Source organism: Eumetopias jubatus, unplaced genomic scaffold (genome assembly GCF_037043125.1).
Source record: "Eumetopias jubatus isolate StellerSeaLion01/CBP00866 unplaced genomic scaffold, mEumJub1_p1.0 scaffold_9, whole genome shotgun sequence".
Classification (NCBI taxonomy): Eukaryota; Metazoa; Chordata; class Mammalia; order Carnivora; family Otariidae; genus Eumetopias; species Eumetopias jubatus.
This window is the reverse complement of record NW_028274815.1, coordinates 104,491,986-104,552,933: the sequence shown is the minus strand read 5'-3', so window position 1 is coordinate 104,552,933 and position 60,948 is coordinate 104,491,986. Positions and strand designations below refer to the sequence as shown.

At 48.5% G+C, this 60,948-nt stretch overlaps 1 protein-coding gene and 1 pseudogene across 1 annotated transcript; both read right to left on the bottom strand.

Moving 5' to 3' along the window:
* Positions 1-659: 659 nt before the first annotated feature.
* On the bottom strand, positions 660-34,814 carry JAG1 (jagged canonical Notch ligand 1). The gene is made up of 26 exons (XM_028113014.2): positions 34,734-34,814; positions 33,998-34,303; positions 25,354-25,405; positions 19,784-20,038; positions 17,973-18,033; positions 14,016-14,146; positions 13,624-13,743; positions 13,065-13,178; positions 11,718-11,831; positions 10,997-11,110; positions 10,532-10,578; positions 10,014-10,187; positions 9,426-9,576; positions 8,429-8,593; positions 7,848-7,961; positions 7,195-7,308; positions 6,971-7,084; positions 6,691-6,807; positions 6,166-6,193; positions 5,608-5,693; positions 4,379-4,492; positions 3,655-3,764; positions 3,313-3,546; positions 2,987-3,118; positions 2,648-2,798; positions 660-1,843 (listed from the first exon to the last, which is right to left on the bottom strand). The coding sequence occupies exons 1-26, from the start codon at positions 34,812-34,814 to the stop codon at positions 1,386-1,388; spliced, it is 3,657 nt and encodes a 1,218-aa protein (XP_027968815.1). The 3' UTR covers positions 660-1,385.
* Positions 34,815-35,355: 541 nt separating this feature from the next.
* Positions 35,356-36,528, bottom strand: LOC148163576 (uncharacterized; annotated as a pseudogene).
* Between the last annotated feature and the right edge of the window lie 24,420 nt (positions 36,529-60,948).

The window sequence follows — 60,948 nt, the reverse complement described above, 5'->3', positions numbered from 1 at the left end:
AACCAACAAAATTAACTGTTTTATAAGCCTTTTTGATCTTCAACTTTGTAATAGCATTTTGATTTCCTCATTTAAGGCAGGCAGTGTACTCTATGGCAAATCTAAACAGTGATCTTACTGGACATTTTAAGGTTCAAGTATTCAACTAGCTTATAAGAATACCCCCTAAATGCAGTAGACAACAAAAAAAATCAAATCTACAAGTGGTTCAGTATTACATACGAATGGTGAAAAGAAATCAGAATTTACAAAATAAGATTGTGTGAAGTTGGAAGCACACCAATTCGGTATTTTTAATGATATTCAACCACTCACATTTTGGCTACGTAAAGTCGAAGCTCAAACTTGTTACCTTAAACTGCTGTGTAGCCGATCACCTGCCTCTTTTCAAGTCTAAAGCAGACAAAAAAAAAAAAAAAAGGAACCTGCTGTTCTAGACTAATTTTCAAACTGCCTTAGTCAGTCCTTAAAACGTGTTTTAAAGTGATGCTATAGAAGGTGTTTTAAACATCTGACGTCGTACAAAAAAAAGTTCCACCAGTATTCCAGGCACTGAAGCCCATCCTATTGTTTTAAACTATTTTCAAACACCTTAATTTTGGCTTATAGGCAACACGTAGTAAGAAAATAAGTTCAAAAAAAAAAGCCATACACTTACAATGCTATCAAAAACCTTCAACTCTAAACACGTACATATAAATAAAAAGGAATGATGTTTTAAGGCTCTTGATTATTAAGTTAATAAATCAAATATACACAGTGATTAATAAAAAAGAATTATTTACATAACTATACAAAATTCTACTTTTGACACATTTTTCCTCTTTAAATTCTTCATTTTACCAGCAACTGCTGACATCAAAGTCCCCCCTCCCCCAACAACAAAATACAATAAAAAAAATAAATAATAAACTCATTTGTGATAGTTGCTGTGGTTCTGAGCTGCAAAGGCACTTTCAAATACAGAACTACTTGTACGTCATCATAAAACCAATATACACAAACAACTCAAGAGTCAATAAATATAAATAAAAACTATGATCCTAAGACTGCATCACCATCGGGACATCTGGCAGAAGTTGGGAGCTCAAGGCCCAGGGGTCGGGCGACCTCCGGGGAGCCTGGTCCGAGAGCTGGCGGCTGTGGGGGGACGTGTGCCGGGGCACTTTGGACTGGTTTTTTGCATAGCTGTGAGATGCAGCATTTGATTTCCCAGCCAACCACAGAAACTACCATTGCCAGTGTAAGCCAGCTTGTCAGAACTTAAATGAACACAGGGTTCTAAGTCAGCGACAGCCTCCGCCTGGACTAGGATACAACAGCTGGAGAACTACAAGCCCCAGCACCCTCAGACTCTACCTAGCGGCGGCAGCGCCCGCTGTCTGCTATACGATGTACTCCATCCGGTTTAAGCTCTGGGCACTTTCCAGGTCTCTGTTGTCCTGTTTGTTTGTCCAGTTTGGGTGTTTGGCTGGCGTGCCGTTGGGGGGCTTCTCCTCTCGGTCTACCAGCGTGTACGCCGGCTGTTTGGCAAACCGGGCTTTCTGCTGGTGCTTGTCCATGTCATCCTCCTCTACCTCAGAGTTGTGTGTCCTGATTTTTGACATTTTGGAGTTTTTGTTCTCATAATCCTTGATGGGGACCGTGTTGGCCCCGTGCTTCTCGATGGGGTTTTTGATCTGGTTCAGCTGCTCCCGCACGTTGTTGGTGGTGTTGTCCTCGGAGGCCGAGTGAGCGTGGCTGCCGGGCTTCCGCCGCTTCCGCACACACCAGTAGAAGGCCGTCACCAGGCAACAGATCCAAGCCACAGTTAAGACGGAGCTCAGCAGAGGAACCAGGAAATCTGTAAGGCGGGCACGAAACCAATTAACTCTCCAAAAAAAAAAAAAAAAAAAAAGCCATCACACGAACAAAAGAATACCAGCAGTGGTGTGCTCCTGCCCGTAATTCCTAAAAGGGGTGCCATGGGGACCAGTCCCTTTTCACAACCCCATATTGTCACTTCACAGCTTGATAAGTACAGAACCAGGGCCCTTGGGGACCCTGACACCTCTGTCCCCAGAGACCAGGCGCAGCAGCCGCTCCTCAAGGCTCCTGGCTCCTCGGGCAGCAGCTCATTCGAGGATCTGGTTTTCAGCATTACAGGCGACCCGATCTGAGCATGCATAGCTCAAATGTCCCATATTCTTGCCTAGCTAGAACAACGGTGGTCAAAAGGGGAGTGTGGATGTCCTGCAGGGCCATCGGGCTGCCTATCCAACCTGTGTCTCCCGGTGCTTAGGCCGGGCTGTCCCACAACACCGGAATGCCACAGCAGGATTTGCCTGGCCATGAGCTCAAGGTGCAGCAATGCTCTGCCCTAGGGCTTTGCAGTGGACCTAGAGACAGTGCATGTTCTACAGGGATGCCAGCTTCTGAGAGCACAGCTTGGCACCAGGGAAAAAAGGTACCTCTACCCATCATCATAGGACCTTGCACATGGCAGCTGGCCCTTTTTTTTCACCAGTTAAATGGTGGGGCAGCTGGAGAGGGGGGAGGGCGGGGGTGGTCCTCAAGAGGGGAAACTGTCAGCTAATGCCCCACCTGTTAGATGGAGCCGAGATCGGATAGTTCTCCCTCAAGGGGACTGTCCCCACCTGCCACCTACCCGTTCTGTTCTTCAGAGGCCGCCTTTGCACTCGCACTTCGGCCACGGCAGCGATAAGCGAGCTATTCCCATCACGTTTACTAACGAGATCTATGATTTTGTCGGTGATCTCCTTGATAGGGTTTCCATCATCCCGTATGTCTTCGGCAGACTGGAAAAAGGAGAACGGTCAGATGCAGGGGCCGGGCGACACTCTCCACAGTAGCTGTTACTGAAAGTTACTGAACGCATGTGCCAAGCTTGGTTTCAGCGTCCTCACTCTATTTGGATAGTGGCTAACTGAAGTTTGTGAACCACCCAGCAATCATGTAATGGAGTGTGACTGGGCCTCATACTTACAATGGCCACGTGTATTTCATTGTTCGCAGAAGGGGAAGGCTCACAAGCTATGTAGATTGAATATTCGGCAGAAACATTCTTTAAAATGTTCAAATTCCTCAATTCACTGCAAATATGCTCCGTGGTGAGACCCTAGAATCACATTTAAAAACCATACATGTAAGATACTGGAAGAAGTAAGGGGGAGGGGGGGAAGGCTGATGTTTCCTTGGAAGTTAGGAACTTAAGCTAAGGAGAACAAGATCCTAGCTGGGGATGCTCCTGCTTTGGAACAAGCAGACACACATCGCCATTCATTCCAAACTAAAAAAGATGTTGTTCCATACCGGTGACATCATCTCCTTGTTGAAGGTGAACGTGATGTTGGCACAATTCTCCTGGTAGTAGGGGTCAGAGGTACACTTGGTCTTCATGGGCTGGAGACTGGAAGACCGACACTCGCCCACACCCGTGCAGGGGCGGACGAAGCACTGGGTATCCAGGATCGGGATGCAGCTCTGCCCGCTGGGGCACTCGCTGTGCCCTTTGTGGAGCAGGCAAGGTCGAGGGCCACACCATACCTGGAGAGGGAGAGGGGGAGGGAGAGGGGGATGGAGCACACAGCTCAGGAGAAGCACCTGGCAGCAACTCCAGAAAGCAGGTGAGCCGCGGAGGCCCTCCCGCTGTACCTTGGAGCAGGCGATCCTTCCATTCAAGCACCGGCAGGTGTTGCAGTCATCGTCCCACTTGGCCCCGTCCGGTATCACACTCCCCATAGTGATACAAGGTCTCCCTGAAACTGAAAGGTAGGATGCCTGAGTGGAAGGGGTTTCCTTTTCTATAGACCACTCTCTCTTCACCCCCTCTGGGAGTTAGGGAAGGATTATACCTCTGCCCTGTGCCATGGGACAACAGGTCTCCTTCCCTCACCTGCTGCCTTTGCACATGGCCACATGACCACCTGGCTGGGCCAGTGCAGCCTTTGGGGAGGTGATGTGAGCAGAGTCTCTCACAGTTGGGCTTGGCCTCTTGCAAGCCTGCCATTTGCCAGATACGGCTGCTGGTCCAGGGAGAGTGAGGAAGCACACAGAACAGACCAGAGCCCAGCCTGCAGCACATTCTCACTCTGCCTGCCCTGCATGCCCACAAGCAAGACAAATCAATGCCTGCTCTAAGCCATGTTTTGGGATGGTCTGTCACACAGCAACACTGCCCAAGAGTTGGACTGAAAACCGCTTCCCTCTTTGTAGGGGACCCCTTCAATTTCCCCAGTCCCCGTGGCCCCCTCTGCATATCCCCTCCATGTTCTCTCCCTTAGCACAGTGCCCACTCAGGATCAAAGGGTAACTGTAGTGACTGTAGTGCCTGCTCACCCCACAAGACCCATTAGCAGCTGCAGCCTAACCCACATACCTTCCTGGCACTTGGCACCGCTGTGCCCTGGGGGACAGATGCACCGGTAGCCATTAATCTCATCCACACAGGTTGCCCCAAAGGCACATGGGGAAGACTGGCATTCATTGATGTCTAGGGAAAATGGAGATCAAGTTTAGGCTCCGGTGGGAAGCAATGATGTTTTTTCTAAGTTTTTACTTACCTCATATAAGCCAGAAAAGCATACAAACGGTAAGCATAAGCTTGATGAATTATGTAACCAGCACCCAAATAAAGGTACCGATCAGTACCCCAAAAACCCCTAGTCACTGCCCCCACCAATCATCATTAGCCTGACTTTTGAGCAGCTGAGAGTCAGTTCAGGAGGCAGCAATATTTGATTAAATAGGCTCCTTTTTATCAGATAGTACAACTTAGAACAAGGGCTGGCAAAGTTCTTGGGTCAAATATTTTAACCTTTGCGGGCCATGTGGGCTTTGTCATGACTACGGAACTCTTTGTAGCATGAAAGCAGCTTTAGACAGTACATAAAGGAGTAGCTGAGTGCCAATAAAACTTTATTTACAAAAAGAGGCAGTGGGCCAAGGCAACAGCTTGCCAACACAATTTAGAAACATGGAATAGACCAAATCTACCCCAACTTAGTGCTGAAGACCAGTCAGTCCCAGACCTAGGGATCTCAAGCACTAGTAAAATTTCAAATAACTTGGGGATGAGAACAACAACAAATACAGCTATCACTTACCCCCCCAAACTAAAGGGCATATAAAAAAAAAAAAGTAGGAAAAGGCTCACAATAAAGACTTTAAGCACCCTGAAAAACGATATTGCATGTCTCCTGTTTTAATCATTTCACCAAGGCCTGATCAAACCTTTGGAAACCACAACCCATCCTATCCACTGCCGTTAGCTGTTTTCTGTGGCTAATGTCCACTTGCCCATAATTCCAGGGCAGTCATGGGGAAAAGCATGGTTTCCTTGGGGCCTCAGAATTAGATTAATCATCCAATTCTGTGGCTGGTACTCCCTCCCCTAGAAGAGGGCTGGCTGTGCCACCGGGGGAAGGACCAGCAGGTACCTGGGAGGTTCCAGCCAGGGCTGTTTTCAGCCCAGCTGAAAACGGGGTGGGAGGTTATGTGCCTCTCAGGCCTAAAGGGATCAGTGACCTTAACCATTTTCAAGATGAAAAAGTGTCAGAGTTGGGGGAGAGAACACCACTGGCGAAACCAAATCGGGCTGATCCTTACTTATTCTGCAATCAGGTCCAGCAAAGCCGGGGGCACACTCACACCGGTACCAGTTGTCCCCATCCACGCACGTGCCACTGTTGTAACTAAGAAGAAAGCAAAGACTGTTATTGACCTCCCAATCCACGGATCCATGACTCCACAACTCCACCAGCCAGTTCACCACAGGGAGCCATGCCAGTTACGTTCGATGGCTCTCACCCCGGCTGCAATCCCCATTGCCTGGGGAGCTTTAAAAATAATGGTGCCCGGGTCCCACCCCCAGAGTGTCTCAATCACAGGTCTCCATTGCAGTCCAGGCACTGGGACTTCTAAAAGCTCCTCCAGTGATCCTCGTGCACAGCCCAGGTGGAGAATCACAGCTTGCAATGGAGACACAGCCGGCTAATTAAAGTGTGGTCCACAGACCAGCATCACCTGGGCGCTTGTTCGGCAGGCAGGATCTGCAGCCCCACCCAGACCTCCTGTAGCAGAACCTGTGTTCTAGAAAAGATCCCTGGGAGATGCCCACGCAAGCTGCGGCCAACAAGGGCTGGCTTCAAAGGTAGTCATGCTTACCAGGGATGAGGACTGCAGTCATTGGTATCTGCAAAGTAAAAAGACAACTTAATACAATGAGGCCTTCACCAGGCAAAGCAGTTTTAACCCGAAGTAGAAACCCCCCTTATTCCCCTAATACCCATACGATAGAGCTGTAGTTTATACGAGCAAAAGGCGCTGAAGGCTCTGTTCAATTGGAACCAGGCCCGCACCACCCGTTTGTTCCCTGTGCCGTGGGACACTACACAGGAAGAGGCCCCGCTCAGGGCGGGCAGGGGCTGTGAGAATGGAAGGAGACAGGCTGCTGGTCAGACCCACGCTGGGAACCGAGACACCATCTGTCTCCACTTATCTCCTCGGCGACTTTCTCATGCCCAGGTCAGGGCTGCAGTCCATCAAGTGCGTTAGAACAGACCCAGGTGATGCAGAAGCAGACATCAAACAGCTCTGCTTCTGGTTTCCATCGCCAGTCCCTGAGGCTGTCAGGCTGTGCTCCTGCAGCCCCCACAGAGTTCAAGGCGCGTGGGGCAGGGGGACACTCACTCTGAGTACAGATGGGCCCTTCCCAGCCTTCTTTGCAGACACACGTGAAGGAGTCCCCATTGATCACACAGGTGGCCCCGTTATGGCAAGGGTTGGGCAGGCAGCTACTGTTTCGGGCTACAAGACAAGAACAGACAGGACCACCCTCCCTGAGGATCCAAGGACAGTTCGGGGAGCCGAGGACAGTTCGGGGAGCCAAGAACCAGACCCACCACGACAACAGTCCTAGGTGTTGAGATGGCCATGCCCACACCCAACCCCGCATGGGGCAGAAAGCTACCTATGTTGCAGGTCGTCCCTTCCCAGCCTCCAGGACACATGCACTTGAAAGCGTCCCCTTCATCAGAGCAGGTGCCACCGTTGTTGCACGTGGCTTCGTCACACTGGCTGTCACCTGGAGGAGGGGGACCTCTGTGTGAGCCCCTGGCCAGCCCCCCTCACAGGAGACAGAGGGTGGGGGGGGCCCGTGGAGGGGGGGGGTCCTCCCAGCCAGCTACCACTTACGCGAGTGGCAGGTCTTTCCTTTCCACCCGTTTTTACAGTCACAGTAAAAGTCATTGACAAGGTCACGACACGAGCCCCCGTTGTGGCAAGGATTCTGGCTGCAGTCATTAATATCTAGGATCAAAGAGGAGATGCCCAGCTCAAGAAGCTTCCGGAACTGTTCACGGCATGTAAGAGCCACACCCTTCCTAAGGCCACCTCCACCCCACGGTCCAAGACCAGCTGAGCAATCCCAGGACTTCAACCCCTTCAGTCTTCAGGAGTAAAGGAACCCTCAACCGGGTTATTTGTGACACCCCAAGGTGGCAGGACAGGGACAGGCCTCTGGCTCTCCCATGGAAGTTAACGTCAGGACAGGCACAAATTGCGATCACAACAAAAAGAGGACTACTTTCTCTGCACGCAGGGCTCTTTATCCTAATTACAGCCTGCTGCCACAGCTCCTGGGCAGAAGCTCCTCCCCCTGGCTGTCCTCGGCATTCGCACGTACTAACAGGACGCAGGCACTGCCGTCCCGTGCCAAGAACGGTTGGGGTCTCACGGTCTCATTCCCATAAAAAAAAAGACAAGCCTCCCATGAGGATTCTCTCCCCGCACCCCCCCCCCCCGCCAGCATCCCAGAGCTGTCTGGCCCAGAAAGAGCACACACTCACTGGTTTCACAGTAGGCCCCCTCCCAGCCGTCACTACAGATGCACTTGTAGGAGTTGACCCCATCGATGCAGGTGCCGCCATTTTTACAGGGGTTGCTCTCACAGTCGTTAATATCTGCGAAATGAAGACACAAAAGCTGGTGAATAAAGGACACCCAATGCCATAGCCAGGCACTGGTCCCAAGGCCACCTCCTGAGAAAATGAGGGGCCAGGGGGCACCTCAACACTCTCCGTTAGGACCCTTTCTCAAATTCAACAGGCAGCTTATCAGGCAGAAGCCTCCAGAGGATGCCTTGTCTGTTTTATTTAATGCCTTGTAGGCTAAGCTACTTGGTGGGAGTGGGGAAAAAAAACTCCTACAGAAAAGCAGGACCACCCAAACTAGTAAGATTCCAGAACATAAGCGTGCCGAAGGGTCAAAGTGTCAGTGATCTCGTAACTTAACACAATTCGGTCTCAGGTCCGAGCTGCAATGGTAAGCCTTCACTGGTCTCTGACTGAAATGACTCAAGCTCAGACGAGCTGGGCAGAGGCGGGGGGGAGGGGTGCACCCAGCCCCATTCCCCGAAGAGGGGTCTTACTTTCATGGCAGTACGTTCCAGTGAAGCCTTTGTTACAGTCACAGGTGAATTTGCCTCCCGACTGACTCTTGCACTTCCCGTGGGGACCACAGACGTTCGAGGAAATATACCGCACCCCCTCGGGCGTGTCGTTGGAAGCCATGGCCACTGTGCAGCTGTCAATCACTAGAAGACAGACGCGGGATCAGATCACGGCCACGGACCCCTAAGACACGGCATTCCTAAGCCAAGGACCTATGCCAAGCTTGCTTTCCTGGAGACAGGCACCCTTTGGCTAAGGAAGGTAAGAAATCAAGAGGCACCTCGGGGGCCAAGACTCAGACAGTGGGCCACATCACACTGTGACAGGCCAAGCTGAGACTCCAGGCAGACAGAAGTTTTCTTTTTTTCCAGGCATTTTCCCCCTGGGTGGCTAAGAAGCCTGCGTGTCTGTGGGCCCCTCTCCTCCTCCCTGTGACATCTCAGTCGGCAGAAGCTTGCTAAAGGAAGCAGGACCAGCTATACTCTCTACGTAATCAGACTTAAGCAGGCGGGAAGGCGGGAAGGACACAGAACCTGTAAAGCCACGTCACCTAACAACATCCATGAGACACGTGTGGCTCTTTGATTTAAATGAATTGAAATTAAGTCAAGTCACCCTTTCTCGTCGTACCAGTCACACTGAATGCTTCTGTGGCTACCATACCCGACAGCGCAGAGAGCAGACATTTCCACGGCTGCAGAAGGTTCTGGCAGCACTGCTCTGAGGAATGTCTCAGTGGTGCACATCAGCCCACCCCAGATGAGGCATGCTCTCCCCCAGGCTATGTGTGGACATGGTTCTCCCACCAGCGGGCCTGAAGAGATGGCTTCCACATGCTCTGGCTTCCCTCAGCGGTCAGGTTAGGGGCCTTCAGTCTCACCCACACGGCTTCTGAGAATATCGAGGGGGCAGTGGCACCTGGGGCAAGAGGAAGGCGCCTTGGAGGCCAGCCTGAACGGCAGGTCGGGGAGATACCTTCACAGGGGGTCGTGCGGCAGTGGTCTTTAAGGTGGGAGCAGTTCTTGCCCTCGTAGTCCTCGGGACACTTGCAGAAATAGTCACTGGCACGGTTGTAGCACTGGGCGCCATTCTGGCAGGGGTTGGGCTCGCAGTAATCTATGTCCAGCTGCAAGGAGCAGGGAAGGGGGAAAGGAAACAGAGGTGTGACTCGAACTGCTCTGGGGGCAGGAGACACTGGAATTGGACCCCTTCACCTCCTGCCATCAGGAGAACACCCTACATAATACACAGTTACGTCCTAGAGACCGTCCAGGGACACATGGGCAAAACAGGGCAGAGCGGGAGACGCTCGGAGTCGGGGGCACAGAGTCAAATCTACAGGCTGCTGACACTATGAGGAAAACCACTCCTTGCTGTCCTTCCACCTGCATTCACCTAGCAGCAGTCCCTGGTCCCTGGATGTTAACAGACTTTCATGGTGACTCCACAGAGTCAGGAGGGGACGGGGGTGGGGGGAGGGAGGGGGAGGTGGGGGGCCAGAGAAGGGGGAAGAGGGGGCTCTGCTGTAGAAACCTGGCCTTTGGACGTTCTAGCACCGCTCACCTGACAGAGGTTTCCAGAGAAACCAGTGGGACACAGACACTGGAATCTGTTGATTTCATTCTGACAGTGACCCCCATTCAAACAGGGGTTGCTGGCGCATTCATCGATGTCCCTCTCACAGTGATCGCCTGCATAGCCAGGTGGACAGATACAGCGATAACCGTTAACCAAATCCTGCAAGAGGGGAAGGAAGGGGGGAGAAACACATGCTTTTGTCTCTGCGCTCCACGAACACAGGGCTGCGACAGTCCAGCAGGACTGCCGGGGTTCCGCTGATCCACTGAAATCGCTCAGTGCCCAGCCTCTCGAGAAATGTGTGAGAGGAATTCCCAAGTGCATGCCTCTGGGATGGCTCCCAGGAGGCTGGGGGGCGGTTCACAGGAGCCCAAGTGAAACTTCCAGAGAATCACTTTCCACCTGCATTTTTTTAATCTCAGAGGGACAGAGCCCTCCCAGGGTCGCATACACAGATTCATGTCAATCAGTAAGGTTTTCATTTTAAGCCAAGATTTACATACCCGACAGGAGGCGTCATTCTGACACTGGCCAAGGCAGTCATTAATATCTGAAAAATAAACAAGTCATCATATTAAAGAGGCAATTTACCTTGAAATTGGGCTTAATTGAAAAGCGTTCTCCACTCAGGACAGATAAAAGCCTCAAATCAGATTTCCTGTGTGCTTCCCCTGACATAAGGTTATTACACTGGGTGGGACCCCTCCCTCATCCCACCAGACTGAGCGAGTGAAATTTCACAACATTGTTTTAGCCACCTTATCAGTATATGGCTGTTTTACCAGCTAATGAGCCTGATAAAGTGCCATGTTTTCATTTCTGCACCGATCACTCCCTCTCCAAAAACACTGCCTCTCTAAGGTTTTCCTTTTACCACTCAAGTCTTCGAGCTGGAGCTGAAGTACGGGCTGAGAAAACCTTCAATACCCAAGTTCCACAAAAATCAAAATCGAAACAAAGGTACTCACTTATGTCACAATTCTGACCCGTCCAGCCCGGGAGGCAATCACAGTAGTAGCTCGCAATCAGATTCTTACAGGATTTGGCATTTACGCAAGGTTTGGCCTCGCATTCATTTGCATCTGAAAGAAAATGTGGAGGGGCAGTGAGAAATGGAAATTTACCCCCACTTCCCACACACCCCTCCCCCCCCCCAAAATACCCTATCGATAGTTTCTCTGAACCAGGAGACATTTTAATAACCTAGCTAAATCACAGATACTAGGTTCCCACTACTTTGAACAGCTGATCCCTCTCCCTAGCCACTAGCCAATAAGGAATGCTAATTGATAACTTTCCGGCTGCTGGTTAACAACTGGCCCCCAACAGGAGAGCAGAAAGCCACCAGGCATTGCTGTGCGAAACTCGGTGCAGCCTAGTTGCTGGGATTTAAATGTGGCAGGAAGAATGCAGACAGCTCATTCCTCATGAGACCATCCCCGTTTGGAACCCAGCTGAACACTCCTCGGACAGACGATTGACATGGTTCAAGGAATCCCACGACTTTCCCACAGGGCCTAAAAGAGCTAGGCCATTTGTATTCGAGTTCTCTCTCCCAGGCCCGCTGGACTCTTGACAATAAATTACTTTTTAGTAGGATGGTGTGCAAACTCACACCACTAGCCACATGCTCATCTTCCCTAACAGCTCGGATCATCAAAGCCAACCTCGGTGCAGGAATTTCCTTACCTAACTGGCACGTTTTGCCAGTCCACTGGGGTGGGCACACGCACTTGAATCCATTAACCAAGTCCTGGCAGGTGCCCCCGTGGGAACAGTTATTTGGAGAACAGTCATCAATGTCTGTTGGACAAAAGGGAAAAGGGCTGGCAATTTAATCTCTGTCCGTTTGACAATTAGATAATTTAATGCCAACCCTCACATGAGGGGCCTTCACTTAAGGGCCAGACACCTGCTGTAAGTGACTGCTCTGACGATAAGGCCTGATTTTAGCTTTAAATCCTCCACTGCCCCAGTTCATTTAATCCCCGACCTAAGCAGCAGGGAAAGCCAGCTGGATCCCCAGAGCATCGACCCACTGGTAACATGGGACATCTTGCTCTGCCTACTCTATTTTTTAAAAGAAAAGTTTCCGCATGGCTCAGGAGTAGCTAAAGAGGTAAGGAAAAATAAGTCTTCTTTACTGGTAGAAAACTTCATCTCATTTGCTCACGGTTTTCCCCAAATTACATAGCTGAGGTCCCCACCCCCGCACGGGACTAGAGTGGCCTCTTCATTCATCTGCTGCCCACTTACAAAGGATCAGGCTCTCTCTGTGAATCTGCTCGTGGGTTCTTCACAACCGTAGGGGATGGCAATTGCTCCTGCCCCATCTAAACAGGGCCCGGGGAGGTAAAGACCAGTCCCCCAAGAGGCAGGCAGGGCGACAGTACCAGCCCTGGTGCCCCGACCCCGGAACCCACATTCTTCACCAGGCATGCTGCTCTCAGGGTGCTGCCGACAGTGGTCCCCAGGCCCGGCTGCACCTCAGAAGCCCAGGTGCTTGTTACAGAATGTGTACTCCCCAATCCCGAAGGGAGCCTGTGGGGACCCCACATCTGCACTGTCCAGCACCCCGGTGGTTCTGACGTGCAGCCAGGCCTCGCAGCCATGACAACTCCCTAGCCTAGGTCCCTCTTTCGGGGCCACCTACACCCCTGACCAAATTCAGGAGTGACCACCTCCCCTGCGGGCAGCCAAGTCTCCATGGCGGCCAGGAGAAGAACTAGGACTCGATTCCACGGAGGCAGAGCTCCAGGGAGCACACAAGAAGCACGCAAGAGGGACGGGGGTGTCCCACGGAGAAGCTTCTCCCAGTAGCCGCCACACGTACTAACTTAGCACGGTAGGGGGAGCGCGCCCGGAGACTTCCAGTGTAAAGGCTGGAAGCCCAAGCCAGACCCACCCGACACCCTTCCCATCAAGACAGACCCATCACGGAGACCTGACACCGAACCCGGCCCAGGTCCCCGCCCCCACCCCAACACTCGACACAGTGATCCTCTGGAAAGGACCCAGGCCAAAGCCCAGACTTACTTGTGGAACACGTGGGGCCCGTCCAGCCGGGAGAACACTCACACTCAAATCCCAGTGAGGTCTCCCTGCAGCTGCCTCTGTTGTGGCAGGGGTCAGACAGGCAGGCGTGCTCCGCTGCGAAAAACCAGGAGGGTAGTCAGCAAGGGACTCCCGCTTGTGGCTACCTATGTCCTCTCCCCGCAGCCAAGTCCCAACGCCTGGGCCACCACCAGCTCAAGCTCGCTTCGATAAAATGAAAGCAAGCATGTGCTATAACCCTGCCGCGTCTAGGGAAGACAGGAAGGCCTCTTTCGCACCGAGCGTCTCCCGCCACATTCCAGGGCATCGCCGAGCCCGGGTCACCGCGCGGCAAACACCCCACCCCCCACGCTAGGCAGCATCGCCGGAGAGCCTCGCGCTGCTTGAAGGAAGCCTCGAAGACCCACAGAACTGCTGGGATGGCAAGTCTTCACTCTGGAGGCTATTTTCATCATTTTACGAATTCTTAAGGGTGTTATTTTTTAAGCTGAGCATACCCAAAAATTAAACGAAGGGCTCTCGGTCTGCCTGGACCACTTACCGATTTCACAGTTGGATCCTGAGTAGCCCTCAGGGCAGGAACACTGATACTTGTCGGGACCCGTGTTGCTGCAGGTTCCCCCGTTGAGACAGGGCTGGCGGGTCCCACAGTAGTTGAGATCTGCCAGAGACCCCGGGACAGCGGTGGCTCAGAGCAGATGGTATAGGCTGCCGAGCTGCCATGTTCCCAGCGCTGCCCCCACCCCGCCCCCACCAACCAGAAAAAAAGATCCCAAACCACAGCGTGAAAGGCAAACTCTTAACAGATTCAGAATGAATCTACAAATAAAAATAAAAAGAAAAAAGCCAATTACGGCCGCCCCACCCCTTAAGGTCTCAGGCGTCTCCCGCAGGCCCTGTCCTGCCCCAAGGTCCAGTCCCCGAGGTGCGTACCTTTGTCGCAGAGCTGGCCGCCCCAGTTGGTCTCACAGAGGCACTGCCAGGGCTCGTTACAGGTGCCATGGACGCACCCAGGGTGCGGGATGCACTTGTCACAGTACAGGCCTTGCCAGCCATACTGGCACCTGGGGGGGACAGACAGCACACCCCCCCCCTTTAGTCCTTACAACATTCGGGGAGATCTGTGCCCTTTAAATGCAAGGCTAAGGAGCTCAGGCCTTTCTGGTCTTGTTTCGTTTTCGGTGACAGGACAGTCAGACTTGCAAGGTTTGTGCGGGGGCTCCGTCTAAACAAACATTTTCGGTGGTTGGGCCGAGGTCCCCTCCCAGGCGACTCGCGACAAAAGCAGGGCTGTCTGGGGAGAGGCCAGCGGGGGCTGCCCTCACAAAGCCACTCTCTTCTCAGGCTCACAGGGCTGGGCGAGGGTGGGGGCGTGGAATAAATCAGTTCAGGGCCCAGCCGGCTACGGAGGCCACGGAAGGACTCTCGGGTGACAATAGCCATGTGACAGTCTTTGCAAAGGCGGCCTGGCTCTTTGTCTAAACAGCAAGTCACGACCCCAGTGCTCAAAAAAATGCAACAAGACACCCAGGGCGGCAGGAAGCTGCCTCCCGATGAATCAAACGAGGGAGGGGAAGGGGGCACCCTCCTCTGGCAAAGAGGCGGCGAAGATCTCGGAACCCACTTCTGCAGGAGAGTGAGGGAAGCCACAGCACTTGGAACCGATCCCATAGATAATTTATGACCCACTACCGGGGCTGCTTATGCTAATTCATTTTATAGTTATTTCTCACTTTGGCAGGGGAAGGTCAACTCGGTTTATCTAGTATTGGGGAACAGAGTCGAGTTTCCTTTATAAGCGCCTCATTAATCGGATTCTTTTGAGGCCAAATGGTGCCTCTGATCCCCAAACAAAAACACAAACATAAACCTTCACCTGGGGTGGGTGAGAGGGCAGAGCCTCCGCCACCCTCCCCTCAAGTTTCAAGCCCTGGGAAACTCTTAACTGCCCTCTCAAAACTCGAGCTTTGACAAACAGGAGAAAGCCCGAGGATGGTGGGGGTGAGCCTGGAACAGGGATGGGCAGAGCATTTCTAGAACAGGACCTGGGAAAAGCCACAGTGAGAACCACCAGCACCCTCCCCCAGCCCGAGCCACTCAGCTGTAATGCTGGAAAACAAGCACCCTCAAGAAGGGAAGGCTTTCCGTTTCCAGGGAGCCAGAGGCAGGCTAGCAAATCCTTATCCTGGGAAAATTATAGGGATCCAGCTAATAGCTAATCACCCACGGCCAAGAGTCAACTTAACCCCTGAGAACACTGACTAACCACTTCCTAACTTCCACAAACAAGCCATCCACACCCCAATTCAAAGAACCCCCAGAATGCGTGGTTTAAACTGAATCAGACAGAGGGTTCGGCTTTATGTAAAACAGAACAGCAGCCTAAATGACCATGACCATTCAGAGCAGTAAAGAAAAAAAATTTTCTACCAGATTTTTTTTTTTTTTTAAATAGTGGGGCTACCCAAGTTAGTGGGACTTGGGGGAGGGGGTTTCATTCAGTAAAAGATTATCTTAGCTTGAAAGCTATTAAGAGGCAACTGATTTGGAAATAGCAGTATTCTTACTGTGTTCTCTAATTCCCTTCCAAATTATGGATGGCTACACCTCTTCAACTTGCCTAATAAAAGCAAGAAAAGGCAGCTGAGGACCCAACCTCACCTCTTAATTAATGAGAGCTGGATCCCCAAGCATAAAGAAGAAACCACAAGAGGCCATGGATGACTTCAAAAGAAAACAAATAAAAATACTGACCCTAAAAGAGGCATCCACAAAGTTATCCCAGTTTAATAATGTATGATTAAGGTTCTCATGAGAATTTGAAGTGACTTTCCTCATACGATGATTCATCATTAAGTTTGATATTATTGGCAGGCTTGCAATAAAGCAAGCATGTGCACCCAGGAGAAGGAATCTAAGTCTACTTGGGAACAACAAAACCAGTGAAGTTTTCTCATGTGGGATCTTAAAAAAAAATAAAAAAAAATAAAAAAAAAAAAAACCACTGCCTCTGTAATACATAATCCATAAGACAACTTACAGGTAACTCGCCATTCAACTATTTCTGGAGCAGGACACAACCTGAACTTCCTCGGCTAGGAGGTTCTGTTTTGATTTTCTTTCAAGGTAGGCAGAACAAGATGGGCTGGGAGACTATGCAAATGACGTGTGGGAAAATCGCACCTTAAGTAAATAAGGGCACCGGTGCGTGTCTGGGCAGGGAGTGGGAGGGGAGACTTCGAAAGAGAAAGGGCTAAATTCTGGAAACAAAGCCTGCTGTTCTGGCTGGGAGGGCCCTCCCCTGCGCAGTGGCCTGCCCATTCTGATGACAGTAGCAGAAATCGCGGTCGGCCAACACTGATATTCATCTGAGCGGGGAGCAGGCCCAGAGTCGCTAATAATACTGCCGATCTGACATTCTCTAGAACACCCTTAATTAAGAAGGGTGAAGGTAGGTGGATTCCTGCTCGAACTTTGACAGCAATGCTGTCAAATACGACGCTCAGTGGCCACCAATGGGGCTTAGTAGGCAAACCCCCCCAGTCTTCCAGAAAATAAACTTCTCTCTCAAGTGGAGGAAGAGACCATTCCAGGTCACCCTGGTTTTATTTTACTTCCAGCTGCCTTAGTTCTTAGTTCTTCAGTGTCAGGCCTCAGAGCTCAGTGCCCCCCACTGCACAGGAGGGGAACAGATGCGGTGGTGGAGACACAAAGTAAAGACCCCAGAGAATTCTCTGTAAAGCAGCAGCCCTCCAGATACAAGGAGCAGCACGACTCTTTGGTGGGCTCGCCAAAATGCAGATTCCTGGGCCAAACCCTGGCCTGGGATTCAGTGGGTGTGGGGTGGCACCCAAGAATCTGCATTTCGACAGCTCCTCTGTTAAATCGGGGAATTACCGACGTGGGCACTGAGGTTTGGGGCAGCGATTCCCAAAGCATGGTCTCACCAGCAAGAGTGGCGTCACCGGGGGGCTCGTTAGCAATGCAGAGACTCGGGCCCACCCCGACCTGTGGACTCAGGCTCTGCATCTTAAGAGCTCCAGGTGATGTGAGTTTGAGATGCACCGGTTTAGACGGTTTTGTAGGCCTCCTGTGGCTCAAACCAGGGTGGCTTCTGGGGCACAAGTGATAGGCCCCAAGGAGCCTTTCAGTGTCACACTAGATCTGCTAATCCTTCAGATCTGGGAGGAGGGAGAGTAAAGTGTGAGACTGTGTCAGAATGCCACGGACACCAACGCCGTTTCCTGAAACAAGCCTTTCCCAAATGGGCATAATGTACGTTTCAAGAAGGTTCCAAAAACTGTAATCATGAAGCAGTCGGGGTGGGTCTCTGGCTTCTGCATTGTCCGGGACCATAAAAGACCAGACTTCAAAGGCCAGCAGCAAAAGTCTACATTCATCAGGCTCAACTGACAAGATTCCAGCGCAGCCATTAACCTCTCAGCACCGGTCGGCTCCCGCCTGCAAAGGGGCCAGGAGATTGTACTAATCCCATTCTAAAGAATGCTCCGCTGTCCCCTAGTGATGGGAAAAGTGGGGGAGGGCTGGGAGACGGAAAACCAGGTTGGGAGAGGAGACAGACTCAAAGAAACCCACATCCCTCCATCTCATCCATTAGCACTTTAAGGGGAAGATTATAAAAACGTGTTATCAATTTACAGAACAGTTAATACATGACGTCACCGACTATGCCCATAAGAGTTTTTTCTCTTCCAAGAGAGAAGTGCGCACATTCCACCAGACAGCTGGTATAATTTAATAAGCTTTGGATGTGCCTATTTAGATTTTTTTAAGCTTTCTTGTCCTCCAAAGAAAAAGAGGCATATTCACAATAAATTCAGTCCCCCTCTTGCATTAAAGGATTAAAAAAAAAAAAGTTTAGTCATTTACCTGCAGTCACCTGGGAGTTTGCAAGACCCATGCTTGGGACTACAGCCCTGTCGGCAAATAGCTGTAAAAACAAAAAACAAAACAAAACACAAACACACAGATGAGTCAAGCACACTGTTTCTTGCACCACCACCATCATGAGAATGGCCTAGCACATTAAGCCTACAAAATCCACAACTTTCAGAGATCTCATGACAAGTCCATTGTAAGGAGAGGAAGATGGGAGGTGCCCAAACAGCAAATCCAGCTTTAAACTTCAAGGCCATGCTAGCAGATCTTCAAAACATGATACTACTCAGGGACAAAATGCAGGCAAGTCGATGGAAGGTGGGGGGGGGGGGGGTTCTTCATCCAGTCTCTCTCAACAATAGCTACCCTGCTCCCTGTCGATTCCCACCCTCTCCAAAAGAACAGAAGCTGTGATCCTTCCTCATCTCAACCGCTCTGTCCCATGAGGGGCACATTCAGAGGAGTCCCAGCCTCCTTAACCCCCACACCCCCACCCCCTAAAAACGCCTGATGGCTCAAAAATCCCATGGGACTAACAAAGCCAACCGGGCTGACTTTATTTGGCAGGCTAAATCCGGAGGCCAGCTCGGGTGGTACTTTTGCAAAGTATCCTCACAAAGCAATTCTGCTTCATTTAAAAAAAAAAAAAAATTTTTTTTAACAGATGGTAAAAAATACTAAACATGGTTTTTAAGTAATTGTTTCTGATTTTTAGAACACCAACTACTTTAAGTATGTTTGCCAATTCTTTCATTTGGATCCCAGAAATGCCATCCTTTTAAAACTCTAGTGATTTAAGAAAAGCTCAGGAGACCTGCAAATTCCTCTTTGTCCTGCCCTTCAGTCACAATTCAAAAACTCCCTTTTTAATTTGAGTGCATCCTGAAAGAATTTACCAAATTAGGTGAAATAAGCAGAGTACAGTCATGTTTGGAGGGCCTACTCTGGTCAACGAGAACTACCCATTTACTAAGAATTAAAAGCTTTGTAAAGGTACAAACCACAGATGATGCTGTGAACATCTGTGACTATGCAGTGAAGTCCCCGAATCCCAGTAGAAGGGCTGGGACAGTGGACAGCACATCTGCAAGCTTACACTGCTGTCATGGGTCCACCTCTCCACGAGTCTGAAAGCCCGGGTTCACCACTCAGCCCTTCACCTTCAATGCCACGGCCCCCGAGATGCCCCGTGAAAGCTCACCACAGGCCACACTGAGCTCAGGGGTGTCATTTCCTACAGGATCACAAGTTCAGGAGCAGAGCTAACCCTGTCCCATTTGGCATCTGTTTTGGGTCAGGTTCCTTAGAAGCAGAGCCCGAGACCAGGATCTGGGTATAGGAGAAGGGGGCTGAAGGCAGCAGATGGAGCAGGGGAAGGAGCCGAGCAGGGGGTCTCAGCTGGAGTCTGGCTTCCACTTGATCCCAGGGGAAGCCCTGGAGTGTGAACTGTAGCACGGAGTGCAAGAAGGTGGCGAGGGGGGCTGGCCTTTGTACCCCCATCCAGTCATTCACAGTCTGTGAATGGGAGTCCAGCTTTATGACTGAAAGAGGCATGGAGTGGCTGTTTGGCCAAGGCCAACGCTCTAGAGAAGGAACAGCTGTGAGCTGTTAGCAGCCAACACGGGGGGTGGGTTGGGGGGACACCAACAGCATCTTTGTGCCTCAGGCCTAGAAAAACAGCCCAAACATCTCTCCCTCCCCCCACCTGAGACAGCCACTTGGCTGGGTGGGGACAGAACCGGACCCCAACGGCGACAGCCCCTCAGAGCTGGTAATAACCCAGCCAGCACAGGCCCACGCACCTCTGTTACACTCCGGGCCCATCCAGCCCTCCATGCATGTTTTGTTGCCATTCAGGTCGCAGGCATAGTGTCCAAAGAAGTCATCTCGGGGTCGGCAGAACTTATTGCAGCCAAAGCCGTAGTAATAGTCATCACAGGTGACACGGATCTGATACTCAAAGTGAGCAACCCCTGTGTTCTGCTTCAGCGTTTGCCACTGCCTGCTGGGGTTTATCATGCCCGAGTGGGAAGCCTTCTCAATAATGCTGTCAGGCTCTAGAGGCAAAAAAAAATAAAATTGAAAAGCATTGACTGCACTGACTTCTCCCCTGGCCATTTTGCCTATTTTACATAACGAAAACAAAGGCACATGGTACAAAATGCAAACAGTATTCAAAGGGGCAGAAAAGTGCAAAGTCTGTCCCCCTCCCCACATTTATTTACCCTTGTTAATGGGTGCGTAGTATTTCCCTGTCCAGGAATACAGTGAAATACGTTCACACCTAGTTCCTGACAAAGGGGCATGTAGGTTGTTTTGACATTTTACAGGTCAGGCAAGCCACAACGAACATCCTTGAACCCATCAGCCCGTGTGTGTGGTTCTAGCAGTAAAAGACCTTCTAGAAACGGAAGTGCACCCAATCCACATCTGTCCACAGCCAACCATGAACTACTGCGAACGAAGCCCCATCAGCCTGTCGTTCCACCTGCACAGGAAATTGGGTTTCTCGACAGCAATGCCAACATAGTATAGATTATCCAACTTTCTGATCTCTGCCTGATAGGTAAAGAAGTAGCTCTTACTTTAATTAGCATTTAATTAAGGGATGGTGAGCACCCTTCCACGTGGTTACCAAGCCATCTGCAGCTGTTCCTGCGAACTGTGACCTGTTTCTCTCCTTTGCCAAGTGTTCTATTGCACTGCTGGGCATTTGCAAAAGCTCTTTACATATTATAGAAAGCACCTGATTCCAGGTAAAGGTTAGCAAGCCTGCTCTTCTGGTTTTAGAGTCTCGGATCTTGATTTAGAAAGACTTGGTCTACCTTCCAAACTCTTCACTAGAAGCCAAGGGGTAGAGTTAGGTTTTTAAAAAATGATAAACTTTGCCACCTTGTCAGCAGCTGGCCCTTGTGCCACGGACTTGAAGCATCTCACCTTTCACCTTTGCCTAGAAGGCAGAGGGGGAAAGGGACGCACCCCAGTTTAGAGACAGGTAGCTTGGGGGTTTTTCTGAGCCAAGTCATGCTCCTGAAAAGGCGCCTATTGGAAATGAACACGCCCAGAGCTCGGGCAGCCAGCTCTCACGAGGAGCAAGGAGTGGTCCTGCCCCCAGGTCACTTATCATCTAGTCTGAAAGAACAGCCAGGTACCAGGTGCCAGGAGTCCAGGGGAGGGACGTAAAAAGGAAGCGAGGCACGAAGTCACACCACAGCCTGATCTGGGGTTTTGTTTTCTTAAACCTGCTGGCACCAACCCTTCACCACCTTGTCAGACGCGAGGCCACCTCAGAGAGCCCTGTATTAGGACCTACTCGCAACGTCTGTGGTTCTTACCCACCCACGCCCCTGTTGTTCTAGGCCCAAAGCCTGCGCTCATTTACAAGGTTATGCAAAGCCAACAGGTGACCAGAGAGGAGGAGCTGAGGGGCTCCTTCCACACAACTTCCAGCTTTGCCCTAGTGTTCACCCTCTGGCTTTAACTGTTGTGTGGGCAGGACAAGCCTTGAACAAGCCCACATACCTGCAGACTCACACCCCAGCACACACAGAACCACTTGCAGATAAGGCTTCACTAACATGAAGTTTTACAAATAAACACAGGCCGAAGAATGACAAAAATGTCCCTCCGTTAACTGTGTGTTTGCTCTGCCGGTTCAATTAAAAAGTGAAGCGAGCCATTACCATGTGATTACGAGACCTTAATAAAGGAATTATTTAAACACATGGCTCAAAGGCCTCCAGCATCTCTGGGGCAGGTAGCAACCACAAACAACTCAGCCGAGAGTCCAGGGCAATCCTAAAGGCACAGGCTGAAGGGTCTTTTTCAGTAGTTCGGTAGGCTTTCCACCCAGGTCTAGAAAATATGCAAACGATCATTCCGGAATCCTCCATGTGGCTAACAGATCAGGAGAGCTAACTTTGCAGCTGTGTGGCAGGTTTCTCCCAGCAGGGCCAGAGGCAGGGAGTTGGGGGTGTGCGACATGCTCTCTGGCATCTGGGTTATAGAGATGTCTGCTGCCTGCTTCTTCCAAGCTGCTGCCCCTGAATCGTACTTCCTCTCAGCTTGGGGCGTAGAGGTGCAACCGGGGGCGGGGGGCGGGGAGGGGGATAGTTCACTTGGGAGTCCAGCTTTATGACTGAAAGAGGCTGTTAGCAGACCCTCCTGTGATCTTCAACTGTGTGAAGATGGAGCACAAAGCCCCCACCACAGCCTCGCAGGCCAAGGTGGAGGTAATGAGGCAAGTCAGAGCACAACCCTGGGGCCACACCAACCCACAAACCTAGGACGGGAACATCGTCAAGATGGCTAAGCTAGGAGGAAAACCCGGTCTGAGTAAGCTTATTTGTGTTGACGTATCTCCAGAGCAGTCCCATAAACTGAAATCATTTGCACTGGGGGAGACCGAAATATTTGTACCCTTATCTAGTGCAGCTCTGAAACAGAAGAGAAAGGATCTCAGAGGACGGACGCCAGGAGGGCCAGCCTTAGACAGTACTCTAACACACAAACGGTACCTGCGCTTCCTCTGGGCCAGCCTCTCTCTGCAGAGCCCAAGTGAGAAGGAATTCTCCGTCCTAAAACTCAGGGCTCGGCCTCTAAGCTGAAACCAGGATTTCGGCAACTTGTTCGGCCCCCAAAGAGCAGCCAACTCCATCTGGGTTGCTCCACATCCTTGGCCTTTGCCCTCATGGAGTACCAGTCCCATGGGAGGGACAGAGGGTAAAGAGAGTAATAAGCAAAACATTCCAGGCAGTGCAAACAGCATATGCAAGGGCCCTGCGGCAGGACAGAATGAGAGGATGCATCGGAGGACAGAATGGTGACTGGTGGCATAGGACCAGAATCCGGATATGGTAGAGGACAACATGGGACAGAGTTAGCAGGGAGACAAGACGGCTGTGCAAGGCCTTTTGGGCCACACGAAGAGCTGTCCCAAGAGCCACAGGAAGCAGCCAAGTGGCTCTTAGTGAAGCTAACCACCAAATCGAATCAAGATGTACACCAGAAACTAACAGAGGACACTGTAGGTCAATCATATTTACATTAAAAAAGAAAAAAAATGCCCTGGAATGGAGGATGGAGAGGCAGGAGGATGGAGAAAGCGGTGGAAGTGGGCCAGAGCAGATACGGATGGACTAATTCGGCCACCACCGTAGGAGCTCAGGCATCAGCAGAGGGTGACTTGGACCAGCATAGTGGCAGGTGACATGGCAGGACGTGGCAGGACTCCAGTGCTGCACTGAAGATTTTTCAGAACCTGGAGGTGGATTCGATACGGATGCTCAAAGAAAGGGAGGTACAACAGGGCGTCCTCCAGATTTCTGGCTCATGGTACTAGGTTGAAATGCTGGTGCCAGTCATCCATGAAGGGCCCTAGGCAGGATCTCATTTGGAGAGAGAAGATGCCAAATACGGTTCTGAACGTGAATTCAAAATCCTTTGGAAGCACTGTAAAAAGAGAGGCTGAATAAGCCAGTGGCTTATCCACTCCTCTTTGGGGTTCACTAAGTGAGCTTTAGTGACGTGCAGTAGGGCATTCCAGGACTTTGGGCCAACTCCTCTCTTTAAGAGTAGAGGTCTGAAAACTCCTTCTCCCTACATCAAGTCTTCCTTGTGCCCTTCCAGTGACCTGGTGGCCCCCTCCCCAGCAAGGAAATGCCCCCAAACCCCAAAACATGGCTACCCTGAAATGCAGACCGCCGTAGGCAGCTCTGAAGACGCACCAGCTTCCCAGGGGCACAGCTACCTGACCTGTGGGGTGAGGGAAGGCCCAGGAAGGGCCCTGCAGGGGCTAGGTGTCCCGCATGCCCTAACAGGTGTCCTGAATCAGCTCTTGCCACAAGCCAGGATCCATCTCAAGGACGTTCACTCTACCAGACTCTTAACATCTCAGCAGGAAGGGAAGGAGAAGCCACTTTGGCACCAGAGTATCTGATGAGTCTATTTCCCCCCCGTACCTACCCGCCATTTTCCCAATGCTTAGTTACCATTGTAACCAGGTCACAGTGACACCAGGCTCACACAATCTCCAATGTTTGTAGCAGGGGAGGGAGGAGAGAACACACAGGTGTCTGTGACCCTGACTGGCATTGGCCACAACCACCGCTGGTTACCCCCCCTCCCCTCCCACCACACCACAGCCGGACTGGGGATCCCCCTCAGAGAGGAAGTCCACAGATCTGGGCTTCGATGATGTCGAAGCAAGAGGAGGGACCCAAATGGCCTGCAGCCTCAGGCTCACCCGGGCTCAGGAATAATTACGTGGCCCTGGGGGGCCCCAATGAGTCAGACTCAGCCTGAAGCAGCCTGCCTCACAAGTACCAAGCCCTCACTAGGCCCACTCTGGGCACTCGCCATTCTCAGATCTGCTTGAAAAAAAGAAGGCATGGTGAGAAAACAAGGGGAAATGTTATCAGCAGCAAAAACAAAGAAAGGGTAAGGTAGAGAAGCCAAAGGGAGGAGACATTCAGAGAAGGTAGGGCAAGGACAAAGAGTTGGATCAACCCTTCCTCCTACACAGACTAAGGGATTTCAGCATGAATCAAGTTTTCCCAGGACAACCCTCCAGATCCTGCCAGCAAAAAGGAAGCGCACAGTCTCCACATGTGAGGGAAATCGTCTTTAAGTCACATTTAAAGAGCAAAGATTACCCCGTGTAAGCCAGGCTACTGCCATGTTCAGACATACCCTCTGTGACTTCCCCACCAAAAGCCACCCCTCGCAGCTCTGAAAAGCAACCTGCCCTGAAACAGTCCTCTTTCAGAAGGGGCCGAGGCAGCCATAGGGCCTGTGAGGCTCTGGGATTCCACTTCAATGAAAGGTGGGTCATGCCCGGTGTGGGAAAGAAACCCCGACTGACCGGCTAGAAGCTCACCTGCCCACCAAGTGAAACTCAAGGTCGGTCTTTAGATTTAGAGCCCAGCTCCACCTTTGCGGGCTTTATCTTACTGATGAGAGATTAAACACTCACTTAAAGTTTAAATGGACTTTTTAAAAGTCACTACTTTGATCCTTTAGCAGCCTACAAGGTTTTAAAGTTGTAAAACCATTAAGATTGCTATCCCAAAGATAATCTAGGTCCCATATTCAGGAACTCAGTTAACTGGGACTCTGTCCCAGCCACTTAATATTCCACGAGGACATTCTAGGGGAGGTTGTAGAAAGGACTCCATGGAGCAGGTTGCCCTGGGCTTGGGGGGGAAGGGAGGGGAGGGGAGAGGAGAGGAACGGGGTTGGTGCAGACAGCAGGGAGTGGTCCAAGTCCTCTGAAGCACTCAGGAGACAGATCCAGCTCCGACACTACCATACTCCAAGCACTGCGCTTCCAGAAAGACACACCTGGAGAAAAGCCCATTGCTGTGATACTTACGGAGAGTGTCGTTACTGGAATCCCACGCCTCCACAAGCAAAGTGTAGGACCTCTGCAACACAGAACAGCAGCAGCTTAGTATCCAGAAATAGGGATCAGCTCCCAAATGTCCTACTTGCTTGGCCTCCCCTCATACCTCACCACACAAAACCGTAAAGTCAAAATGAAAACTCTGTTTGCCGTGGAACTGAGATCCCTCCCCTCCCTGGCACCCACCCCCAGGCTGGCTCCTTCCACCTGGCGGGGGCCCACTGCAGGTCGGTCATCGTCCTCTTATGCAAGCAGCCCAAAGTCATGATCAGGAAATACCACCTCCCTATATGTGAACACTCTACAGTTTTCGAAAACTTTCCAGACCCCTAACGCTAGCACATGAGGAAAAAAAAAAAGAAAAAAAAACCCACAAAGAATTTCTTCAAGCTAACCTAACCAGGTATTTGACTGGGCGGGGGGGGCATCCAGGGAGGAGGGCCGGGTATTGCTAAGGTTACACTTTAGGCCCTGGTGGGGCAATCCCTAGGGAGGCCCCCTTTTCCTTTTCAGAACCCCTTTGAAAGCCCTGTCAGTGCGAGACCATCTCAGCTCCCACAAGTATCAGGTGACTCTAGGAAGCAGGGCGGGGGGGGGGGCGGGGGGGGTAGGTGCAAAGAGACTAAGACAAAGGCAGCGACCCAACTTGGGGTGCTTGGAGGGCAGACTCTGGGGACGAAATTACAAAACGGAGAAATAACAGCACACCCATGGGTTATAGCTATTGATGGACTTATCTGTCAATAAGATCTAACATTCCAGGAATAATCAGAGTCCACTAACTAAACAAATTCCCTGGACACTGGCAGGATGCCAGCTATTATACTGAAGGCACCTTTTATCTTCCAGGCTTATCTCGGAATTCTAGCCCCCCCCCCAATCCAAGCCATTAGCAAATTCCCGCTTTTACTCAAATCTTCATTTGTAATTTAGAATGAGGTCAGTCTCACAAAACACCAGGGTTTAAATAAACCTGCTATCTTGGCGCTGGAGAATGATATCGGAGGGAGGTGGGGGAAAAAGGCCCTTCCTCCTCTGTATTCCTCTTGTCACAGACAGATACCAGTGCATCGGAAATAGCACATTGAGCACGTCGCTCAAATAATACCCTGCGCCAGAAACACCATTACCAAGAGAAGGCACCTACAAGGGGAGGCGAAAGTGGAGCAAAAGAAAAAAAAAAAAGGCGCTTCATTCATAACTCTAGGCAAGCTTACTGCTCACACAGACACAGCATGTTGTCTCCGAATATAAAAATATCTTGTGATAGACCCTGCCTTGGAATTCAGCCGAAATATGTTTCATACTCAAAGCAGAGCAGGATTCCATTTCGTTCACTGATAACTGTGGGAAAATGCTCAGAAAAGCAAGCAAAACCAGGCAAGCCAGGGCACATACCCAGCCCTCTCCTGTTTGGTGGCCCTGGGTCCAAATTCATTGTTGTCATCATTAATATTTTATTAGTAAAAGTTACACCTTATTTACAGCCTCTAAGTTTCCTGGGACTAACTACAAATTACAGGACTCTTCCCTGAGAGCAGCAAGAAATTACATTTCTCTATTGATTGGAGGGGAGAGCCAAGTCCAAATGAGGCCAGATGTGGGGCTGATTCTGTATAATTAAGCCCTTCGGTCGCTGGCCACGTCGAGACTCATGTTCTCTACTTCCACGTATTGTTGTAATTAATCCTCTGATTAAATGCATTGATACCCGTAGTTCCGACAGACTCGCACAAGTGCTCAACATGTCGTTGCCACAAACCCCGCAGAAGGGAAAGGCGTGCCAGGCCTGAGCTGGCATGACAGTATTAACTTTGCCTCAGGCTCAAAGGAGGAGGCATCCTTCCGTCCTTGCACAAGAGCCTGGAAGACCAAGCTGTGTCCCAGGCTCCTCCTCACCGGAGCTGGGAAGACCTCGGGAGGTGCTGACCAACACTGCCCAACCTTGAGGGAAAAGAGTCACGCAGAGCAGCACCAGAGCTCAGGGACACCAAGTGTCATGATGGTCCTTGAACTGCCTTCTCAGAGGTGGACGGGGGGTGAGGGCTGGGGGCTCCAGCGCTGGCACCAAGGCCTTGCCAAAAATAAATAAGACGCTCTGGACTGTCTTGCTCTCCCTGGTTTCTGAGAAGGGCCGATGGTTCTGGGCCTCACCTCCCGGGGCAGGAGGATTCCTCCCACCCAGCCTTCAGAAGATAGGATTCCCTCCAACGCCCCTATTAGGAGGCCCTCTTACCTCCCACTCCATCCCCACACTATAGATCAACAATCAAGATAATTTGGTAATGATTATTTGTTGCTAGGAACTTTAATTTTTCCCAGGCCCACGCTTGACCTCTGTACATCCCAGAATATACATCCAGACTTGGGCAATCCAGACCATGCACTTTATGTCATCATCTTAGGCCAGTACCAGGCTAAAAACCGGATGCAATCTGCTAGGATCATGTCACCCCCAATTTGTCACTGCAAATCTGACCCCCAGCAGAGGCCAAGCCCCTGGGCACCCCCCCAAGGGCTTGGAAAGAGGGTGCCAGGCCAGATGATAGGCAAGTGTCCAACTTAACAAGTTCATACAAAAATACCACCCACAAGAAACAGAAATAGCAAATACCTGGATTTTTCTTGGTCTTACACTACAAAAGTAAGACTAGGAAAGTCCCCTTGCTTTCTTCTTTTTTCATAAATCTCCCCAGAACGATAGCGGGGGGCGGGGAGGGCAAAGCAGGAGAGAGGGGGTAGCTAACAGAACTTGGGTGTGGGTTTGCGTCTCCCCTTTCCCACACCTCCAGGCCCAGGGCAATCTGGCCACAGAGGCTGGTCCTCGTGCTCGGGGAGCAGGAAAGAGGAATGGCCAGCTCTCAGGACGACCTTCGGGGAGGACTGCTGTGGCCTTTTACCTAGAGGAGGGGCCTGGCCTCCAACTCCCCAGGCGTCCCAGGGCTGCGGCGGGTGGTGTCCTGCGCCCATCTGACTCCGCAGTGGTTACCTTGGCACCGGGCACAGGGCTAAGCACTTAATTGCCACATTAAGAAGGGGGATGTAAGAAACAAAGGTAATTGTGTTGGCAGCTGGGAACTTCCTTTTCCTGGCAACAGTGGCAGCCAAACCAAGCCCTGAGAAGAGGCTGCTTCCATTCCTGCCAAGCTGACGGACACAAACAAACCGCCATCCAAACGGCACGCGAGCAGCGTCCAAAACCCCAGGCCCTGCGCTGGGCGGCCGGGGAGCCCACACTCTGGGGATGCCTGACGTGCCCACGGGGGGGCCATTGTGCCAGGCAGCCGGCCCCGGGGTTGGTCTGGGGCCCTGCGCTCTGCTGACTCAACTGTCGCTTCCTGTCGCGGGCCCTGTATTAGCAGTATTTTTTGGAAAGGCTGCATTATTCTCTGTAATCCTCATTTCAGTCAATTCGGCCACACTATTGTCCTGCCTGCGTCTGGGTGGCCACGGTATAAAATATTCCAGTCACAGACATATTAAATAAAGGCTTCGGAGATCGCATGTGTGGGCACACGCACGCTCGCACGAACAATTCACGGGTCCCACGGCCATGGCAGGGGGAGGCTTGAAGAGAGGACAACTGCCCCACAGCGGCCAGGCTAAGACGACTTCAGCCGGAGACAGCAATTTAGTCTGCGGGGCTTGACATTTCAATAGAGTCCTATCTGGTTACAAAGGGTGATTTTCTCATGAAAGCCCACCTCAAAGACTCACCAAGTGGGCCCCACAGCTCATATCCAGATTGGAGGCTGTCCATGAGATGCCCCCACCGCCTTTCCCATCATTACCCTTACCTGTTTGAAAAGCATCCCACTGATAATTAAATGCACCAGTTACAAAAGGGTGGCGAGGTTAATAGATAGAATACCGAGAAGCCAGCCAAGCACAACCGTCCGGTTCACACAGAGCAAGCCTGAACAAGAAGCCTTTCTACTTATTTACCAAAAGTGCATAAAAACTGGGCTGAGCTGGTAGAGGACTCTGAACTATTTATGTACCACCACTTTTAACCACTGGGAGCCACGTTGCAGAACTTCTTCCCTGCACATGCACTGCCCCAGTGACAAATGTCGCGGGCACCATGAAAACAAGGGCCACAGGGCAGGGCAGTCCCTGCTGTGGTCAGAAACCAGCAAGGAGCTCACAACACAGCCACTCAGTGCCACGAGCCAAGATAAAGGTGGAGCATTTCTGAATGTGGAACTCTGTCCCACCTCTGCCACCGTTTCAGGAATCGCAAGAATCATCACTTCCCGTGCATCCTAACAGATCTTCCTAAAGTTGAAAAGTAGGTTAAATGTACTTTTTTCTAATTTTTTAAGTGTACTTAAAAGCTGGAGCCAAGTGTCCCTTCTATCAGAAGGAACACACTTAGAGAAGTTTACCAAGGGGGGCTGCTCTGGAATATTTGCCTTTATGGGTGATATACTAATTATATGCACATCCAGAGATTAGTTACAATATAAGAATGCATAATCTGGAAAGCTGGACATTGGAACCAAGTGCTGGCCCTTTACAATGGGCTGGTGGCAGCTGTAAATTCAGCCACGGCCTCTGTTTGCATCCGTTTTCAGATCAGGAACATGAAGACTCCTTATTGCCTTGGCTGCATTTCTTCATGAAGAACATTTTTCCTCCATGCTAAACTTCCCACAAGCCTTTTACCCAAAAGGTCCCTTACCGCTCTTTGCTATAAAGATTTTAGGCAGTATTCAGATTGCTTGTTTTCAGGGGAGTGACACGCCTGTAAGAGGCTGATGCTGCTCCTCCTCACCCCAACTGCCTTGATGCCAAAACTTCACTGTTCCCCACACGTTTGAAGTCCCTGTAGAATTATGGGTGTGGAGTTGGTGGGTTGCAAACTCATACAAGTACTGGAGGTTTGAATAAGTTGCTAAGAAACAAGACAATAAGGAGGAAGAAAACAGAGCAGTTTACACCTGAAAGAGAAAAAAAAATTAGAAACCGAGTACCTTGAATGGGGATTTCATTTGGGGAACGGCCATTCTGCCGACACTTAGCACAAAGTGAGCACAGGTTCCCCCTCCCCCCTAGCCTAGTTTTGCAATGCAGACATGTCATTTCATCACTTTAATTTGACACAGGTGTCAGAGAAGAGGTTTTCTCCCCATGAGAACAATCCCTTGCTCTGAGCACTTACACTCAGGGGCGCTGTTTGTCTGCATGCATGGTGGCCACATGGGTTGTAGATACTGGCTGCAGAAAGGAGCCAGTTCAAATGAGAACCCCATCCCTCCACCCTCCACGTGTCCACACCACATCTACAGAGGTGCAGGGACCCAGAAACGCAGCAGAGGGAAGACAAGGACATGTCAATTATATTCTGTGATGAACCTTGGAGCATCTGATTTACCCAAACCCCTGGCAGTTGTTCAATCAGGCCTTAAGCGTGAAGGGGGCCAAAGCTGGCGTCCCTCTGGTATGCAAGAAACACACTTCACTGGATTTCCCTCAAAAATTCAGTTGTTCTCAGCAGCCTTTTAAGACTGTCAATGACGTTTAAATAGGAGGCCAAGAAGAGACCAGATACGTCAACTTCTTCCCCCCAGGTTTCTCTAAATGCATTTTACTGCAGGGCCTGCAATGCATCAATTCAGCGAACTGGGGTTCTGGAGTTCCTAAAAAGCTTCAGGGGCTGGGTAGTGGTAAGTACACTAATGGATTTTTAATAAGCAAGTACTACCGGGATTTAGCACTAATTTTGGGAGGTGCAACTTAACCATTTCAATGACTTATAAATGGTTATTCCCAAATCACTTCCTGTTGAGCCCAATTACCTTCCACAATGTATGTTCTTATCACTGGGTCCCCCTGATTGGAGGGTCATAAATCAGGCCAGTTGCTTCAAGTCACAACCCTGCGAGCACAGCACTGGTATGGGGATTAGAAGCCACCAATGAGAACCACGAGCCTGGAGCTGGGGCAGCAGACATCCAGTGGAACATAACCAGATACCATCCAATGGGCAGACCCACCTCTACAGAGGTCCCCACGTGGACCCTGGAATGTGGACTAGATTTCAAATGTGACTGCTCATTTCCTCTTCTTCCTCTCTAGAACATGAACAGTTTGAGTTTGTGATTCCCAACAAAGACCTGAATTACACCACCTTCTAAACTGACCTTCTACCGTACACCCTGGACCACAGCTCTTCCGTGGTCAGCACATTTGGGAGGACCCATGCGAACGGTAACTGGGACTGCCTAAGGGCCTGGGGCGCAAGTGGCTGAAGTCCAAGGTGGTTTGATTAAAAAAAAAAAAAAAAAACCCATATCGTCTTTCCATCTTGAATTCTGTACCAAGTTCAGTTATTACTTATTCAAGAAAGTCAGTTTTAAACAGACATGCTTATTAATATTTAATTGCCAAACTGAATGAAACTGCTCTATGTACTTCAATACCTAAGTGTTTCACTTCGGTTAACACTTACCCTGGAATCATTCTTGAAAGTTACAGACTGTGGTGTTTCTCTAACCACACTCGGGAAAATAAACTAAAACAATACACCTAAACGCCACTTTCTCTTGGGAAGTAAGGCTTATATTTCACAGCAGGTCTTTTAGGGGGGCAGGGTGGAGACTCATTTATAAGTGATACATGCATTTGGCCCAACTTCAAAAGAACCACACTCAGTGTAGCCCCAGCGGTCTCCCTATTCTAGAAAAGCCGAGAGTCTATTTCATGGTTGGTGACCCGTGGGCCCTGAAACCACAGAAGAGCACCAGCAAATCAGTCGACTCTGCCCCCACACACCGCTTCTGCTCATTCCCCATCTAGGACTCTTCCAATGTCAAATGGGGACAGACACACCTTCTAGGTCACTTTTCCAGAGCCAGTCCAGGGAGCAACGCTCCCTTGTTCTCATTCAAGCGGTCCTCTGACCTTACTCTCCAAAGTGAGCCTCAGCCAGGCCTGCAGCTTTTCCACATCACTAATAAGATTCCTTTTATGGTCTTGTGAAAAGCAAGGGGCTCCGGACAGATCCTCAGGAGGGTGGAACCACCTGCAGGCCCCTTCCCCCTAAACTCCAAACACAAGTTCAAGGGCGGTCAGTATTCACAGTTAACTTGGGCACAGTCAGATTAAAAAGTGGCCAGCCTCTTTAAAGTTCTCCCTAGCAGGGGATTAACAAACAAGATAAACACTCTTTGTAAAACTGAAATCCCACAACAGACGCAGCCCTCCATTCTCAAAGAACTCTACATACCACGGGTTTTTATAAGTTCCTTTTAATGGCACGTTTCCGATAACTCTTATCTCACTCATGGCAGAGGACACTTTATAATGCCAGCTCCGGTAAATGCGGGCCTTGAGAGCCACCCCAAGATACACACACACACACACCCCCCCACACTCACCCACCCAGGCACTCTCCTCCTTCCTCCCCTCCCGGCGATGCGAATCACAGCCCCAGCCCGCGGATAGGAGGCAGCAGAGTGCACCCCATCAGAGCACGTGGCGGAGAGTATTCCCCTGGGCACCAAGCTTTCCCCCTCCCCCCTCAACGCCCACCCTCGCAGCACGGGCTGGGCCAAGCCCCAGTCCTGGCGACGAGCCACGCACGCCTCCTGGACAGCGGGAGCGGAGCAGAGGGCACCAGCATTTTCCCCTTTCCTCCCCTTCTGCAATCACGCTCATCTTCCTTCTACCCAGTTTGGGATGTTGCAAGGGCCTCGTTGCAGGGTCGGTCAGCGGGGCCGGGGGCCTCAAGCGGCACCCGGGGCGGGGGTCCATGCACTTGGACTCAGCAGCCACCTCTACTGGGCAGCCCCTTCCAGGCCTTGACACGCCCCCGGAGGCTAGCGGGGGCCGGGCGCCCGCCGGACGAGGGCGTACCCCCGCCCTTCCCGGGGAAGTTTGCAAACACAGCTGGTTCCACAGCCCGGGAACCGCTGGAAGTGAGGCCACAAGGGCTACACCGCGCGGGGGCGAGGGCAGGAAGGGGCCGGCAGGGGGCGGAGGCTCTGAAGCTCTCAACTCCAGCAATAGCCCAGAGACACCCCCCCCCACACACACACACCCCAAGCGGCCGCCGCCCCCGCGCCCTCCCATCCAGCCCGGAGCGCGTCCCCGCACGCCCCAAAGTCTCCCGGAGAGCAGCGGGAAACAGGCCCCCCCACACCCTCCAGGAAGGACACACCCGCCCTCCAGGCCGCTCACGAGAAAGGGGAGGGTGCCGATTTGGACCGCGTTCGAAGGCCAAAACTGCGCCGCGTCGCTTTCCACGGCGCATCAGGTTTAATCGGTTAAGCAAAGATCGTCTATAAGAATTCCCAGGTCGAGGATTGGGGGGGGGGTCACTCAAGGGCCTTCAAATTGCAAGTTTAAACCGGCCTTCCTGGGAGCTTTGCCCCACAAACCCCTAGGGGCTCCCCACTTTTGAGCGCTTAGCAAAAAGCCTCGAAGACGGGGCCTGCTGAGATCTAACTACAGAGTCTCGGCTGCTTAACACCCCACCCCGCAAGACTTTTCCAGTTAGCGCAGAAGTTTCAAGCCAAGGCCCTTTAAATCCCTCTCGCAAGAGAGAGCGGGGCTCGGCAGGCGCGGGTGCGGACCTCGGCGGGCTCCCCTCACCGCGCCGCTCACTCACCGGCCAGGCGAAACTGAAAGGCAGCACGATGCGGTTGCGTTCGTTGCCACGACTGGCCTTGAGATTGAAGGTGTTGCCCCCGATGACAGGAGTGGATCCCGAGCCGAAGCTGCAGGGCCCCCCGGCCGTGACGCGGGACTGGTACTCCTTGAGGCACACTTTGAAGTACGTGTCACACTCGTCGTGGGAGCACTTGCGGTCCCCCGGGTTCCGGACGCCGCCGCAGCAGTTCCCGTTCTGCAGCTCCCCGTTCACGTTCTGCATAGACAGGATCTCCAACTCGAACTGGCCGGAGGCCCCGCACACCTGCCGGCGAGGGAGGGAGGGAGGGAGGTCAGCGCAGGGGAAAGTTGTTTTCTTCGAGGGTGGAAGCAACGACTCCCTCCCCGCCCGCCCCGACGAGCCCTCAGCGCCAAGTGAAAATAATTTTGCAAAACCGAGTGCAAACACTCAACGTGATTTCCCGGGCATAAAATGCACGAGCGCAGGAGAAATCCGACGACTGCCCCCGGGGTGAACAGCGGAGGGAACGCAGCCCCCTGCCCCACCTGGAGGGTACATTTAGGAGGTTCGGGTCTTCCCAAGCCCAAGGGCAGCCTCTCAGGCGCAGGACCCGGCCGGGGAGCCGGGCGCCCAAGGGCTCCCGAGCCCGCTCCAGGCGCTCAACCGCAGGCGTCCAGGGAGCTGAGAGGGAAAGGAGAGGGCGGGCCGGGGGGAAGGCCCGGCGGTCTCCTACCTTGGCTCTCAGGGCGCAGAGCAGAGCAAGCAGGAGGCTCAGGGGGCGCCCGAGCCGGCCGCGCGTCCGTGGGGACCGCATCGCTGCGCCGCGCGCCGCGGGCACTCGGGACGCTGCCGCCGCCGCTGCTGCTGCTCGCGCTGGTGCTCCAGCCGGTGCTGCCGTCGCCGCTGCCCCTGCGGCCGCCGCGTCCCGGCTCTAATATACTCCGCCGATTGGAGCATGCACGACTGGAAAACAACACCACTTTTCAAAAGCCCTTTCAAGAGCGGCGCGTTCCAGAAGGCAAAGGGCCCGGCCTCCTTTTATTATTCTGATCGCTTCTTTGAGGCGCTCCCCCTCCTCTTCCACCTCCCGGCTTTCTTTCCTTCTCTCGCGCTCCCCTTCTTTTATTATTATGATTATGCGCAGCCTTTATATTCCCTTTCAGATCAGCTGCTTAAAAAGAAGAGAGGGAGGGGAGAAAAAAAAAAAAACGAGCCCAGCTCGCGGGCCGGCTGCAGGTAACACAATGACGCGTGCCCGCCCGGCTCTCGGAGAGGGACTCGGAGAGCCCGTCTGGGAGCAGCGGCCCGGGCTGGCCACCTCTACCCAGCGCGCCCGGCAGGCGCATGCGCGCTTATTAATATTCATGAGGAGGCGTGTCGCCTGAAGACACGCCCCTTCCCTCTGGTTGATGGGGAGGGGGAGGACTGGGAGGAACTTGGAAGGGGCTGGGGGCTCAGGGACTCGCGATACAGCGTAGACGTCCCAGGGCCCAGCGCGGACCCCTGCCCTCGGGAGCTTTGGGCCAGGCGGGAAGGGGGGTAGCGTGCGGCGAGGAACTTGCTAGGGTCCGTTGCTCAGGGACGCGCGGCGCCTCATTGCTGCCCGGGAGCCCCCTCGGACGCCTCGGGCCGGGCGCCTGTGCCCGCCCGTCGGGGCCCCAGGTGTAGGCGCCGCGGCGCTGCCTGAGCTGTCGGAGCCGGGCAGCTTCCGCCTTCCGAGCCGCCTGCGTCAACTGCGGCTTTCGCCCCAGGAGGAGGGCCTGCCCGCCGGGAGCCCGGCCCGCTTTCCCGCGAGCGAGCGAGCCGCCCAGAGCGCGCTGCTGGCAGCGGTAGCGGCAGAGGCGGCGGCGGCGGCGGTGGCGGCGAGGCTGGCGTGCTTGCCGCCGTCTGCTCGCCCGGCGGAGGCGACCTGGGCAGGCGCTGCTGGGAACTTTGAAAAACTTTCCCGGAGCCAGGCTTGCCGCAGATTCTAGGGGAAGCGTCGGCCGCGCCCCACCCCCTCCCCGATCCGAGTCTGCGAAGTCTCGGAGGGCTCCCAGCGTCAGGGTCCAGCGTCTTTTCCAAACCGTGCCACGGCAGGGTCTAGGGGAAACCGGGAAGGGGAGGGCGGCGGACACACTGGGGTCTGCTCAGATTTGGGGAGGGGCTGAGCGACATGCTGATGGGCTTGGGCTCCCACTGTCCTGGTCTCGCTGCCCAGGCCGCAGTGCCGGGATTGCACCTGTAGGCGGCCTCCGAGCAGCTCTCTGGGTGGCAAGAGAGGAGCCTGGAACGGACCGTCTCCCCGCCATCGCCCTGAAGCAGAACTTGGCTTTCTGGTGTGGCAGTGGAAACCGATGCTATTTTCCACCTTGAGGCGAGCCTCGCAGTTTACAGCGACACTCCTGGTCATAACCAAGGTCAAAGGAAACCTGCGGGCTGGCCAAAGCCTCTGCCAGCCCCTCTCGCAGCAGACATGCTGCTGCGTTTGAGGGGACCTCTTGATTTCCCCTGAAGGATGACAAAGTTTTGGCCCTCATATTGGGCATGTTCTGCGGAAAAGCGCGACTATTCAGGGGCAGGATCGTGGCTTGACGCCTCTGGGACTGTGGGTCATGATGGGCTGCAATGGGTCAAAGCAAAATAGTTTACAATATACTGAGTTATGAGTGCATAGAAGGTTGGGTACATTATGGTTATTTACTGCATTTAGTGGCAATGTTTTCGGTGCCAGATCTCAGCACTCTGGGGAATAAGGCAGCCAGCTGACCTCTTTACATTTGTTCAAAGCCACCAAAGGTGGTTTAGCAATCTTGGCGTTTTAACAGCTCAGGAAATACTCCTAAGAAAGGTACCTTCTTAGTGGCAATGTGTCCCATCTTGACCATCATTGGTGAGATGATCTGTGGCACAGGCAGCAGCAACCTGAGCATTATGTCTTAATGTGCCCTAGTCCCTGCAATTATCCTAAATGCAAGGCAGCCAGTTGTCAACTGTAAGTGCATCTAGACTTTTCTCAAAGTTTCCAAACCAATCTCCTCTCTCTCCTATCTGCCTCCTTCTCCCTTGTCCTCCCAAATGTCCATGGGGGTGCTAAGTAATGGCTTAAAGGCAAAATGCTTGTGCTGGGGATGGGGGGAAACACAATTCGTGAAGGCTGATGAAGTCTTCAATTGCACACTCCTTGGAGTTCCCCATGTCTGAACGTGTTTTAATTCTGTGCCCTGTGGCTGGTCCCCCACACACTGCTCAGGAAGGAGGCTGAGGCCTTGAGTTGCGTTTAGATCCAGCCACCTGGGTTAACCTGAAATGGCCACCTGAGATTTCAGGTGCCTCCAGGTAGTAATCTGGGCTGCATGTAAGCTGGGGTCAGCTCCAGGCCACAGTTGAGTTTAGCCCCCTTGATTCTTTTTTTTTCTTCTTATTAAGAAAGAGAACGTAGGTTTCTGGGGGTTGAAACTCTCCAATGAACCGAGAGGTATGTGAAATCACTAATAAACACAAAATTCATATGTCGAAAACGACAGTGTCCCTCACCCTTCCTGAGCTTGGGAACCCACTTTTAGAGAAGACCGTTGTGGGCTAGAGGGGATTCTTCTGAAAATTTTCAGCTGGGACTCTTCCAGCTAATTGGTACTCCCCCAAAAAGCCAGTCACGTTTACCGCAACAGACACCAACTGGAAGCTCTGCCCTTTACTTCCTTGCTGCTGGCTCTCAGCCTCACTCTCTGTAGAAGGGGGAACTTCTTCGGAAAGAGCTCAAGCACGCAGATTCCCCCTTGGCCAAGTCACATCCTGCCTTTGGGTACAGCAAGTGAACATTCCAGAAAAAAACGTTCCTGTGGAAAGTGCCCTGTTTAGCCATCACACCTACACCTGTGAGAAGGGGAAAGGTTTGTGGTCAGTTCCTGTCTGACCCGTCTCATGTGCTCCAATCATAGCCATCCTTTGGTATCTTTCTTTAATTTTAAAGATGTACTTATTTTAGAGAGCGAGCAGAGGGGAGGAGCAGAGGGAGAAAGAATCTGAAGCAGACTCCCCACTGAGAGCAGAGCCCCACATGGGGTTCGATCTCGCGACTCTGAGATCATGACCCGAGCCAAAATCAAGAGTCAGATGCTCAACCAACTGAGCCACCCAGGTGCCCCACTTTCTTTAATTTTAAAAAGATGCCTTATTTTACTTCTTCCACAAAACTTGCCCTGTTTTACTGAGTCATCCACAAACAGCAGTCTTGAACACCACCACCTCCCCACCAAAGGCTTAATAAGAGACATTCAAGCTATAATAACTGAATGTAAATACATTTGGTCACTTGAATCCCTCAGCACTATGATAAAAATCAGCAAATCAATATTTATTGAGAACTATATTACACCTAGCAACATGGATCTCAAAAACAACCTACTGAATGAAAGAAGCCCAACACAGAAGACTACATACTGTATGAAACTGTTTATATGAAGTACTAGGGCAGGCAAAACTAATTTGCAGTAAAAGAAAATGTCGATGGAAGGATGGAGATGAACTGGGATTGTCTTGAGGCTTCTTCCAGGGTAGGGATAACGTTCTGTGTCATGATAAGGGTTTGGGCTACCCAGGTGTATGCATTTGTCAAAATCCTTTAGTGCACTTAAGATCGGTGCATCTCATGTGTTCAAAAGAGACAAAATCGTAATAGTCAACTTGAGTTAATTATATGGGTGCTGAAGTATATAGAGGGAAGTTAAATGATATTTGCAGCTTGGAAATGCATTTAAAAATGAAATTATGGGGGTGCCTGGGTGGCTCAGTCGGTTAAGCATCTGCCTTTGGCTCAGGTCATGATCCCAGGATCCTGGGATGGAGTTCCTCCTCCCTCTTATGCTCTCTCTCTCACTCTCTCAAACAAATAAAATCTTAAAAAAAAAAAGACTGTTTCTCATAAAAATGAGATGATGGAGAGAAACTGGCTGGATGGATATATGCTGGAGCAAAATAGTGAAGGGTTAAGGATAGGATCTAGAGGGGACATATGGTGTTCACATACAATTCTTTGAAATGTCTCTGCCTGAAATTTTTCACTATAAAATGTTGAGGAAAATCGTTACCTGAATATGCCAGGTATTGTGTAAGGTGCCAAGAAGAGTACAGTGGATGACACCAGAACAGTGGACTTAAAGATTACAGAGTGGAGGGCATTCCTGTAAGGGATGATGATAGCGTAGATTGTTGTAATGAACAAAAGGGAGGTCCTTATCCCCCCCATTCTTTGTCTCCCTAATACCTTTCTTCTTTCCAACAAATAAGAGAGGAAGGTCCAAATATATAAAGGGACCTGTAAAAAAGTCATTTAATACCTTCCTTTTTCTTGTTTGCACCTTGCAGAGAAGTTAAGGCAAGTTCAGGAGCCCTCTTCTATAGAAGAGCAGATGGTGATATCTTTCTGCTCCTTTCCAGCAGAACCAAAGGATGCTTATGTCCTACAAGCTCTTCTTTCCTTCTACCATGGTACCACCTCAGAAAATGCAAACCCCTGTAAACTCTGCCCAGCCAGCCCTCCGAGGAAGCACGGCCTCTGAGCAGACAACCACCTTCATGGATGATTCTCCTTCTTCCACATCACAAGCAGTTCCGAGCAAAACCTATGGGCAGCACATAAGACGTTAAAAAATTCAGGATAAAGTTATAGCTCCCATGGCAACCATAACCAGGCCACAAGTTTATCCATTTAAGCATAAACTGAGTAGATCCAGCCCTCTTTTTTCAAAGCTTCATTTTACATCCACAAGAGAGCTGAATTAATTTTCTTTGGAAAGCAGAACTACGAATTTCTTGCATTATTAACAGTAATTTCGTATGAGCTTTCGTTTAAAACATTGTTTTGGTTTGGCCTTGAGCTCAGGTATTTATAATTTTGCCTGTCCTGCCCCGATGCTGTCTCGCAGGCTTTATGCGGAAAGCTCTCAGGACAGAGTTCCATGTCCATGGCCCCTTTAACAAGCCAGTGATTGAAAGTCACAAAAAACCCAAGATGCAAAATCTAGGAACGGGGGGACTGATTTCCTCATTTTACTCCTTGAGTTAAAATTGAAGATTCTGTATGACCTTTCATAGTTTTATATAGTTCTATAGTTTCATAGTTTACTGGGGAAAAAAGTTCTACTTGTAAAACATACCCTTTTCTTATGGCTGAGAGCCTTTTTGAAAATAAAAAAAATCTTGGGTGTCAATTTTTGTTAAATTGACCTTCTCAAAACAATTATAAATGATTCATTCACCCTCCTTTTTGTGGTGATGACATAGTGAGTTTTCTGTTCTGTGAATGACACTTGAACAACTTGACCCATAGATATTCTGGGATAGGATTTTAAACAAACAAACAAACAAACAAAAACCCAAATTGGTCCATTTGTACAGTTGACTGATCTAAATGCAACTAATAATTTTCTGTAATTGCAAAGTGTGACTGAGCCCTTACAAACCTTTGCATCGCCTAAAAGGCTCTGGAAATTACACTCCCAGAAGCAGGTAGCATGTGGAAACTACCACAATACAGTTCACTCTGCGAGCACCTTTTCGTCTGGTTTGCATTCTGCTTTTGCAAACAGGCACAAACCCAAATCTGCCTCCAGATCTAAAAAAAAAATTGTTGAGAATTAAAGTAGTTGTTGGAACTTGGGAAAAGGAGAACTAAATATATTCAGTTATCTGAGAAAATTTCAAAACTACATAAATGTGAGAGTCAAAAGAAGGTGATTACACCTGGCAATGGCACGAAAGCCATGCGCTTTCCACTCACGGTATTTCATGTTTCGGTTAATGGTTCTCAATAAATTACAAGACTCTGTCTGCGTTTGACACTTTTGTTCTCAAGCCAATGGTGCCTTTACTGATGCCTTTCTCTAAATTAGAAGTTATGAAGGACATGAAAAGAGGATGTTTGCAATACTTAAGTTTAGTTTTTCATGTGAAATGTAAATAGTTGTTTTTATTATTGTCTTTATGCCAAGAGTGCTCAAGGATGGCTAAAGAAACATTCACTTGAGCACAGAAATATTGGCACAAGTACTACCTACAAACTTCTAGATCCCTAGGTATCAGCCATAACATACACAGATTTTTACAAGCATCATTTAAAAATGATTTCAGAACATGTCAAAGATTTTTTTTTCTTTTTGGAAATGAACTTAAGGCATAGAAAAGTTACAATGACTGTAAAGGAGAAAGTTTAGTTTCCAGAAGATGGCTATGGCATCCATGGTAATATTTTTTTTTTTCAAAGGCAGGTAACAACTAGAGAAGTCAATTACATTATCTTAGGATAGTTTGGCAGTAATTCATGTGACGAGGAGCTGGGGGGTTTAATAGACCACACGTGGAATATCCTGTAATGGTGCAGTGCATAAAAATACTAGGGCCACATTCTGAAGCTGCATTACTAGAAATGTAGATTAGCAATCAAGGAAAAATCATAGCCCTAGCATATTCTACACTAGCCTTAACACAACTGAAGTGTTTTGACCAGGTCTGGGCACCATTGTTTTTAAAACTGTGGTAAATAGACATAACATTTGCCATCTTAACCATTTTTAAGTGTACGGTTCAATAGTAAGTACATTCACGGTATTGTGAAACCAATCTCCAGAACTTTTTCATCTTCCCAAACTGAAACTCTGGACCCATTAAACAACTCCCTATTCCTCCCCTCCCCCTCCCCTGGCAATCACCATCCTGCTTTCTATGAATTTGACTACTCTAGCTACCTCACATAAGAAGAATCATACAGCATTTGTCTTTTTTTTTTTCAAGATTTATTTATTTGGGTGGGGGAGAGAGAGTGTACCAGGTGGGGGTAGGGCAGAGCGAGAGGAAGAGAGAGAATCTCAAGTAGACTCCTTGCTGAGCTTGGAACCTGATGTGGGGCTCCATCCCACGACCCTGAGATCATCATTTTGACCTGAGTCGAAATCAAGAGTCCAACACTTAACCAACTGAGCCACCCAGGTGCCCTTTATTTGTCTTTTTGTGACTGTCATTTCATTTAGCATAGTGTCCTCAGTGTTCATCCATGTCATAGTCTGTGTCAGAATCTCCTTCCTTTGTAAGACTAAATAATATTCCATTGTACATAGACACCACCTTTTGCTTATCCACTCACCCGCTGGTGGACACTTGGGTTGTTTCCATCTTTTGACTCTTGTAAGTAATGCTGATATGAACATGGGTGTACAAGTATCTCTTCTGGCTGCTTTCAATTATTTTGGACATATGCTGGGCACCATTTTTAAGAGTCATCTTGACAACTGGGCCATGTTCAGAAGAAAGTCTGCATTTTCAGACCTCTCAGCCCAGCAATTGGAGGACTTGGGAGCGTCTAATTGAAGGAGAGCAGAAAGGAGGCATTGCAACCGTCTGCAGTACTGGAAAGGTTGACTTGAGTAAGAGCAGACTTGAAATACTGCAAAGAGCAGACAAGATTCAGTGGGTGGAGGTTACCAGAAAGTTGATTTTGACTCAGTGGAAAGACAAGCGTTGTTTTCATAAGAGCTCTTGCTTAGTGTCATAGGCTGCCTTAGGGATGGTGAGTCCCTGCCAGTGAAGGTAATCAGAGCTTGCTGGGACCACTGGACAGTGGCAGGAGACAGGGAGATTCCCTATCCTGGATGGGAGCCTGAACCAGGTGGTTTCCTAGGAACCTCATCTCTATGAGGCCATGACAGGATTAACAGGTAGGATGGCGATTCAGGTGCATACCCACAGAGAGAGTCTAGGAGCCAGTTTTCGACCAATGTGATGTTGATGCCACCGATTGAGGATTAGCAGAGCCTGGTGTGCAGGGGTGAGAACAGCATGGACCTATCTGCTTTCTGAAGTGACTTCTCAAGAATCCATCACACACATATTTACCAAATGGCTGCAGCAAATAAGTCAAATCTAAATGTTGCAGAGTTGATTATCACAACCTGGGCTCATTATTACCCTCTGTCCCTTGCTATTCTGAATAAGGTCTGAGGACCAGCAGCATTGGCATCACCAGGAAGCTTGGTAGAAATTTGGACTCTCAGCTTACCCCAGACCTTCTAAATCAGAATCTGCAATTTCATGAGATCCACAGGCAATTCATATGCACAATAAGGTCTAAACTGCACCTAATACAGAAACAGTCTATGGTTAGGCAGAAGCTATCAAATGTTCTTTCCAGGAATGGTTGCAAGACTGTATCATTGGGGAGAAGTGTTAGTCAAATCTACGACTGGTTGTCCCATCAGGGGCTCAGTGTCATAATGGGAATTCCTCACTGTTTTTTATCCAAGAATATGTTTATATACTGGTATATTCTTCTTTTTTAGATTGTATTAATTTATTTGAGAGAAAGAGAGAGAGAGAGTGAGCACAAGAGGGGGGAGGGGCAGAAGGAGAAGCCGACTACCCGCTGATTGGGGAACCCAACACAGGGCTCTATCCTAGGACCCCGGGATCATGACCTGAGCTGAAGGCAGACGCTTAACTGACTGAGCCACCCAGTCTCCCCTCTACTGGCATACTCTTAAAAAAATTCAGGAGGCTTTCAGGTAAAACACGTACATAAATAAATATCAGGACCTGGGAAAATAGAGCTAAAAGAAGACCAAGATCAGGGAGGAAAAGTAATAAGTGGAGACAAGCAGATTGTGCATAACTCCTTGAATTGAGTTGAGAATTGGATGCTGAGCTCGCTGACAGCCAAGCGGACCAAGAAAACAGTCAGTTTCAAGATTAACTTTACCTATGCAGAGCCCACAGGCTAGTCCCTCGGGTGAAGTAGAGCTTTTCCTGGCATTTTGTTATGAAAAATATCCACGTATGTGTGGGTATATTGTTATAGCTATTTGGAGGATTGGCGTCTTATATATATGGAATGCTGAGAAATACAACAGTTTTCTGAGAATGATGTAGGCTGGAAATTGAGTGCCTGACACCAAAGCACTGCTCAGGGAAAGCAGGGTGGTGTGGGGACAGGGATAAGGGAGGAATACGTCTTTCTGAAAGTTTTGCTTAATCCAAACATGACCCCTAACTATCTAGTACCATGGCTTTTCTTTTTTTTTTAATAACTGCTTAGCAAGTATTTATCGAGTCACTCAACAAATTCTCATGTGTAAGAAATGATTACGGATGAATTCCTAACAATTTAATTGTTCATATTGAAAAAACGTTCACAAATCGTCCTGTCGAAAGACCAACCCAATATGGGCCCTTACAGCACAGCTTTTCTGAGGTAACTAATCTTCCAGTTTATATGGTTGTGATTATTCAGCTCAGTAACACAGTGGGGTTTTTTCCCCCAATTATGTAAATTTCCCTTTTATATAGATGTGTAGATTTTGAGGAAACTCAGTAAACTTTTTCTGGGAAGTAAAACTATTGGGATAGAAGCCCTTCCCCCCTCACCCCCACCATGAGGTAGGGTACTTGAATTAAAATTAAAAACTTAATTTATTTTTTTTAAAGATTTTATTTATTTATTTGAGAGAGAGAATGAGAGAGAGAGCATGAGAGGGAAGAGGGTCAGAGGGAGAAGCAGACCCCCCGCTGAGCAGGGAGCCCGATGTGGGACTCGATCCCGGGATTCTAGGATCATGACCTGAGCCGAAGGCAGTTGCTTAACCAACTGAGCCACCCAGGCACCCAAAACTTAATTTAAAAAAGCAAAAAAAAAAAAAAAGCCTTTTATGAGCACTGAAGGAGTGAAATAAGCCATTTAGCTTTCTCAAAAATGTAAATTTTACAAGAATGGTAATATGGCTAATCTGATATCAAAAAGCACTGCACTTTGTTCCTTATTTCTTTATTTTTTTGTTCTTTAAATGCCTTGATTTCTCCCAGACCTCTACTCCACACGTAATAGTAATAAGCTTATAAGCTTAGCTTCAGGGAGTTTAAATTTACGTCTCAAGCTTTCTTCAACTATCCTTTCCGGCTCTCATAATTACAGATGCATCTGTGATTAATTCAAAAATCACCCCAACTCTTTACCCCCCAACCCCATATCTACACGCCACTTTGGGATGTGATTTCGGTGGCTCCTCCCACCAGGGGGTGTGGACTATTCCCCATCCTGGAACGTCTGCGGACCTCCTGACTCGCTTTAGCTTAGAGAATGAAGCACAGGTGCCGGTGGGCAGGCTGAGAGCCTCTGCCTCCAGAGATGGTGCCCATTTCCATACTCTCTTTAGCTTCAAGACTCTGCTATTGCCATGGGACAAGCGAGGGTAAGCTGCTGGAGAACTAGAGAGTGTATAGAGTAGAACTGAGTGACCCCAGCAGAGGTCTTCCTTGCCCGGTCAGCCTCCATCCGTTGACTGCACACACACCACGAAGCCCAGAGGAGATCAGCCTACTCCGTCCACTTCAGCAGAACCTCCCAGCCAGTTCATATAGACTCGTGAGAAATAACAACTGGTCTTTTGAATCTATAGGTTTGGGGCTGGTTTGTTATGCAGCACTAGTGTAGCAATAGATAACTGATATGACCTGAGTGAGCGTGAATGAAATGTTAAAGAAAACAGAAACACAAAAATGGCGTGCAAGTCTGAAATAAGTGATAATTGCCACTGGCTAAGCATAGCCTGGGGTAACCAATCTTAAAGGCCTCCACTTGAGAAAGGAAGCCCACAGGTGAGTTAAAGTGGCGTTATTATAGGAATCTTGGCTCTGCTCAAATTCTCTTAAAAAATAAGTTATTTTAGCCTCCCATAAGACAATCATGACAGAGACTCTTGTAACCATAAGGTACTTAAATGTAATCACTGGATTTCTTCCTTCCCTTCTTCCCTACTGACTGTTACCCACAGCACGGAGAACTTTTGCAGCTGATAGACTAATTCTTGTCCCAGAGAGGGATGGGATGTTACATTCTCTAATAGTCAGTTTGGATGGTTCGCAAACCAGTATATGCCTGTCGTACTTGTTATTGGAATACATTGTTTAATTCACTATTCCATAAACTGGTGGAATAAGAATGCTAAAAAAAAGATATCACTTCTTTGCAAACTAAACTGCATATAACTTGATGAGAATAAATGTGAGTAGCTAAAAATATATTCTTGTTGAATGAATGTGAGAAAGACAACTTGTTTCCCAAGTGTCTTTTAACTTTCATTCCAATTTAAAGAAACCAAAACTGAACATTATAAATTAGGTGCTGTGGATGAAATAGGATGCAAGCCTGGCCACTTGAAAAGCTTTGTCTTAGACCAGAAGCTGGGAAAGTAAATAACCTTTTGTGGGATCCATGTGTGTCATGTTTTATGATTCTGTCTTTAAACGACATTTTTGATTAACCAATTACTGGTCATTATTGCATCACTTAAGGTTTTATTCTATTAGTAGAGTATGGAGTAGTGCCTGACACATAACAGGAGCACGAGAACTAGTTGCTGAATGAATCTGTTGAATGAATTAGTTGCAAATTGCTGACAATATACATCACAACCAAACCAGACGTGTCTCCACACACCAATGTGTTTCAATACTGTGTGCAAACCAGTACCCTAGAAGCTGAAGGAATGGCTTACCTTTCCAGTAAACCTGTCTAAATATAGATTCTTTTATACCAGGTCATTGAAAAAGGCTGAAATTGGAGGGGTTTGGTGTTACCTAATGAGGTCCCACTAGCATGTATCATATTCACCTGGACGGGTTGTTAAATCACAGATTGCTAAGGTTTACCATGGAGTTTCCATTTAGTAAATCTGGTATAGGACCCTAGAATTTGTATTTCTTTTTTAAAAGATTTTCTTTATTCATTTGAGAGAGAAAGAGGGAGAAAAGGCATGAGTGGGAGGGGCGGAGGGAGAGGGAGAGAGAATCTCAAGCAGACCACGCTGAGCATGGAGCCCGACGTGGGCCTCCATTCCAGGACCCTGAGATCATGACCTGAGCTGAAACCAATAGGCAGACGATGCTTAACTGACTGTGCCACCCAGACACCCCTGGAATTTGAATTTCTAACAAGCTTCCAGGTAATACTGTTCAGTGATCAAACTGTTAATCACTGAACTAGCATAGCCTGAAAGTAGGCAATTACCAAGGTCATCTGGCCCTCCCCCTGTCCATCCACCTTCCCCAGCCCATTTAATTCTTTCAACAATTACTAAGTTGGCCAAGTAGGTTGAGAACTGGGGTGGGGCGACCGAGATATATAAACTTATGACATATGCTCAGCAGCGTTGCCTTCGTGTATTACATAATTTAACCCCCTATAGGGGTTAAACACTATAAAGTTGATATTAATATCTCCATTTTACAGATGAGAAAATAGAGGTTCAAAAAATTATATACTTTTATAACTACTCACCCAAATGGGGGACATAGAGAGAAAGCAGTAGGGCTAAGAGTCAGGGTACGCCAAGACCAAAGGCCCTGTTCTTTCCACAACAGCTAATGGGGATCTAAATGACGTCATTAGGCTGGATACTTGAATCTAAAGCAGGGCTACATGGACTTTAACGTGTATGTGAATCCCTGAGCGTCTTGTTAAAAGGGCAGATCCTTATTCTGTCTAGGGTAGGCCTGAGAGTCTGCATTTCTCATAAGCTCCCAGGTGATGTCAAGGCTGCTGGTCCCTTAACTCAATTGGAGAAGTGAGGCTCTGAACCCTATTGGCATCGCTGCAGAGTCTGGGATGTCCTTTGGCAGGAAGGGGAGGTCCTGAATAGCCCTTTAATCTTGTCGTACACACAATACAATTTGCCTTTTATTGTGTCAATGTAGAATTTGAAGAGGGATCAAAAGGGGAATCTGTGTTAAAAGAATGCGTTCAAGGAGGAATGCCAAGGCCATACATTCTTCTCGAGAATGCATTTAGCTGAGGGGAAGGAACTGGGTTCAGAGTAAGAAAACCCACTGCTTGTGTCCTACCATGATCCCTGGGAAGCAACCTGGGCATCAGGTCAGCTGTTCACAAGCTGCAGAAGCATCTGATGGGAATCCACTCCGTCCTCCTGGTTACCACCAACAGGGAAAGGGAGTGTGAATTATAGTGAAAGCAACTACAAGGGCTGGGAGTTTAAAATCCTCTCTTCACACCTCTTGTGACATAACTGTGACTAATTTATTTTCTTGACTTCCCTATAGTAAAATTCACCCCTATTGCTGTATACTCTTGTTAGTTGTGACAAAGGCAGACAGTCATGTAATCACCACCATCAAGATATAAATTTTCCATTAGCTTGCACACCCCTTCAAGCTGCCCCTTTGTTCTCATCTCCTCCCTCTGTGTCCTAGAGCTTTGCCTTTTCTGGAATGCTACAGATACGGAGCCAAACAGTGTTCAGCCTTTTGAGTCTGGCTTCTTTCACTTAACGTAAGGCACTTGGGATTCATTCATGCTGCCCCATGTATCAACAGTTTGATCCTTTTTTATTGCTGAATGATAGTCCATCATAGGGATGTACCACAGTGCATTTATCTGTTCCCAGATGAGAGACCTTTGAGTTGCTTCAGTTCTTGGTGATTATGAATAGAGAGAGCTGCTATAAACATTTGCATATAGGCTTCTGTGTGAACATTAAGTTTTCATTTCTCTTAGGTAAATACCTAGGAGTGAGTTTGCTAGGTCATTTGGTAAGGTTATGTTTATAAGAACCAAATTGTTTTCCAGAGTGGCTGTACCATTTTGTGCTGCCCCTTGCAATAGGTGAGTAATCTTTCTGAGCTGCATGCCACACACTGCCCCTAGACTCCAGACACATACGGTATAGACAGCGTTCACTGTAAGATCTTAGGGAGGTAGCTGCCTCCCTGGTGGCATGGGCCACCTGGGAGAAGGCTGAGGTCAGAGGTTTTAGGAAAGTGAGGGAACCTGGGCTTACCTCCCCTAGCTCCTCCCAGCTTCCAGACCCATCTGTTGAGGCCTGCATGCCTCCTCCTTGAGGGAGGCTTTGAGCCCACCTCTCTCTCCTGCAAGTGTGCAATATCCCAAAATGCCACCCTCCTGGGTCAGGCTTTGTTGCCAGATAATGTGACTTCGAAAAGAAGCCCTTCCCCTCCCCTCAAAAGGAGGCTAAGAAAGGCTCTCAGATCAATCCTCAGCAGATACACCGAGTCACACAAAGCTCCAGCAAATCCTTTATTCTCTTCTTGGAGCAGCTGCTGTGGCACTACCCCCCACCCCCTCCCCGACTCTGCCCCCAGTGGAAACCTGAAAGCTATTCATATCATTTAATCCTGTTGAAAATCCTCTCCGCTGTCTCTCACTGAGGTGCGGTCGGCTGGAGGTAAACCTGGGCTTAATTCTTATGCTGGAAAGGAGATGAAAGGTGTCACATGATTTGACATCCTATTTAGGAAGCTGATTCTTCCCTAATCTAGAAGCTTCTACTCATAACCCCTGTTTGAGAGTGGTTAAAATAAGGTCTTCAGGTGGTTAAAATAGGCAATTGTGTAAAATGCTCAGTTCAGTGCCTGGCAGATGGATTTTCTTTTAATCATGCATTCACTTCAGAAAAGATAGCAAAAGAACAGAGATGGTTGGGTGGGGGGATAAGTAGACTTTTACCCATGGATTATTAAAGATCTCTACCAAATTTTGTATACTCTGTTTTAGACATAGCTAAAGAAAGCTGAGACTATTTTACTCTACTGCCAAGCACAGCCACAGATCTTTTTTTTTTTTTTTAAGTAATCTTTGCACTCAGCATGAGACTCGAACTCGATCAAGAGTCGTATGCTCTACGGACTGAGGCAGCCAGGTGTCCCACAGTCACATATCTTGGATCTCTCCGCTGCCACCAAGAAGCATAAGATCTTATAGCCAAGTTCTTTAATTTTAAGAAACTTGGTCATAAGATACTGCTATACGCAGCATGAGCACCAAACCTACTCTTTTTAGCCCAGAACTCATTGATACATGAGTAACATGATCCCAGACCTTCTCAAGTCTTTCCAGGCTGAGAGAAGGCTCCTCATAAGAGTTCCATAGTTCATACAGTTACAGAGAAAGCAAAAGAACATAGGAAATTTCACCCATCACCCATCCTTCAAACAATACATTCCTTCTGGTTTGTTTCAGAACCCCAGCAGGATCCTTTATTAAGCTTCCACTAATGGAGGATGGCCCAAGAGGCATACAGATGTAGGGCTGTCCTGGAGGCTTTTGCAAGCATAAGATACCTGAAAGAAACATTAGAACAGTAGCAGGGAGACAGTGTTCACAATCTCCACCACACATTGGAATCACCTGGGGAGCCTTCAAAGGGCTTGCTGCTCGGCCCCACCCCCAGAGAGTCTGCTTTAATTGGTCTCCTTGGCAGCCTAGGCATTGAGAGCATTGACATCTTCCAAGGAGGGTCAAGGTTGAAAGTTGGCTCTGGCTTCACAAACTGTGTACTAAGGAGGCGAACAGATCAATGACAAATCAATGACATTCTCTTCTCCAGAAGGTGCATCAGATGTGTGTCTTATGGCCACAATGGGACAGGAAAGTTGGGGGAAGTTTTAGGACACATAACAGAACTGGGATCTGTAATCCTGGGGAAAGAGAAACTGAGAGAATGCCACGTTGTCAAGAGGGGAATGGGATAGAGGAAGGAGTCAGAAAGAAGGGGAGAGCCTTTAGGAGAACGTGTTTCTTGCGGAGGGTGCTTCAGAGGGTAAGATTACATTCACGTGTATTTTCTCTTATGCCTGCAGAGGCAATGAAGCATAAAGAATACAAGATAGACTTGGGTTAGAATCCCAGCTCTGCTACTGCTTACCTCTGTAATCTTGGGCAAGTTCCTTAACCCTTCTCAGCCTCAGTTTTCCAATCTGTAGGATGGAAATAATAATAGTACTTTCCTCACAGGGTGGCTGGGAAAATTAAATAACATTGTGTAAAATGCTTAGTTCAGTGCCTGGCAGATGGTAAGCTCTCTACAGGTTTTAGCTGCCATTACCATTATCACTGTGATCACCGTGGTCACTGTGGTGTGGGCTGTGGGGTGGAGACCTAAGGTCAGCCTCAATCGAGGGGTATAGGAGAGGGAGAAATGAGTAAAGTTTTTTTTTTTTTTTCCGAACAGAGTAGAAACTAAAAAATTCCAGAAAATAAGGCTAAAGGAACTCTTTGAAAAAGACACCATGATTGATACCTTTGAGCTCTGAGAGGCTTCATTTATCTCTGAAGAAATCTGTTTGTGTTTGACATCTTTGGAAGGAACAGAGGTAGAATGTAATTAGGGAGTGAGGCAGGATATATCACCCAATGAAAAACTAGCTGGGTTGATTTGAGTTGAAATGGAGGCATCTCTGACTTTTGGATGGTGCTTGACCCTATATGACAGCACAGCAGGGTGAGCCCTGATCAGTGGCGATGAGTCCTGGGCCTGAGTGAGCGCACCCAGGAAAGAGGAGCAAGATGAGTGTGGAGGAGATACTGGGGTGTGTGTTTGAGGGGTTGTTAGTAGGTCATAACAATAGAATGGAATGGGCAGCTGGAGGGTGAAGTCAAGATGGAGCCCAAGCAGAGGAGGCTGGTAAGAGCCCACTCTTATTTGAGAGGGTTTGTTTAGTCTTCTGGCCCTTGAACCTGCTCTTCCTTTGCATTGTCACAGGAAAAATGAGAAGGGTGGCAGGAAGTGTCCAGTGTTCCACCAAAGATCAAAGTTAATGTATCCTTGTTGGTTTTATGGCCTCACGCTAAGGCACAGGTGGTAATCACCAAGCTCCCTTTTTACTCCGGGATCCTAGGCACCCACTCTCTCCTACCTGTCCTTCTGCTGGGTCCTTCCTGCATTTACAAAGTCCTTCAGGGGTGGACCTCTTAGCCAGCTGCTGGGCCATTCCCTAAGATCTCACAATTAGGTATATGTAAGAATCGCTTTGAAAAATTGTGAAGCCGATTTGCTCCCCTCCCCCAGCCACAATTCGGATTCCACAAGTGTAGGGGTGTGAGGGTGCTGGGAACCTGCTTTTAACGAGCTTCCAGCTGCAGCTGCTTGTCTGAGGTCCACACTTCGAGTTGTCTACCCTAGCCGCCCTCAGGATTCTTGAGTGTATGCCTTTGCTTATCTGCTAGGGGAGGGATTAGACTTCAGTAAATTCTCTAGGGGATGTTAGTTGGAGCTCTGGCCTCAAATGTTAGCCCTTTTAGAGGAGATTTTCGGTGTGATATCCAAGCTCTTTCAAGGAGAGTCACTATTCCTTATTGTGTCCCACCTAAGCATGTGAGATATGATGGTGTAAGGTGGGGGTGGATGTGCCCGTACAATTTTGTAAATTTAGTCTGTATGTCCTATATTCTTGCGCCTGGGGGGATTGTTGAGAAGGAAGATCCTCTCTTCTTCTTAATGAACTTTTGACAACTTTGTCCACTCTGCTGAACTTACTTTGTAGTTTGAGCCTCAAAACCAAAACTCTCCACAAAGGATCTTTTTGTTTCTCTTTGATCGGCCAGAATGAAATCCTCAATTCACTTTGACCCCACCTTACTCTCTAGACCTAGCACTTATACAGAAAATAGATGTCGTCTTTTTTAGGAGCAAAGTCGAATCTAAATGCTCTGCCAAAACAAAGCCCTCTGGTTTCTTCAAACGTGTGGACTTCTGAGGTTTGGTAACCAAAGGGGCTGTAAGGTTCTACTGGTTCTCAGAGACTCAAAGGTCTTCCTACAGATAGCCACACAGAGAAATCAGATCAGCCCAGAGTTTGGTGTAAACAAGTCCATCTTAATTCCCGTTTGGGGTTTGAAACTGCTTGAATAGCTGAGAAACTCACCGTGGAGTCATTTTACCTTACTAGTTTTATTTTGTAGACTTGCCACCTGTCCCAAGGCAGCCTCAGTTGAGTGAGGGCTGGTGTCCCCGAAAAAAGAGGTGGTTCTTAAGCAACAACTGGAGTTTATTTTGATCTCTATCTTTTGAAGCCAGAAACTGTTCATGTGTAACTTTAAAGAAAACTGTGATTTTTTTTTTTTTTTTTTTCCTAGAGCAAAGCTGCAATTTGAAGGCAGGATTCTATTAAAAACAGACAAATAATTCCCATTCCTTCCTGGTCCTGCCTATTGTTTTCCTAAGTTTGTTTGGATTCCCAGATTGAATCCTGCTGGTTAACCCTCCAAAGAGAGGGTCCTGGCCACTGCCATCCCGTGAGGTGACGGTCTCATAAGCTCCTTGGGGAACATATCCTGTTTCTCCATCAAAGAGGCATTTGGAGGATGTGGGAGACTGTCTCCTGTCTTCCCCATTCAGAGAGCCTTTATTTCCTTTCTCTGTTTTGTCTGTAGACTGCTTCAGTCCTAAGAAGAAATGTTGGTCAGGAGCCAATATCACATATAGGTAATAGGTAGTAAACTATGGGATTGATTTAAGAGACCCATGACCTTGCCCTCAACAAGTATTCCCTTCCCCCGTCCACTACACATACTCATCAAAGACAGTGATGTGATGATGCTCACCGGGTACCTTTAGATGTATCAGCTGATGACTTTTTATGCCACATCCTTTCGTGCCATGGCCAGCATCCCTCATCACATGACCATGGATCCCTTTTCCCAAGGAGCTCTGATGTGCCCAGTGTTCTTCATGAAGCCAGTGCGCATTCATCAGAGCTGGGATGGTGATGGCAACCTACTATCCATCCCTGAGTCAAACACTGACTTTTCAAAGGAAAATTTTCTGGAAATGGTGACAGTGATTTTGTCATCTTGGTGTGATTTTTGCCTCTTTTTTTCCTACGTCCACATGCTGGTTTAGACAGAGCAATGCCATGCCGTTCTAGATGTCCTTGCTTTATGGAGGGTACAGGTCCACACCAGTATATGCAGATGTAGTTGGTTGTGTACACAAATAAGCTCACACTTGCTGAGAAAATTCCTAATTGAGAAATAATGAGAGGAAACTCTTTTTTTCCCCCTCAGTCTAAACATGAAAGATCCACTGCTGATTAAATATATCTGGTAAGGAATCACTTCTCCTCAGCTTTAAACTGAAGCCTCTAAAGCCTCTTTCCCAGAATATTCCAAATACAAACGGGCAAGTTGTATTATTTCCAAGTTGCCTTTTTCCTTAGGGAGAACGAGTGCTGTCTGAGACTAGCAGACATGGAGCTCTGCGCATCCTGATAAAGATAGAGACTTTAGGCTAGCAAAAAAATCCAAATAAACAGATTTTTCAAACAAACCAGCTTTCCTTTTGGTAGCTGAAAAGGAAACCCCACATCCAGGAGGAATGCAGATCAAAGCGGAGTCTACAAATGATGCAGAAACACATAAAATAACAAACAAGCCTGGTGGGAAGAGGGAACTTTTGGTAAAAGAATAGGCCTCTTCATATTACACTGAAATTGAATGCAAGATTGCAAGCAAAGATACATGAGTTGGGAATACAAAGCTATAGTTTCTTTCCCCTTTTTTGGAGCCGAGGGTATACCTTTAATAGGTCAGATTGGAAGCCACTAAAAGCAACGGACAAAAGATAGGCCTCTTGTTGGAAATCTTGCCTCCTTTTCCTTTTGCAGTCACCTCTGCCTTTCTCTTTCTTGGTATAAAGTGGACAGAATAATCAGTCTGCTCTGGCTGTCAAGGTAGAACCCACATTACCGTGGTCGCCATGACTTCCATGTCAAAAGCTGAGCCTTTTTCACTCTGCAAACCTGGTTCTGTTTAAAAGTGTTCTCAGGCGACTTAGATTTTAAATTGTTGACACGATGACGTTTTCATTCAGAGGCTGTCCTGTTCCCTGGTGTTAAAGTTTATTTGGATTAAACTCTAAGTTGGATCACAGTTTGCAAGGTACAAAACCACTCTTAGGACACTTTATCCTTGGGAATGGAGCTCATTTAAATCATATCTGTGTTCTGATAATGAGGTGCTAAGTGGACACTGAAGACACGAAATACTACTGGATGCTATTACTATTTAAAAACTGAGATTACTGTCCGTGTTAAGTGTCATATACTTTTTAAGAACCATTGGAATGAATACTCGGGAGTGTTAGAGTCCTCTTTAAAGACCTTGAGGTGTTAAGTGCACATTTAGTTGAGCGTCTAGCTCATATACTACCTCCGTTTGGAAAGGGGAGTTGATTGTCACTTCTAGGTAATTTTTAGTAACTTGCCCCTCAAAGCAGTGTTGGTATCACCTGGGAGCATTACCTGTGGTACATTCCTCCGAGGGGAATTTCGGGTCACTGTGTATATTTATCTTCAGATATATTGGCTGCTTGACAAATTGCTCTTCCCAATGGTTGTATCAATTTACACTCCCACCTCTGGGTAATAATCCTGTTTCCTGTTTCATATTCTTCCTGAGACTATTATCATACCTAAAAATTATTTTTACCAATTTTTGATGGATGGGAAATGGTATTTTCTTTCAGTTTGCACTTTCCTGATTATTTGTGACATTGATTACCTTTACAGATGATTACTGACGTTTGGATTTGCTCCTCAGGGGAAATCCTTTGCCCTCCTCTATCATTCTGAGTTCCTTGTCTTTTTCTTGTAGACTCGTAGGAGTGAGATATGTATTCTGGATAGTAATTCTTTATTGTTACCAGCATTGAAAAAATCCTTTTCCAGTCTGTGGCTTGACTTTTTCACTTTTTTAATGGTGTCTTTTGATAGGCAGAAATGTTAAATTTTAGCGCAGTTGAATTTATTAATCTCTATTTTTGGGATTTGTAAGTTTTTTTTTTTTTTTTTTTTTTTTTAGTGTGTTGTCAGGAAAATCCTCCTTCGCCTAAAATCATAAGCAGATTCTCCTATATTGTCACCATTAGGCCTTTAGACCACCTGGGATGGATTCTTGTGGGTGGTGTAGTGCAGGGATCTAATTACGTGTGTAATGAGCTATCTCCCCAGCACCATTAATACATGGCCCATTGTTTCCTCAGTAGTCTATAGTGCCTCTTCTGTTACATGTCATGTTCGGTATGAATGGGAACATTTGAAGGATCTCTATTTTGTTCTATTGACTTCTGTTTATCTTTGTGCCAATGCCACACTGCATTCATCACTATCACTATACATAAAAATATTAGATTTTGGTAAACGAATTTCTCCATTCATCCTCATTCTTTCTCAGAATTGACTTGGCTGTTGTTGGGCCTTTGCCCAATAATCTGATTGTCAAGATCCATGAAGAACCATGTAGACATTTTCATTGGAATTGCATTAAAATTTTATTTTAATTTGCAGACTGATGTTCTCATGATTTTGTCATCCCACCCCTGAACATGGTATATTGCTCTGTTTATTTAAGTTATTTATTAATGCCTCTTGATAAAGAATTTATAAAATCTTTGCATATCTTTTGTTAGATTCTTAGGTACCTTATATTTTTTTTGTTGCTCTCAGTTTCTATTGTTTGCACCAAGAACTCTGACATACACATTTGTATTCATGCTGCAAGTTTAAAATGTATTAGGTGCTCAGAGGGCTATCTAAAATACAGTTCTTTCCTCTGTATCTCACCTTCTTATGGAAGAGCAGAGACAGATGAGGTGCCAGTCATTGTCAGATTTAGTTGATGCTAACTAAATAGTAGAGAAAGAGGGTGAGGCCATAGGTGAACTTGTTTAGTTGGAGAAGGGCCTCATAAGAGAGGAGGAGCCAGAAGGTTGAGCTGCATTTTGATAAAGAATTGAAATGCATAACTTCAGAGAAAGTCTATGAACACAAACATGTATTTAGGTGACAGAGGGTTGAGGATAGGGAGAGAGAAGACTGTGGTCAGACTCTGGATGGCCTTGACTGCCATGATAAAGAGTTTGGGTTTTAGCTTCTCCTCCATAGGGAGTCTTCCAAAGCTGGATGATAGTTGCACCATGATAATCTGACCATTCCCTTTCTCCAAAGAGGCAAGCTGGCCAGGAGAAATAGGCTTACCTTGTGATAAATCTTGTAAGTTCATTTTGGTTCAGAGCTGGGTGTGAATTGAGACAAAATGGTTGTTCTACATGACATCAAATGCATTAAAGCAAGTTTCAGAGTCAGCATCAATCTCAAACATTAAGAAAAGCTAGAGTTCAAAGAATAGCCAAAGAAGGGAGGCCCAAGGCCCACACAAAGTGTATCCTCTTGTACTTGCATTTTCTTTTCTAAATAGTGTTTTGTTACCAGGATTTTCCAATGGATTCTTCTTCTTGGGGTTTCCTGAGACATGGTAGAAGTATGGGCTTGAGCTGACTGAGCCATGGGAAGCTATCTCTTGGTATCTGTAACCTTCATGAAAAAGTCATCATTACTCTCCACTGCCCAAGTAATTTATTTTCTTGCCCCTCAACATTTCTTTTCAATTTCACTGAGAGATCTGCATGTTCTTTTCTCCATTAAGCATAGTGCATTCAGTTTCCCAAAAGAACCCGAGTGTGGTAGAAAGAGAGACACAGCTCAGCATCATTGGCAGTGCTGCCTTGAAAGTGATGGGCAGGGTGGGGGTAGGGGGCTGACATGGCTCGGAGTGGAGGTGTTGCTGCCAGCTGTCAGAGGGGACCTCAAGGATGTGCGATTTTGTCTTTTTAAAGCTCAAGGGATACACTCTGAACTAGCCAAGGGGCATGCTTGCCAGGCCCATCCCAGCTCCTCAGAAATCCAGGGAGCTTTCATTTTCTGAGTGTTGGTGTCCCAGGAAGACAGAAACAAACAACTCCGCTGCATGTTTCATTCTCAAAAGGAGCAGAAGGCCCTGAGCCCCCAGTAGCATTCAGTTCCTTCCCCTGACCCAGAATCCCTGCTCATTCGGCTGTCCCCTTCCATTCTTTCTTTTCCAGCCTTCATCCTCTGCAGTGAGCAAAAGAATCCCTGGCCATTTATCACCACGAGAAGAGACCACGGAAAGTGCCTCCTGTTATCTGAGGAACCCCCCACAGACACACACGGGTCAGTGACTCAAGGTACCATGGCTGTCAGACTTCTAGGCAAGGGGCACCCTGCCCCAAAGGGGATATTTGTTCTGAGACCACGTAAGACTCTTTGGAAATAATAGCTCTAAATAACCTTGTCAGTTGCTAAGCCATTGTCTGTGAACTCTGCGGTGCTGGGACGGAGACCCTGTTCCTCCTGGTTCAATTGGTCAGCTGCTGCCAATAGGGGGTGCTAGGTTGAGAAGGCAAGGCTAGAAAAGGGAGAAGGGGCTTCCAGGTCAGGTGGGCGTCACCTGAGCATCCTTTGTTTTCTGGGCAGCAACAGGTAGTTGCCTTTGCAGTTAAAGAATGAAATGGAAGAAAAGAAAGAATGGAAGGGGACAGCCGAATGAGCAGGGATTCTGGGTCAGGGGAAGGAACTGAATGAACCAACTTCATGGAGCTCCCTCAGGCACTCAGGCACTCAGGCACCAGCCACCGGGGGGACTGAGTCTGGAGAACCATGCCAGCTGAGGTGAGGGTTCTCAGTGGCCCCTCCTCAGTTCCGCTGGACCCCTCCTCTCCCAGCATCTTTTCATAATTCCAATCCCTTCCCTTTGTTCCCTTAACCCTCTGAGTGCCCACTGCTTCCTCCTCATGGGCTCCTTGAGACCTTGGGGTCCCCTTTCTGTCTTTTCAGTTAGCTGGTTAGAATTTTATACTTAGCTAACTGTCTATTCTATTCTCTCTCTTCAGTCACTGGTGTGATATCTGATGCCTGAATAGACTTGACTAGACTAGTGGTTTTCAAACTACAACCTGTATCAGAATGCCCTGGATGGAGGCACCCGGGTGACTTGGTTGTTAGGCATCTGACTCTTGATCTCAGCTCAGGTCTTGATCTCAGGGTTGTGAGTTAGGGCCCTGTGTTGTGTTCTACCCTGGGCGTGGAGCCTACTTAAAAAAAAAAAGAAAAAAGGAATGCCCTGGATGTCTTGTTCAAACACAGATTTTTGGCCCATCTTCAGAGTTTCTGATCCAGTAGGTATGGATGGGCTCAAGAATACACATTTCTAGAAAGTTCTCACATGATGCTGATGCTTCTGGCCCAGGGACCACACTTTGAGAACCACTGTACTAGTTAAAGCTAGAAGTTCAGCCTGTCGTCAAAGGGATGTTTGTCCTGAGACTACTATAAAATACCTCGGAAATAGTAAGTAGCCCCAAGGAAATCCTACTGGTTAATGAGTTAATGATGGTTTAGCAGTAATGAAGGGTGAGGTCCAGGGTGCTCTATGTAGTAGGAAAGGAAGAGCATGTGGTCAGGTTTTCTGCAGTGCTTTGGGGCAGGAGGTTTCACTCCAGAATGGTGTGCTAGAGGGTTGGAGGAGGTCATTGAGAGGATGTGACTGTCATTGACCCTTGAGCTGGATCCGGGGAATTGGAAGCCCCTTGCCCTGCCCTGGAATATACATTCTTCACACAGTGGGGGCCATATTTCAGGACACAGCCTTGAGAGAGTGATGTGTTGTTGAGGACATCAGAACCATATAGGTGACTGCACCCAGGTAAGGCCTCTTATGTAAACTTTTAAGATTCTGGTGGGCAGGTGTGGAGATCTACTCATCATGCAACCACCCAGGACAAGCCCTTAAGTAAATTCTCTTGCCTTTTTTTTTTTTTTTAAGTAATCTCTACACCCAACATGGGACTTGAACTCATGACCCTGAGATCAAGAGTTGCATACTCTACCAACTAAGCCAACCAGGTCCCCTAAGTTCCTTACCACCTACTGATCCAGAGGGTCTGCCTCTTTCTCCACTCTCTTCTTGCCCTCCATGTATGGAGTCCAGCATTAGATTTCACCTGTGAAGCTTCTGAGGTTTTGGACCAACATAGAGGTGGCATTTTAAGAACCCACAGGTCTTGGATATGGAGTTGTTCAAGGAGGAACTACACTAAGTGGATCCAGACCTTAGTGTATTTGAATGAATCTTTACATTTAGGATTTTTTTTTTTAAGTGAAGGAGGAGGGTTTCAAATTTGCCCCTTGTATATTTTGTCATGCCAACAAATGAAAATAAAAATTCAGAAGTTTCCACTTGGTGAAGATGAGTAGCTTCATCTTTGGTTGTTCTTCATACATTTTTTTTTTATTATGTTCAGTTAACCAGCATATAGCACATCATAAGTTTTTGATGTAGTGTTCAATGATTCATTAGTTGTGTAATGTCCACAATAGCCAAACTGTGGAAGGAGCCGAGATGCCCTCCAACAGATGAATGGATAAAGAAGAAGTGGTCCATATATACAATGGAATAGTACTCAGCCATCAGAAAGGATGAATACCCACCATTTGCATAGATGGGGGATTATGCTAAGTGAAATAAGGTGTCATACATTTTGATAGAAGTGTACTTGGTGGTTTTTTCTTTTTTGTTGCCCTGAACGTTCTGGGAGGATTGTGAGCATCTTGAATCATCCCTACAGAATAGAAATCATGTAGTAAATGAGATACTGCTTTTCCACACAATATCAGAATCATGCTTGGCTTGGGTAGTAGTGAGGCCAGGAGACCAGACAAGGAAAGCAGAGCATTGGGGTCGTCAAAAATCAAGAGGACATGAATTCAGTGAAGGACAAGACAATGGGAATGCCAAAGCTTATTGAAACAGGTTTACTATGGCAGCACAACAAATTACCTACAACACTGTGTCTAAAGCCAGTAACAGCAGCAATATTCATTCATTCATTCATTCATTCATTCATTATTTGTATCAATATTTATTTTGCTTATGAATCTGTAAGTTGCCTAGGGTTTGGTGGAGACAGCTCACCTCTGCTCCATTCAGAATCATTTGGAGCAGCTTGAAGGCTGGGGCTGGAAATCCTCTGAAGGTTCCTCACTCAAATGTCTGGTGGTTGATGCTGGCTGTCAGTTGAAGCCTTAGCTGGGATTGTCAAGGGAACGCTGACACCTGAACTTTCCAGGGTGCATGCATGTCCTTACAGCCCGGTGGCTGGGTTCCCAAAGGTGAGTAAGGAGAGAGGGAGGGGGCGCCTGGGTGGCTCAGTCATTAGGCATCTGCCTTCAGCTCAGGTCATGATCCTGGGGTCCTGGGATCAAGCCCTGCCTGCATCAGGCTCCCTGATCGGTGGGAAGCCTGCTTCTCCCTCTCCTAC

What these genes read in the sequence shown, in the direction of transcription:
- JAG1 (XM_028113014.2), bottom strand. Translation starts at nt 34,814, where the DNA reads ATGCGGTCCCCACGGACGCGCGGCCGGCTCGGGCGCCCCCTGAGCCTC. An exon ending in TCTCTGGAAACCTCTGTCAG is followed by an intron (nt 9,577 to 10,013) that starts GTGAGCGGTGCT and finishes TGCTCCTTGCAG; the next exon opens with CTGGACATAGATTACTGCGA. An exon ending in CGGTGCCAAGTGCCAGGAAG is followed by an intron (nt 3,765 to 4,378) that starts GTATGTGGGTTA and finishes CCTACCTTTCAG; the next exon opens with TTTCAGGGAGACCTTGTATC.